Raw genomic sequence first — 60,948 nt, 5'->3', positions numbered from 1 at the left:
AGAGCCGAGCAGAGCCGAGCCGAGCCGAGCCGAGCCGAGCCGCATCTGCCCGTGGCTGCATCCATCCCTCCTCGCTCCGCTCCCCAGCGCTCGCCGCTCACCGGCTCCGGCCGGCGGGACCCGAGGCGCTCCGGGCCGGCCCGGGCTGGGAGGGGAGCGGGGCCGGGAGGGGAGGGGGCGGGGGCGGGGCCATCGCACAGGTGCGGGCGGAGCGGGGCCGGCCCGGCTCCCCCCGCCGCGGGGCGGACCCAGCCCAGCCCAGCGCGGGGGCCGGGTCGCCGCCGCCCCCGCCCCCTGCCGGAGCCGCGCCGGGCCGAGCCGGGCCGGGCCGGGCCGGGAGCCGCCGGAGCTGGAACTGGTACCGGTGTCGGCTCCGCTGCCGCGGCCGCGCCCGCCGCTGCTGGGGGAGGCGGTGCCCGCGCCGCGCCCCCGCGCCCCGCCCGCCCCCGGCAGCAGCAGCAGCGGCAGCGGCAGCCTCAGCACCTCCGCCAGCTCCGCCAGCAGCTCCAGCAGCAGCACCATGGACCTCTCCTTCATGGCCGCGCAGGTGGTGCGCGACGGTGGGACCGGACGGGGCCGCAGGGACGGGACGGGGCCGCAGGGACGGGACGGGAGCGCGGGGCGGGGGCGGCGGGGCGCGCATCCCCTGCTCTGCTGTGCGCTCGGGTCCGCTCGGGTCCGCTCTATCCAAAGCTGCGTCGGCGCAGGGCTGAACCTGAGCGGCCCCGCGCCTTGGGTTAGGGGCGAGGAGGAGGAGAGCAAGGGGAGAAGGAGGCGGCTGGAGCTGGCAGCGCTGCTGAGCAGAAGTTGTTGGCGCGGCTCGGGGCGCAGCACCTGTTAGCGCCCGGCGGCGGGCCCAGCGCTGCCAGCGGCCTCGGGCTGGGCGAGGGCGGCATCATCCTCCATCCTCCGAGACCGACTGTAAATGAAAATCGGAGATGCGATTTTTCGGTTCTTTTCCTCCATTCCGTACTGCGATTGTATGTGCATCTGTGGTTTTGGGTTTTTTAAGTTGTTGTCTACGCATACAGAATCCAGCTTGGCGTGTACAGAAATACTCCTCTGCATGAACAAATTTTTTAAATTGCCACTTCGTTCTGGATTCCAGCTCGAGGCATGATTGTGGGTGTTGGTGTTCAGTGTACTCATGCTTAATATACTGAGAAGTATGTACTGGCTATAAGCCACCCAAAGCCAAAAATCATCATGGCAAATCCATGGTGAATTGGGTTTTTAACAGACAGATAGTGTTGTGCTTGAGAAAAAACCACACTCTCTGACCATCCATTACCTTTTCCAGGATATATTCTTCTGTTCATGTGCAGTAGGGTCCAGGAAAGCTTTTCTGCACTGTTGCTGTCTGAGTGCTGAATTCAGCTGGAGGTGTTTCTTGGAAGCCAAATCTAATCCCTGTGCTGTTGTATTTCATTAATGCAATGGCTGTTTGGTCTTGCTCTCTTCCAAAAGTCCACTCTGAGGGACCATCAGGCTGTGCCTTTCTGATGGTAACAGTTGGCTGTCCAAGCATCTCTTCCCTTTGGATGTATTTCTAAAAATTTTTTTAAGGAAAATCACAATGGGGAGGAAAGCATAATATCTATTGATAGGAGCCCTTCCTGGTAACCGGAGTATTCGAAAGTAATTTTGCAGGTGTCACATCATTTTCCAGTGGTCCTTCTCAGCACAATCAGTGAACTCCCTGTGCCCATCTTTTGTTCCTAGGCACTGGGCTGAAGAGAAATGCCCCCATGGCACAGAAGAGGTGCAGCACAGCATCAAGTTTTACCCTTAATCAGAGTGGAGTGTGCCAAAGCTGGAACTTGTGCTTCCCATTCTCTTCCTATACTCTTCCTTATTCGTGCTGCCCCATATTCTGCATAACTTCTATGATAATTCTGTGTGTTGGAAGAGTCACTGTTGCTTTGCTTCTCTCGTAACAGTTCCCAGTGCAAATGTAACTTAGTAAGGTTATTAATGCAACAGTTTACAATGAAACATGCTTTCTCTCCAATCCTTTGGGGTTAATTTGTGCTTTCCTTTATCACAAGTGATAATTGATAGTTTTTGTTTCAGTGTGAGGTGAAGGTGAGGCACTACACCGAGGAAGGAAGGATGGAATACCGTGGAGCTGTGTGCCACAAAGCCCTTTGGGTGATAGGAAGGAAGGAAGCAGTTGGGGCTGTCAGATCTCTCCCAGTGGGGACACAGAGCTCGTTGGGTCTGCACAGTGCAGGGTTTGTGGGGAATTCCTCCAGAGGTATTTGTGTTATTAGCCTTCGAGCTGTAGGAGTGAATTTCCTGGGGTCCTTTTTTACTGAAGGAAATTAATCCAGTTCTTAGGTTACTGTGTACAGCAAAGGCTGCACTTGCCTCTGTTGCTCCCCATCACAGGCCTCTTGTCCCTTGCTCAGCTGCCAGCCCATTCCTGTCACCATGGTGGCATTTAACCCCCAGTGTGTCACTCCCTCAATTTAGGTATTGCTTTTCTTCAGCTTTCTTTTCACTGCTGTATCTTTTTTTCTTTTGTGTTTGAATCATTTCTGTAGCATCTCTGGTGGTGTGGTCTAGTGAGATATCCTCAACAATAAATGAGTGAGAACACAAGAGAAATATTAACTTGTGCTTCCTGCTCATAATCACTTTTAAAAATACTTTGCTATCACTCTCATTATTATCCACCTGCAGCAGGTATTACATATTACCTGATGAATACTAGACACATTAGTATTTTGTAGAAAAATAGGTAATACCAAAACTGAGATGCTTAATGGCATACAAGCAGTGGTTATCTCTCAAGTTAAATTATTTTTACAGGATACTGTAGACTATTTATGTTCCTATAAATTTCTTTTGTGTGCTATCACACCTTTGAACTGCTCATTTTGGACCCAAGTTAGCTTTGCTAGATGTCTTGTGAGACAGCATAAATGACCTGTACATTTGAACCCCTCTGATGTAAACACAGAAGCAGTGTGTGTAAGTTTGGTTACCACTTGCAGCCTCAGTGGTTCTGCAGTGTGTTATGAACAATTAAAATCTGGCTTCCTCTTAAGTGCAGCTTGAGGAACCACCTGAACACCTCAGTTGTATTGTATTTATTAGCTATGCCATGAAGAACAGCTTTAGACTGTAACTACTAAATCTGTTGTTAAAATAAGCCTTTTTGCATCAGTGGGTTCATCTCCAGTCAGTAGCTGGTAGAGCAGGCTTGGGTGTCCTCTGTTCTGCTGGTGCTCTAAGTGGCTTTGGTTTAAGGTCCCTTGTGCTAATGAGCAGGACTAACACCTAGGGAAAGCCTATTAGCAGCTAGTCATTGGGTTTCCATTTTAAATCCATGTTTTAATTAAAGTAATGCTGTACATCTCAAGATGCTGTGCCAAAGATGTTCAGCCACTGCTAAGCTGTATGACTGGCTCATTTCTGTGTGTTGTTCAGTGATTTCAGAATGCTCCTGTAGTCTTGGTAACCTCAGAAATAGCCACTTCTCATAGGTAGAGACTTTTGCTTCCAGCATAAAAGCCTGGTTTGGGTAGGTGCTGAGTGCTGCATCCAGGCTAAGAGCACTCAGTGCTTTTATCAGGGGTTAGGGGCTTGCTGTCAGATGCCCAGGGGTGAGCTGCCCCCCTCCCTGCTTCTGACAGCCTAAAATTAACATTGATTTAACAGCCAGCTAATGATAAAATGTTAATGGGAACAGGGTTGAAACAGGTCTTCAACCTGAAAAAGAATAGCAGCTTTTAGTGGGGAAAAAAATGGGAAGACAGAATAAAAAATGATGTCATGGTCTTCAGTATGATCCAAATTGATATGAGCTGGGCAGCACCTGCAGTCAGAATGTTACTGGTACGTTTTTCAAGATTTATGTTTGCAATTTAATTTTCCTGCATTGTTTTCTGTATTTTCTGTTTCATCTTGAAAATGAGAACTGGATTTCTTTAATTTTCAGTGGTTTTATGGTGGGCTATGTTTCCCTACAGTAAAAATAAAATTTTAATTGTCAGACAAATGGTCTTTTCTTCTTTTACATTTAGAACAGGAAAAGATAGCAAGAGCCTTGGGAGTATGTCTATTTCTGTGGATTTTTCTGACTAAGTCAGATATAGTTGATGATTCTCCATTTTCAAAACCTCTTCGTAAAGAGTTTCTGAGGTTGAATTCTTTGAGTATAGTTTAATGATTAAAAGTTGTATTTTTATAATCTTTCATTTCAATTGGAGTGATGGAGATTTGTTTTAAATATGAAAAGTGATACTGTGCTTCAGGAGCTAGAGAAGCAAATGAGCAATTTTGGTATAGAAAGCAAAACCATTATAAAGTAAAGATAATTTCATTGTTTTTGTGTTCTCTCTTACTCCTCTAGGATTTCAGGTCTGTGATCATTCAAGTCACTTGAAGCCTTTCATTGCATGGGCAGTAATTCAGGTCACCTTCCCCAAAACAGGGAGGTGGTCCTCGGTGCATCTTGAAGAAACTTCCCTATTACCATGTCAGAATAACAATCCATGCTTCCACATGAAACACACATTATTAAGAGCTATATAACTTCTGAAAAGCCCTGGAATACACAGGATGAACTGAGTTCATTCAGGGTCAATAATGTCACGCAAGTTATTGATGAGAAAATATCATAATAGCAGATTGTGCAAACTTTGATTTAAAATAGCCTTTCATTTTGACTTATGGAATCATAACATCATTGTCTTTATGTCACTTAAAGGTTGGAAAACACTTTTAAGATCCAGTTCAGCCATTCATGTAGCACTGCCAAGTCCACCACTAAAACATGTCCTTAACTGCCACAGCTACACATTTTTTAATTACCTCCAGGGGTGGTGACTCAACCACTTCCCTGGGTAGCCTGTTCCAATGCTTGGCAACACTATGCATGAAGAAATGTTTCCTAATATCCAATCTATACCTCCCTTGGCCCAACCTGAGGGTGTTTCAAATTTGCCCTGTCACTTGGTGCTTTAGGAGAAGAGACCGACCTCCACCTGGCTGCAACCTTCTTCAAGGTCTCCTGAGCCTCCTTTTCTCCAGGCTAAACATCCCCAGCCTCCCTCAGCCACTTCTTATCAGACTTGTGCTCCAGACCCTTCACCAGCTTTATACTCACATTTTCCAGCTGACAGGGACAGCCCATGTGCATGCTGCAAAGCTGGTGTGTGCACAGAGGGTGTCCTTGGTGTTCTTGGACACCCTGCCACCTGAACAGAGCTGCTGCATTTCCAGAAATCCCAGACATAGGTCCAATATCCTTTAATTCCTTTCTAATGAGATTTCTGGATATTAGAAGATGCACAATTAGGATCTGCTGTACTCTGCTGTATCAGCTCAGAGGAACCAGAGTGCAGGGTAATACTGCATTTGTTTTTCCCCCATTTATCTATTCTCCATCTCAGAGGGATTCAAAGTCTTTATTAGCTGTGTGCTCTTTAGCAAGGTAATCTGAAGGTATTAAAAAAGAGAGAGTTTAGATTTGTGGTTTGGGTAGGTTATTCCCACCAGCTCAAAACAGAATCCAGGCTGCTTGCTCAACGTGAGCTGCATGTGTCTTTGTGTCCGTACATGTGCTGCTGAGAAAGCTCCAGAGAAAGACAGACAGACCTTTCAGTCATGCTTGCACCTGGGGAGTCTGTCTTTGACAATGCTAAATGGTGGCCATTTGGAAGCTTTGACATAACTGGTGTATGCTTAGGACTCTTTTTTTTTTCCTTTGAAAAGTGGGATCACCAAAAAGCAAGCTCTTTGCCAAACCAATGGAAAGTTGGTATTAAAAAATGCATTAACGACTCCTTGTCAAAAGCTGCCCTGTTTGTAATCTAAAACCTAGGACAAAATCTCTTTGATCTATAGCATTAAGCATTCATAATGTTAGCTAGGAGCTTGTAGTCATTGCTCAGTTCACTGCTCACTTATTTGCATAATAGGGCACTGACCATTACTCTACCAGCGTTGCTTTCTTCCAAAGGTTAAAGTCATTTTTTCTGGCATTCTTTGATTCTTCCAGAATGTCGTGACTTATAATAAATAGAATTAAAGCATCAGGAAGCTGAAAGAGCAGGTGTGAGTTTAACTAAGGAGTTCTCAGATGTATTGGTTCAATCTTAAGTCCTGACATCTTGCTGTGGTATAGCATAGCCAGAGGGACCAGCTGTATAATCCAGATGTTGCCAAAATCCTGTTTTGTATGCAGAAATCAGTGCCCTCATCCAGGGTGTTGCCAATAGTTGAGGTAAGAATAATTTTCTTTCTGCTGGTTGCTTGGCACAATTGCATTAGATTTTTATTAGTGTGGGGAACAAGAGGAATCCCTTCACTTTTCTTATCACTGCAGTAACACTGCAGACTGAATTTCCAAGTCTTGTAATAGTAGTAATTTCCGTTCCAGCAAAGCTTTTGAAAATTCCTTGGTGATTTGGGCATACTGTTTTTATAAGGTGTTGACACTGCACTTTGGAGAAGGCTGTTGTTCCAGGATTGTGCTTGTAATTGCTGTCAAAAGATGTCAAAAGCAGTAATTCCAATCCAGCAAAACACTTAAACCTTTAATGCACTAGGAACATGTGTATATTGTTCCAGTAACATCAACAGGACTGTCCACTTGCTTAAAATGAGGTATCTTAATCCTGGCACAGATGGAGAAAGAATGCTTTGCAATTCATAGAAAAATATCCTAGGAGAGCAAGAGGAAACCTACTATTGGTGATATTATTAATTCAGGGAAGCCTGAGACTAAGCATTTTGGAGTGACTGTATTTTCATCAATTAATAGCATGATTAATTTCTCATAGGAGAGGAGGATGTGGTAGGAGGTTGGTGGCAAGGAAGTGAAAGTAGGATGGAGCTCATGTGGCACATGTGTTTGTGCACCTTTGCACAACAAAGATTGGAAGAAATGAAATAATTTATTTGTGCTTCATGTGCCCATTAACTGTGAGACTAATGCTGTGACACATTTAATATTTTTTGAAATCATTTACATGATTTTCAGCAGTTATATGCTAAAAACTTCACAAACAGAGCAGATGTCGCATATTTCCATATTTGTTGAGTGTGGAAAGGAGGTTTGCAATATAATAGCAGATAGACATTCACATGTTTACAGACATAAAGCATTTCACAGCACAGGTATTGCAGCAGTGGCTGGGGTCCTGTTGTACATCTCTAGCAAATAGCTAAAGATGGCAGGTAAGAGGAATGAAGACTGAAGAAGCACTACATTGATGCCAAACATCTTGCTTGTTGAGGTGCCTGTTTTTTCTGGAACAGTAAGAGCCCAACCCTGTCCTACACTGACCAATAATTCTCTTGGCAGACTGAGAATGGAGTTTCTGGGTAGCAGACCAATTGGATTCTCAGAATCCATGGGATGGAAATCTTACCTGGTTATAGATTGGGGTGGTGGTGGTGGTATTATCTCGGTTTGACTAATTTAGGATTAATTTCTCAATTAATTGATGAGCTGCAAACACAGGGGTGGAGATCCTGGTTTAAGTTTTGTTGAAAATTGAATGGATGCTGGCCATTAGGAAGCTAGTTTCACCATCTTACTAACCTCATTCCCACAACAGACAAAAGCAAACAACTCCAAATGATTCAAAGGGTTGGGCAGGATTAAGTAAAGCAGTGTGATCCTTTGGTGACCATACACCATCAAATTAAATCATTGATCAAAGATTAGACTGTTTAAAAGGAGTGCAGTGATGTGGAAAGCAGAAAATTAGAGCAGCAACCCAAGTAAATTCAGCAGTGACCAGCTCTGTTAGTTTGCTATGTCTCTCTGCTGGACTTTAGTTCCTTTGAAAATGTTTTTGGTCACAAATGCATTTTCTACCTGAGCTAATGAGGTCTGTTGTAGTCCTCTGTCTGTTGTTTCAGCATCTTGACATCTTGGCTTGATGAGTATAGTATCCAATACAGAATTACTATTAACCCCTTCCTCTGCTCACAGGGATGATGATTTTTAAAGGTCTTTTGAAAAACTGATGGCTCTCTGTGATTGCTATAAACATTTTCCAGCAGATACATGCTGAAGTATGAAAGGAAGATCCTTGAGAATTGGTTGTAAGCTGATGATAATTGTGTGGCTTGATCAGCCTGTACTACTTCTTGTGCTGGTTAACATGTCGGGATTTTTCCATTTCCATGGAACAGAAGCCCTTGGCAAACAGGATCCTGACATTTCATATGCAATTTAGGAGCACTTTGGAACAAAAAAGGGTCAGAATGAAGTGTGTGAACTCCTTGACATCTTTTATGAAGGTGCTGTATGGTCAGGGTGTGCAGTCCTGTGTGCTCTGGTGCTGCAGTGAGGAGTACCTGTGCTTACACTGGCACTGAGCAGGAGCAGAAAACATGGCCAGCTGTGACACAGAGACCAGGACCAGCACTTACTGGGTGTGCTTTGCAGTGCTGGCAGGATGACAGGGAGCAGAGGGGTGCAGGGTGGAAATCTCTCCCTGTGAGTAGGAGCAGAACTGGTGCTGTGAGCGGTACCCACTGCCTGCCCGTGCCCCTGCTGGCTCACACACCCACACAGTGCTCTCAGTCTGTCTCACAGCACCAGCCTTTTGAAATGACACCTACTCTGACACTGAATCTGTAGTCTTAGCTGAATTCCACACTCCTGGTAGCTGTCAGAGCCCAAACCTGCCAAGCAGCAGCTAATTAGAAATCATTACTATTATGATCACTTCAGAAAAGCTCAGCACCTCTATGAAGCATGCTGCTGGATACAGGGCCATTTCCTTTTGTTTTGCAAAGCGATTATTTCTAGGGTGGAAATGTGTTTAAAAGTAATAATATTAAAAGCTGTTAACCTCAGCTGATTCTGTTTGTTGTAATTTTGTTTGTAAAGGCTTTCAAATGTTACAAAACACTCTAGGAATGAGCCTAGGAATAACTAAAACAAAACCAAACTTCCACTGTGGCTTTTTTTTTTTTTTATTATTTTTCCCTGCCAAAACAGCTGGAAGAGCATTTGCAAAATGTGGGATGGTGTACTGGGTTCTATGACTGTTAAAAGAGACCAATAACAGAGTTGCTTCATGGAAGAGAAAAAGACAGCTGTGTGTCTTTGACTGATGTGTAGAGGTTTTGAGGTTATGTTCAGAGAGAAAGAAGTAACTATAGGACTGATGCAGAAACAGAAATATTAAAATATAAAGTTTTAAAGGATTTCTGAGATGTCAGCTGAACCCAAGGACTTGGAGCATCAGATCACCTTTAAATATCTAGACCGTAATTATGTGCATGCCTAAAGTGTGTAATTCTCTGAACTTCCCTTCTGCTTAAATGAAGTATATAATTAAATGCCTCCATAATCTGCAATAAGTGCCAAAGCATTTAGAGGTATTATAAAAGCTCTTCTTTAAAGGTGAGCTCCACTTGAAAGGAGGGTTACTCCTTTTGTCTTTCTACCTTACCCTCCTTTATGCACCACAGAAGTTTTTTATGGGTTCAAGGGTTTCATCACCCCTGAACTTTCCTCTTGTATGCCTATGTAAAAAGTTTTCCTTCCAACTCAGGTGTGCTCTTTTCTTTGGGTATCTTCTCTCTTTGTCTCTCATATCTTCCATCCTTCTATAAATTATTTCAAATGCTATAGTTGCACCAGCTCCAGTCCTACAGAAATTTGAGTTCAGTTCTGGAATATGGGGGTGAAAGAGTAAAGAATTCTTCTGTTCAGGGGCAAGAGATGCAAATGCATCAGAGCAGCAAACTAAAATGCTGCAATCACTGAAACTGTAAGCAACATGGCAGAAACTTTCCCAGTTGACTGAAGCCTGTTAGTGTGTCTTTACTGGGCTGCAGGTTAGTAAAAATCGAGTGGCACTCGATGTAGAATCTAAATCTCAGGAATGGGAATGCCACCTTCTTTGCTCTGTTTTATATTTTGGTTGTTCTTCAGCAAGAGCAGAGTAGATTACAACCTCAATCTGAAAAGTTCTCAATTCTCCTCTAGAAGCTGAGCCCAGCAGTACTTGTGAGAAAGATATTGAAAATTCATTCACAAACACTCTTGTTTCTTTTCCTGTTCTATGATATCTTACCCCTCACAGACCTAGAGGTCACCTTCATTAAATATGAGGTTATTAACATAAAGGCATGCCAAATGGTTATTCTGTGATAGGATCCAGGCTGTGAAATGGTTCATTCTGTGTTGGTCTCTGAGCCGTCTGATTGAGCATGCAGTGAAACTGTGCAGATGAGCAAGGCGGTGAAATTTGTTGTCAGGGTGGCAGATGTTTTATTCTCCTGGTGCGTTCTCTGGCATTTCTCAAGGACATGAAACAGAAGCATAAGAAATTGAATTGCTGTGCTTGCTCTCTCCCTTGTTCTCCAAGGTAGTTTTGCAACTAATTTTTCCTGTAATCTTATTGAGTGTGAGAAGAGACATGCACCTCCTGACTTCTTTTACAGCTGTCCTTTATACTTTCACAGGTAACCTTCTTTACCCAGCCAGCTGTAGTTTTCAGCATGGGTGGTTTTCATGGTACATATCTTGCTTATCACTTTATTGTACATAATACCCTTAACAGCACTTTAAAGATGGGTATTTGGATGACTAAATAAACATTGCTGCCTCTAAAACATTTGTCTCCCAACCTCCAGTACATGTCTGGCAGAAGGGAGGGCATGGAGAAGGCAGGAAACAATGTGCTGATGTAAGCTGCAGTCTGGGCTGCCACGATAACAATGCCTTGCTGTGCCTTAAAGCCTTCAGGTGCCGGCATATGCCATGGGTCGTTCAATGAAGGGAGATGGGAAGAGGATACCTCTTCAATACCTTGTCTTGAATACCTTCAATTCAATACCTTCTATTGCCCATAGGTTAATTCAACTGGACTCCACCACATCCATGATATCTTTTTTTATAGCAATGTGTAACATTCAGGGTATGGCTGCATCTCCATACTTAGAGATCTCAGGGACACTGCAATATAAGCAGCCATGAGGCATATACTGTAAATTTCTGTGAAACATGACTGGGACCTTGCACCCCAACACTGTGATGCTCTGCGGTGCCTCTGCTCTGTCCCACAGGACTGTGGCATGACCAGGGAGGTGAGGGACTGTAGGCTGGGCCAGCATGGGCAAGCACAAATAGGGTGGCAACCAGAGACAGACAATACAGCTGTGCCTGTTGCTCATTGTATTTCAGGGTTGGTGTCCAACTGCTGCATCCAGCAGTGACCTACAGCTTACTCTAATGTGATTTTCATTCTCATAAACCTCAAAACTTTCCATGAAGAGTGTAAGTTTCACCTGAAATTAAAGGATACAGGGATGAAGGCCAGACTGTCCCATGAGGCCACAGAGGTGTTAAGGGTCTTAGTGGGCACTTTTTCCCAGTTTGGCACTCTTTGGTGTGGAAGTTTAAACTGGTTTGCAGAGATAAAGCAGCAAATCCTTCTTACTCCACATGTGCAGTCAGGTGGCCCAGCAGGTAATGCCCAGAGCATCCCTCAAGTTCTTCTGGATGTTAATGAATTTATGGATTGAAGCTTATAGCCCTGTCTTTTGGTACTGGATTAATTACTATCAAGCTCTGATTTTTATGTTGTTTTGTTTTGTTTTGTTGTTTGATTTTTTTAAACTGTGGTGTAGTTTCCTTCAAAATGAACATGGCAGGTGATCTTACAGAAATTTGGAAAAGTGGGACTTTCAGACTCTGGACCATTTTAGTAAAGTTTGGCCAACAAGCAGAGCAGGGTGTGCTCCTCCCCAAAATAACCAGCATCTTTCTGCGTGCTGATTTTGACAGAAACCCTGACATGGGTTTAGGAGTAATGGAGCTCATGTGCAACTCTTTGCCTCAGGATCCTACTATGCTCCTGTCAGTCCTAGTAGTCATCCTGTTCACTGCCTGTCTCACAGGAGCAGCAGAGTGGTGACAGCAGAGGAGATGCAGCAGCTGTCACACCTATTTACAGCTTCTCAGTCACTGATGTGAGAATAAACAAACATGATATTCCTGCAGTTGCATTGTTAGCAATTTATTTTTGAAATCAGTCACTTGAAAAATATCGAGGCACAGGTAAAATAGCTCTGTCAGCACTTTCTGTGTGGTTTGCAACCTACTGCTTGACCTGAGAATTTCACACTGCTTCTGTTAACTTAATAGAAGGTCAAGGCCACATACTTACCTGGTGAAAGCACACATTTCTCTTCTGAGTGAAGCTGTATCAAGAAGGGATGTGGCTCACCAAATGCAGGAACATGCTGATTCTTGTCTGCTGCTGCCATTTTATTCCCTGATTTTATTACCTGCTCAGCAGTGATGAGTAATTCTCACATGTAAGCAAGGCCAAGTAAATTCATAGTTGAGCAAACATTTAAAGAAATATCAAATAAAGATTGCTTTCCTATTTTGTTTGAAAATGTGGAGGGGAAAAGAAATTGAAAATATAAACATTTTCTCTTGGATATCCAAGAAACCATTGCAGAAGCTCATATTTTCCATCCTTGCATTCCCAGAAATGTGGGCATGGTACTTGTATTTAATCAGTAAATCTTTATTAAAGTGAAACAATGGCTGACAATAGATATGCAAAAATACAGTAAATCAAGAAAAGTTAATAGGTTAAAAATCTGTGATCAGTTTTGGGGGCCAAAGTGGAACAATCTCAGATAAACAGGAGGGTGAGTCCATAACATCCCATGAAGACACAGCATTTAGGGACATAGATGTTGTGCTGTTTTTCCTTTTGTCCCTGCTTTCCCCCTCCTGAGAACTGTGGAGGGGACACAGAAGAAGCATCTCATGGCAGGATCTTTGTGTTTGGCTTGGAGTTGAGAGCCATCATCCCTTGAATGCGCCAGATTGGTTGCATGGTCTGATTTTTGGTGATTGCCCCTTAGCAGCTGTCTCTTGGAGAGACACTCCAGCACAGTGGCAGCCACAGAGGGCCTTTGTAATCAGGCTGGCCTGCTGTCAGGGTTCTAACTGGGGCTTACCTATCCATCTCTTTTTGATGGGTGTGGGAAACAGTGTGCCTGTGTGTGCTGAAAAGCTCAACATGGATAGTGCTTTCAGGGGCTTCAGAGCTGCCATGAAACATTGTATCCTTCTTTGTTGGGCAGCTTCATCTCTCTGGCTGTCGCCTTGCTTTAAGGGGCTACTGCAGCCTTGCACCTCATTCCTGAGTCACAGAAACATGTGGCAGAGTTTGAGTATCTCTGCCACCATTTGACCTTCCTTTGCCATGGTTCTGTGTGATGGTACTGCTCCTTTTCCATCTGCCTCATCAGCCTGTATCAAACAATTTGGTGCTTATCTCTGAGAACCACTAAGGATGCATTTATTTATTCATTCAGTAGCTTATACTCTATGTAGGATCTCATACCTGGATGTGCTGCCTCCTGATGTCGGTCTCACTGGTTCATCATTAGGAGAGCTCAGCATTTCCCTGGAGGCACCTGAGTGTAGCTTCCAAAGCATAGCAGTCAGCAGATTTGGTCTTCCCCCCCGCCACCCCATTTAATTTTTTCTTCTGTTTTTCTAATAAATCATAAAGTAGACTTGCTTTTGTGAACCCTGGAATTACTGGAACCAGTGCTTCAAACAGCACAATTCCCAGCCATCTTTCAAATGTGATACTGTTTTTGCTATATGAATATGCTATTTATTTCAAATACAGGCTGGGCTACATTTGTTTTTGTAGGTCAAATTTAACTGTGAGCTGTGCTGACCAAACCATGCACCGGATTTATGTTGTGAGAACCATCAGCAAAACCTGAATCCTCCAGAATTGGATTTTTTTTCTTTTTAATCTATTTCACAGATGCCACTAGATAACCTCCAAACCTATTTTTTTAAAAACATGACACATTCTCAAAGAGACAGGTTGATGGAGACAATTGCAGTTAAAATGCAGGAGCAAAGCAGCAGTGAGGGCATATGTGCATTCCCGTCATGTAAACCTGATGCTGACCTGAGGGAGCCAGCCCACACCTTCCTCCCTGCCCAGGAAAGCCCCCAGTGACAGGATGCCACCTGACCTTATTGCCAGGTAAGGACAGGGTGAGCCCTGGCTGGGTTTGTGAGCTTTGGCAGAGCAGTGGTCCCTGCAGTGGTCCAGAGGAGCACAGGAGTGGGTGGGGGTGGCACTGCTCTTCTGCTGCCCATCTGCCACTGCCCACCAGCATGAACACCCCTGTCTGCCAGAGCAGAAGTGCCTTTAACTGAAGAGCTTTTAAAAGGGGAATCCAGGAGAAGGGGTGTTTCTGACACATTTGCTCCCAGGTCCATTGCTCCAGGTGCATTGAGTGCTCGATGCTGAGAGCAGCAATAAATTATCAGTGGGAATAAACACAGGTTTTGCCTGCATGATATAGATATGATCCAGAGAAAACAGGGCTGAAAACATTGTGTTAAAATTGTCACATGTGGGACACGTGTAGTAAAACTGAAAAAAAACCCCACACAGGAGTCACAAGCAGATGTAAATCTGCTTGCTAATATGTCTTGCAGGCAGTGTCAGGGGTGTTTTGGTGATAGCTGCTTCTGCAGCAGAGCAGGCAGCGTGAATGCAGCGCCCACAAACTGCTCAGAATCCATAAGTAAGAGGCAAATTGGCTTTGCACAGACCTGTGGAAGGAAAAATATAAGCTAAGGAAATAACAAGTGAGTGATATGCACTCTGCACTTCACTGAATGCAGAGCAAACTGGAAGTGCAATGATTTGGGAACTTGAAATTGTTAACAAAAAAAACAAACAATTGTTTTGTTAGTTCATGTTTGGCCTTTTCTTCATGTGTCTCAAATCAGGAGCATTTCTATAATAAATAAACATTTGTGTCAACCATCTCATCCATTCTTCTGTATTTCCCTTCTCTAATCTCATCTCTCTAAATCTCATCTAATTCCATCTGCCATGATCTTGTCCATTTATCACTTTTTATATTTCAGGGCTGCCTTTTCCCATATATGTCCTCAACCTTGCACTTAGTTTCATACATGCAGTAAAGCCTCTTTATTGTTTTTTTCCACCTTCTGAAAACTGTCCTTTTTTAAAGTTGGTTAAATACTGTGCCGTGGCTGGACTGCAAATATGTGTAACCTTCCAGATGGAGTTCTGTCTCATTGCCATCTTTGTCTCATTTCCCATTCCTTTATTCTTAGGTTTTGATCAAGACCTTTTTCTTTATTTTCACATGCCATATAGGATCCTTATTTTTAACTAGAATTGCTAATACCTGGATGGAGTAAAAAAATTAAGACATTTCAAATCACAAGTATTTGAATATTCAGCCCACTGAACACCATTTTGGAAGATTTTTGTCTTTTTCTCCACATCTGGAGAAAATAAGCATAATTATATCCCATACATGAGTCCATATATGTCTGAAGCTGTCAGCCTGACAGTGATCCTCCCAGGAAATGCTTCATAGTCACTGTTTATCATCCAGCCACTGCATTCCAGGTAGCAGCACCCTTTTCTTCTAAGCAATGAACTGGGTTACAGAGGAGCCTAACAGCATCCTGTGTATATCTCATTTTGGCCAGCCTTCTTCCATGTCTTTCATATCAGGGATTTAAGCTAAACAAATAAAAGAACAATCAATTAAAATGACAATCAATAAAAATGGAGATTAATTGGTTTAAATAATGGAGAAAGGTAGAGAACAACTCTGAAAGCTGCTTACAGTGTTGGTAAATCCTGTTACTCTTCAGTTTTAATGCTCTCACCTCAGCAGCAGTGCAATGAAGCCAACAGAAAGGAATCATTGCCTTGTGGGTATCCTTATTTGTGCAAATTTCCTTTCACTGAAGCAGTCTGAGTTCCCATGCTTCTTCATTCACTGGTTGGGCAGTCCTCCTGAGCACCCAGGTGAGCTCTGTGAGTGGGAAGGGCAGCTCATTCACATCTGTTTGCTGCTGTCTGCCAGCATGCCCCTCCTCTCCCTCAGTGTAGCATTTTTAGTAATTGAGATAAAAACAGTCCTGTGCCATCACATATGCATCTGCTTTCAGATCTGGATTTCCAAAGCATGTGTTCAGATCTGGTTTTCATGCATCATTGCATTACAGGGACTCCATTTGCATAGTCCATTTCAGGTTAATCTTTGTTTAGATTTTTCACCCTGTCACCAAAATAATGTCTTAATACGCATCTGTGAAGGTGGACTAAAAATGTATTTTCCCCTTTGTAGGCCTTCCATGATCAAATTATAATTGGTTGTATAATTGGTTTTCTTTACCCTCTCACTCCATGTTTTTTACCAAGTCCTTTGAGCAACAAGTTCAAGTTACCCAGTAGGAGTTTGTAGTTGACTGTGTGAAAGATGAGGTTGTCTTGTATCTTTTCAACAAATGCATGAGTCCTGAAGAGAACTGTGTATACAACTACACTGACTCCGTGTCTTTGGAGAGGGTAGAAAAAGTTTGTGTGTGGGGTATGAATGAGGATGTGTAGAAAGAGGGGGCTATCACCTTGAACTGAAGTCAGCACCTCTGTGTTTTGTGCCAGATATGCTTGGAGTGGTTTGGGTCCAGTTGCAGTAGTCTGGTTTAGATTAATTTCTTTTCACTTTCAGTATCTTTATGGGAAAAAGAGGCAGATTCATCATGAATATACTACTCATGATTTTGTGTCATGATATCATAATCATCTGAAATCATGATATAAAATAGCAGTTCATTTTTTATTTAAAATTACATTAAGTCTCCCTGGTGGCTTCTTTTCCTTCATATCGTTTTCACTTGAAGATGGCCAGCAGATATAAAGGCTATAACCTGGAAAAAGCTTTCTTGCATGTGCCTTTTAATGCTTGATTTCTGAGCTATGAAGAACAGTGCATCAGTGTTGCTTAAATCAAGCATTTACATTTCTACTATAATGCAAAACAGAATCATTAAGGTTAGAGACGTCCTTCTTTTGACATGAGAAGTAACCTTTCCTTATGTTATCCAGCACTTTGTGTAAAAATGTTTGATGTTTCACTGGGAGATGTTGTTACTAGCAACTGAAGCATTTATCTTAGTGACATCATGTCTCTTAATCAACAAAAGATCACAGTAACCTTTTGAGAAATCAGAATACATCAATATCCATATAATTCACTCCACTAATGCCAAACTTTTCATGTGCAAAATATCTTGTCTGCATTTCTGCAAAGGAAAGAAACATGTCATCATCTAAATTGCAGGCTTAAATGAAGGCCTAAAATGAAAATAATATGGATCAGATAAATATTTTAAGGCTGTCAGCTCAGTTAATCTTGTTCTGTCTGTGGATGCCCAAATAGAGTTGGCAGATGCCAATGCTGCATTTTCTTGCTTTTCTGCTGTCATAACTAGAGATCAGCAGGGGTCAGCTGTGCACTTTTCAGCCCCAGAATGTCAAGCAGCTTTTGACCAAAGCCACTGTGTTTTCTGAAAAGAAGAATGAGCGTGCCCCTGTATTTTAGTCTCTTGGTGAAAATGGTCAAAATCAGCCTTTGGTGTTACTTTTATGCTTCCAGCAGGAGAGCAGCTTGCTGTGTTTTGAGTTTGTTCAGTGCTGTGAAGCCATTGGTTCATTAGGATTAGTGAAACAAGCTGTAGATGAGAATGATTAAAAATCAACATCAGAGTATCACTAGTCCATTAAGGTTTAAGGCAGTTTTGGAATTGAAAGTGAGATGAACCCAAATAATGTTTAAAGACTCATTAGCTGATTTTGTGGTGGACACTGAATATGTTCCAAAAGCCCTGAAGAGCTTACAATCAAAGCAGACAAGATTAGGCAAGAAGGAATTTAAATATTAATTAAAGGGGAATATTGAAATCTGTAAAGAAAATTAGTTCCACTTCTTCTTTTTCCTCCTCCTTCATTGTGCAAGTAATCAGATTTGTAACACAGATCTTGTGACACACATCCTGACTGGCTGTTTTTGCTGATGTTTCTCTGCATGTGAACAGATTCTGGCCCAAAGCCCATCTCATTTGGAGCCTTCATAGGCCACAATCAATTGGCAGCCAGGGCTGGGTTCCAAGTAATAGATAAGGGTTTTCTAGACACAATATGGACTGTCCTTTTCATTGAAAGGTGATGGTTTATTCTAAAGGCCAGAGTGACCCAATGTTATTTCCCCAGCAATGAGTTGTGCTTTCTAATGATCTTCTTTTTCTCCATCACATCATCAAGAATTGGATGAATTGTTAATGTTCCTTCTTTTTTTTTTTTCTTATAGTACAATTACAATAGACTTGAAATAGAAAGGATGGATATTGGTGAGATTTACAGGGAGTATAACTATATGGACAAGGAGTACTTGTGGTATTCTCAAAACCTCAGTTCTTCTACATTCCTCAAAGTGCAAGCCCCTTCCCTTTGGGGAAACAGATGGTGCTTGCACAACAGGAGTACAGAAGGAAATGAGTTATGATGGAAGATGAGAGGTGGAAGCTTACTCTTCTGCAAAATGCAGGCTCTGCTTTCACCTTGGAGATGGTGGCACTGGTTTTGTTATCTCAATGCTGGAGTAATTTAGTGCCCTGGGCCGGGGGGAAGTGCCGCTGTGGGCAGAGGTGGGATACACAGGTGAGATCTGATCTCTACCTGGTATTTGAAGAACATGTTTTAAGATCAGTGGTGGCCCTTATGGTATGTAGGAATTGGTGTGAAGTCACACTAAGGCTCTGTCCACCCCCAGAACCAAAGGAGTGGGACAGAAGTGTTTGTTTCTGTTTCCTCTTACTACTCTATTTCAGCTGCAAGAAAAACAAGCTGATTTTAATAAAAATGAATGAAATTAAGTTCATGACAGCAGTGCTGCATAGCACCAGACTCAAGCTCCACACTCAATGTATTCTCATCTGAGCTGGTAAGACCCAAGCTTGAGGACACAGTCACAAACTAGGAATGAGTGCTTCCATTTCCCATCACATTCTTTGTAGATCTTGCAACAGAAAGCTGAAGTTTACCAAGGTGTACTCTAAATCTTATGGAGGTCATATCTGAAGTACGGTAATTTCACGACCATAAGGCGCACCGGACTATAAGGCGCTCCCCCTGGGAGTCGGCAAAATTCCCAACTTTGTAGATCAGATAAGGCGCACTGGACTATAAGGCGCACTTTTTTTTTTGCAGCAAGGCTCTGCCCCCAGCTCACCCCACGCAGTTGCTGGCCAAGGCCCCACCTCAACCCGGCAGCCATGGGCCCCGACCCCGCCTCCACCCAGCTGCTGCGGCACTGCCGGCTCCCCCCACGGCTCACGGCTCACACTTCCGGGGTGGCAAATGTCGCAACTTTGTATGTCAGATAAGGCGCACCGGACTATAAGGCGCACTTCCGGGTTTGGGTGAAAATTTTAGTCGAAAGGGTGCACCTTATAGTCATGAAATTACTGTAATCAGAAGAACAGATTTCTTGAGAGGAGGTTTACTCTGGGACAATGTGGAATACACAATGCATATATGACTTCCCCACAGCTTGCCTTCACCTGCACATATTTGTAATGCACCTCTTCCTTCTGACGCCCTGCCTGCCTGTGTTTGTCTTTTCATATCACTAGCATGTTATCCTTTCAGCAGTGTGTCATGATCCAGCAGCCCAGACCAGAGTGAACAGGAGGAGCACGCTGTGGCCTCCCAAGCACAGTCAGCAGGGCCACTGCTCTTACATGCAGAGGATGTAACAGGCTCCAGCAGTCTGACAATTGTTCCTTTTCCTGAAACAGCATGGCACAGTCTGGTTCTCTTACCTCTGTTGCAGTGTCTGAATATCCCTGTTGGACGGAGCAGGGTGTTGGATTTTGTGAATATTCTTTGGCTGTGTCTGGTCGGTTTTGCCTGCGAGCGTGCAAACCCTGCAGCCCTCTGAAATCAGTGACATGATTGTGTATGACAGTCATTAGTGGGTGAAACACAAATCTGTCTGCGAGCATCTGTTTTGAGGGAGCCAAATGTAATTAAAGTTTAACCATGCTGCATTTGCTCCTTTATTTACTGGGACCCAGTCCCTTTTAGGGATCACAGGGACATTTCTTAAGGTCCTTCTGAGGGGTTTGACTTGCTGATTTTGTCATTGTTTGTGTGTTTCATATAAGTGTTTTTATATTACAGTTTGGATCAAACAAGTTTGCTCATAGATTCCCTTCAGGATAATGAAACACTACCTTCTTGAATATGTTCAAGTTTTTTCCAAGGGGAATACTTTCTGTGTTCAGGTTGTCTGAATCTGGACATCTTGCACTGATGTATTCCATTTTATCAGTTCTATTTCCATGATACTCTTTGAGCAATGGGATGGATTAAATGTGATTTATTCTGTAATTAATTCTGTACACTTGACAATACATATATAAGGTCTTAACTTGGTAAGTGGTACTTGGTAGGATGTAATGCAGGGATCGATGATGTAGTCTTCCTGGTGAGGAAATGTCTCACAGCATGATTTCCAGTTTATTTTCAAGGGACAATTGATCAGGTATTGAATTGTGTTAGGAGAAAAACACTTAAAGCAGCATTCAGGGTACAAAGATATTACTCAGGCCTTGGAAAAACTCTGTGTAAAGGCTTGTCTTGAGTTCAGCCCTACCAACAAATAAACAGAAAAGTTAGGGTTTTTTCAAATGTGTTGAACTTTCTAACTGAATTTCATTTTATGTTGAGTGAATGTGGTCACCGGTTTATTATGGTCTGTGGTCTGTTAACCTCTATGTTACCTGGTGTGTCTTTATCCCTCTGACTATGCCTTCCAAGTACAATAATTCATATTACACTCACGGCTTTAAGGGCACTTTCAAAATGCAGAACTGCTTTAAAGAAATTATAATTACTTTTGAAAAACCCTTTTATTTTTTCTCTGCTATTCCTTGTACTGCTAGTTTATTGATTTAGTTACATTTAAAATGGGTCTATGTAGTTAATTTTAGATGTATGTTTCAATTTTACTGCAACTCTGAAACTTTAAATGAGTAGGAAATAAGTAGGGAGATACCCTTAAATAGGAGTAGGAAATAAGTTCTTATTCCAGCACCTAATGAGATACATTTTTGAGGTTTTGTACAGATTTTCAAATAAGCACTGTGTGCACTGCTTAAAGATTAGGTTCTTACCTTCCCATATATTACCAAAGGAGAGCAATAGCTGTCTTCTCAAGGGATCTCTTCATGTCCAATTTAAATCCCTAAATTTACCTCCTTTTGACTGGATGGTGAGAATATTTTTAAAGAGGCTGCTCTGAGAGGGCAAACCAGGTGGAATTAAATCCTCTGTCTGGGTTTTTTTTGCTGATGGCTTTAATTGTTTCTTGTGGCATCCACAGTAATAATTCTTCTTTGTGAATTTTCTTCCTGAGCTCTCAGTGCCTCATTGTGTTATGGATTTATTCATGCAAGACATAGAATGGTAGTTTGGAACGCACAAGTCTCTTGGAGATATTTTTGAAATTAAGATCTTCAATCCAGCATTTCAAAATAGAAACAATTAAAGATGAGAGGAATGCTTGCATTTTTGCAAGTACTATATATTTGCACTGTTTTACTGAACGACTCCCATGCTGCTTTTTAATATTTCTGTGCTGGATTTTTGATGAGTGTTGCTCAGCTTGAAAAAGGCTTGAGCTGCAATTCAGATTTCCCGTGGCTGGGGAAGGTTCCTCTGTGGTAGCTGGGTACCTGTCAGGCCAGTGGGTGAGGGAGAGCTCTCTTTCCCCCCCATAATGCAAAAACCTTCAGAGTGTTACAGGGCAATGTCCAATGAAATTTCCTTTGCCTGTTACTTTTCTTTAAGAAGTTTCCCTTTTCAGGTGCTGCATTAAGTTTTAAGGGTGCACTGAATGGTGCAGGGATACCAAACTCTGTTGTTAACTGAGCTGCACCTGTCTCAGAGCCAGTGGCTCCTTGGTGAGAATCTATGTGAATGCTCCAATTTTCATCTCCTCTGTCATTTAATTTTTTTATGGTACACTCAGTGCTGCCTTGATAAAATGAGATGGAGATATTTTATTTAAGTTGGAATCAGAAGGATCATAAATAAAACCTTAGCATGGATAAGAGTATTATAATCTAGATCAGGGAGTTCATTAGCTGAATGTATAAGCTTGGACTGAAGAACTCAGCCAGAGGTTGGGAACTGCACTGCCATGCATGTGCACATCTCCTGGGGCTGACAGTGTTGTGTTTCTGCCAGGAATTTATTTTTTTTCCTCCCAACTGTTTTTGTAGGCCTTGTACTAAGGGTTTCAAAAAACAAGGATTTTGATGCAGTTCACTTGGTTGATACTTCACCTTACATTTTGTGTTCTGGTATCTGATAATTATTCTCAATCTTGGACTGCTTTTGGCCAGATGGGTTACAGTAATTTCACGAATACAAGCCGCAGCAATTTGACAAAAATTTTGGTGGAAACTCGGAAGTGCGGCTAATAGTCGGGGGCGGCTAATCTGTGAATAATTTTCTGACATTTACAACCCCAGACGTGTCAACCAGGGCTCCGAGCCAAGCACCGGCCAGTAAAAGCCGGCATTTCGCAATTGTTACAGTGTTACTGTGTTGCCCTGGCTCCCTGCAGGCAGCACGGGGGGCGGGGAGAGAGGCGGGAGAGCTCTCTTCTTCCCTCCTCTGCCGCAGCCCAGGGGAGGACGGGTGGGGGGGCGCCGCCATTGCCACAGCCCGGGGAGCCGACGGGGGCCCTGCGCAGCCATTGCCGCGGCTCGGGGAGCCGACGGGAGCCCCGCGCAGCCATTGCCGCGGCTCGGGGAGGAGGCGGGGTGCTTTGTCCGCGCCCACCGCCGGCGCCACGGGCGCGGGAAAGCTCCGTCCCCGCCCGCCGCCACTGCCGTAGGAGCGGGGGAAGCTCCGTCCCTGCCTGCCACCGCGGGGCAGCGCCAACCCGGGGTGACCGAGCCCAGTGGCAGCGGCGGCCGGCCCCGAGCTGCAGCACCGAGCTGGACCACCTGGCCCCGTCAGCGGCCCCTAGCGGGCCGAGCCTGCACAGCCTTAGCTCAGCCAGTAAACCCCGCCCTCCCGCGGTTCTGTTACTAATTGCACGCGGGTCCTCTCTGCGAACGACAGAACGGCTTATATTCGGGTGCGGCTTATCTATGGACAAAAACCGAAATATTTGCCAACACCCAGAGATGCGGCTTATACTCAGTGCGGCTTGTATTCGTGAATTTACTGTATTTTAAAATTGCCTCTGTCGGTGCAAGATATCATCACAAAATTGCACATGTACATGTTTAAAGTTATGTGGGTGTATGTGTCTTGCTTCAGTGTGAACCTGTCTCTTAAAGCACAGAGATATCTCGTAGCTGTTTTGTTGTTTTGCTGCTTTGACCATCTGAAGTTCAGAGGGCTCTGAACTTCAGCTTGCAGAGGAGTCTGTACATTTACTCTGGCTCTCAGGCTGTGGAGGAAGCCTAACTGACCTTGGAGCCAGCCCATTTTCTGATTACTTTTCTACACCTTTTTCCTAAAAGATTTTCAACTGGTGCATTTTTCTGGTGGGGGAATTTCTTCAGTACGGAAACTGCAGCATGCTCAGGGACAGCTGCCACGTTCTGGGACAACAACATTTCTCTCCTGTTTATGGGCTTTGAAAACATTTCTCCAAACATCCTGGGATCCTAAGACACCAGGGGAGTGTGAACTTGCATGTTCCATCAGGCATGGGAGACTATCAAATCACTTCTCTCTCAACAAACTGTTCCAGTTCTCCAGGCCACCAGTGATTCCATAATTCATATTCCACTGAGTGAAATAAGGGGAAAATGCAAAATACAATACATTTTGACTTTATTTTCTTTGTTCCCTGCTCAGCCTTCCATAACACAAGAATAACTGAACAAGCTTTTACAGGAATCACTTTTGGGTAGGAAAACATTACTTCCCAAGGAAAGCTGTTACATATCTACGGCTTTAATTATCCTGAGCAGCCCCAAGAGTTCAAGCATAAGTATTGAATTACAAATAAGTATAATAAATTAAACATTGATTTGTACCCATTTTATTATGTTTGTGAGGGACTAAGGAGTGCTATTTTGCCTATACATGTACAGACAGGCTTATGTAGAGAGAATCAATGCATAATTTATTATATTTTTCTGTAATGTGTTCTGAACTGTTTGAACACTCTTAAACATACACACACAAACACAGATGGCTTGGCTGTTCTGTGTTTGTTTGGCGTGATAAAGCTGTCATCAGCTGCTGTCCAGTTCAGCCACACTTAATCATCCCTTGATGGTTAGTACATGAGCAAAACCTGGGTTGTGAGTATCTGGGTTTGTGAGAACATATGGAATATTTGGCTCTGATGCTGGCTGTTCTCACACTTTGATGAAGGATTCTGCCCCCACAAAGAGAGAGTGAAATGTCCCGTATGGATGCTTCTCTTTTGCTTCAAAGCAAAGTGAGCCAGGCTTATTTTAAGCCATTGTAAATTCTGTTCATACCATGCCTGCTGATATTGCACCAAAGGGGAAGAGAAAGACGCTACTTGACTTCCTCAGGCTCTGCTGTGGGAGCAGTAAATCCTAAAAGATGGTTGAAATACTTGCTTGGTGCTTGAAACTGAGTTCTTAAGCACTTTTATTTCTTCATGATATTAAACAAGTAGTTGTTGTGGATGGAACTTTTCTTAGCCCAGTGAATACTACTCTTCAAATATTACAAATTAGTAAATCATCAATATTATTTCACCTTCCAGTTTTTATTCTCTTGTGCAATGTGTGATTGGCTCACTCACGAGACAAAAATGCAAGGGAATAGGATTAATTTCTAAGCAAATTGTGCCTCTTTAGTTATAAACTGCTATTTACAGAATGAGTTGAAAGGAATGTGTAGTCTGTAGGTTGATCAAGCCATATGTTGAGGCTGATAAGCCTGATGGGATCACGATGGATGCCAGCCTCACACATGTTGGTATTCCATCAAGTGAAGTGTGTGCAGTAGGGACATTTGGCAGTCCTCCTTTCTTCCTGGAAACAGCTCTCTATTTTCCGTGGTCTTTATGCTGACTGCTACCCTTGACACCTCCAGACATGAAGAGGACTAGCATTGTGTCAGATTTTTCTCCATTTTTTGTCCATCTCTACTGGAATACCTTGTTTTTGTTTCCTCTCTGGCTTGTTGTGTGTCTTGAACTAGGTGCCAAGTACACAAGCAGAAATGTTTACTGAAATAGCCTTATCTAAGGTCTAAGAGATATACCTCAAATATTCACTCAGCATACCTCAGCCCTCCCCACTCTTTTTTTTGTGAAGATGTACTTCAACATGAGAATGAAAGGGAAAGAAAAAAGTAAATAGGAAAAAATGTTGCATATAAAAATGCTGCATAGCCAAAATAATATTGCACACATCATTACCAGTTTTCTCTCTCTGCTGTTTTTTTCAGAGACTCTGATAGAATATATAAGCTTAAGGAAAATAATCTTTATGGAATAAGTTGAATCTATTAAATTGTTTTAATTTCCATTCTGAGGCTTTTTATTGGATGCCTGCAAGTATTTTCCATGAGGGAATTAATCTCTGGAAGTCATCGTAGAATAATGTTCTTCCCAGTGTGTTTGCATTATTACAGTGACCTAACTCTTTCATATATGAAGATAGGTTCAAAGTGGCTATCTCAAAGGTGCTGAAAATGAGGCATTTGTATCACATCATTAGGCACAGCAGAGCTGCAGTGGTAGTAATTCTCTCAATAGATAAATGTATCCCAAATTTCTTTGCAGTACAGCCATCACTGTGTAACATAAGATACATAAGACTTATAGTTTGGAAGGTTTGAAAGCTTTTGAGTCTGCATGGAATAGTAAGTAATTTCTCTGATGAAATAGAGCTAAGCCTGTTAGTATGGCTTAGTTAAATCTCAGCCAATTAATTTTTCATGGGCTGTGTAGCAGGGATTGGAGGCACATGCAAAATTTTTTTTTGCTCCTGGGTTTTGGCTTGAGCAGTGGTCAGCATATGCAACATTGAAGAATTTCTGTGTAGTCATTTTTTCCTCTAGAGGAATAAGATGATGTCCAAAACGTTGCATCCTCCTAGTTCCAGCTCCTAACACCTGCCCCTTAAAATTATTTTATGTTTTTGAAAAGCATCCTGATTATGAAATACTGAAGGATACAGTGATTTACAAAATGGTTCCTTTTGCCCATGCCTGAAGTCTAATGATGTAAACAATTTTTCATCTCAAAGTAGTTCTACTTTTGAAATGGTGTCATTGCTTCCCTTGTTGTGAATGGCTGCCAATTCCCATCTCTCCACACATCCCCCCACATTCCCGTGGAGAACAGCCTAAACACCTTGTTAGGCTAAGGGAGAAGGAGCAGAAGGAACATCAAAAGGATATGAAGGTCAGTCTCTTTCTTTGCTACCCAGAATCTTGGCCACATCACCCAATTGATAATGAGGCATCACCATTTCCTCAGAGATGAACAGGGCTGCAAAGATTATGGTAGAGGAAGGATCTGAGCAGCCCTTTTTCACTCTGAGAAATGGTATTAGGATTTGTTCAGTTATTTTCCAATACATTCATTGTTGAGTTCTGCTCTTTGGCTTTCCACTTGCATACTGTAATGTGGCTTCTTCTGTTTATGGTGGGAATGCCTTTTCCTCAGCAGATACAAAGTGCCATTACAATCAGCTTATGTTACTCTTACTTTCCTCTTAACCCTCTGGCAAGGAAAACCACTTACTCTCTGAGTAAGAACTGAAACTGCCACCGATACTGTGCAGCCGTGTGCTTGCTTCCTGTCAGTGATACAGCCTCCTGTCCTCAGAGAAAAGCTGTCCCTTGGGACATCAAAACATTGTGCCAAGGTACTGTTCCTTTTTTCCCCCCAAGATTATGTTTTGGTTGCTTGTTTGCTTAATTCAGGGTTGTTTTTTGTAATAGAGGAGCTTGACACCAGGAAGAAATTGCCAGCCTGGATCAAAACAGGACACAATTAAGTCCAGTAAAATCCAGTAGTTTGGCTTTAAGTCACCAATGCCAAAAATTTTGGAAGCAGTAAGTGGGATAATCAGTACCTCTTTCTTTTCATGTATTAGTAAAGAGTTTAAACTCAGAGGTTTGTTGTTTGAAGCCCTTCCAGAATCACATTCTGCATTAAACTGTTCCAGCTCTGCAGATTGCTCTTATCTCTAAAGGAATTCCTGTTCTCCCCGAGTTTCCCAGTCTGACTACACATGGTGTGAAGTGTCCTCTGTTTTTCCTTTTTGGGAAATTGTAAACAGATTTTAATGGCTCCTACTGATGATAACATTGATCGTTAGTTTTATAGCCTCCACTGAGGTCTTCCATTTTGATAAATGCCTGCCTTTCTGGGTCCTTCTGTTTATATTTTTCTTTTATGTTCATGTTCTCTTGGAAGCATGGCATTTGTAACTGTACATGGGGGCTAGACATCTTCTCCCCCAAGTGGTGTCCACAATGGGATTTAATATTAGCTGGATTAAATATAGAAGGTCAGGTGGTGCTGCTTTAATAGTTGTTCCACGGACATTCAGATAATTTAAAGCACATTCTGCTTGGCTGCTCTGCATGCTTTTCTTATATTCAACATTCCCTCCAATTTAAGGTATACAGATTCACAATACAACTTATGTATGACTTAGAGTTGTGGCTTCTTCATAGAAATTTGAATTTCTTTTCAATGCTGACAAAACTTGCTCTTTTCCTTGATGTGTCATTGCTGGCATTGGCTGGAAAGAGAGGAGGAATTTTTGGGACCAGGGGTGAAATGAGGAACTTCTCTGTATCCTTTTGAGACTTGTCAGCTACTGCCAGCTTTTTTATTAAAAAGGTTTTGTTTTTTCTCAGTTGTACGCACTTGGAAGATGAAATCCACCAGCAGTTGGTCGAGAATAATAGTTTAAAAGCAGTAGGGTTCTTTGAAATAAAAAAAGCTATTTCAACAAGGCACTAGGCAGATGTAAATTGCAGGAGTGGAATCACAGCATGTTTATCATTAGGTATCTTGGATGCTACCTGTGCAGAAATATGAGAGTGAAAATTTCACTTATCTTTATGCCACTTATCTGCACTGCTTTTTGCAGCTGATTCAACAGGGGAATTTTCCACAGAGAGGTGCTCCAGCCTGCACAGGACCTGTGCTCATGAAAGCAGTAGCTCAGGGCCAGCTGATCTAGCTGAGTTCAGTTCCTTGTGGGAATACCTCTGTTAAGGGAAACCAGTTTCTACAGCCAAAACTCTGCTACAGCATCTTGGAATATCTTGGGTTGTTCCTTCCTAAATATCTAGACATCTGTTGATCCAGGCAGCTCTTAGTGTGTGTAGTTCAACAGCAAGGGTCAAACCTCTAGCAGCTGAGATACTGCTGATGTGGAACAACTTTGAATAGTGCTATCATATAAAAGGACAAAGACGTTGTATCTAGCCTAGCATGGGTCAGAAAGCAGTGGAGGAAGTAATGCACAAGTCCCAGGAATATAATGGTTTGGAAGAAAAGCAGAGATTGATAAAATGGAAAGTTTTTTTAACAATATTAAAATACAGGTGAAATCCTGATGCCTCCATGTTGGAGTGAAAAGTTTCCATTGCCACTGGTAGGGTGAATATTTTGACAACTGTATTTTGAAAATAAGCAGCTGGTTTTTTTAATCTTATCAACCTAAGACTGATTTCAGGGTGAAGCAGGAATATTAATCAATTAAAATGAGAATTTGAAGCTAGTTGCATAAAACATTTTCATGGATCTTCCTCTCCAGAATTAGACGTATTTAATTCAATTAAAGAGGATTGCCTTAGGTGGTGGTTAATTTTGGGTGTGGGTTTAATGTGTTCAAACTAATCCACTTGCAGTGAACACAGAACAAGTCCTGATTGTCACTGTGCACCCAGTCTGCATTGTAAGCAGTAGGGTGACATTCAAACAGTGAACAGAAGAACTTGGTTCTCCAGATATTGCCTGTAAATTAATAATCACCAATAAGACATCTTCATTTACAGTGTGTGCTTTAGATAAGGAGAATATATATATGTATCTTTTTGTGAGACACAAGAGAATTACTGTGGGGAGAATACTGGTCATGTGGGGTATCTCTTTAGTAAAAAACATCTATTTAAAAAGAGCTTAAGAATTAAGATGTTATGATGAATTTGAGAAACCCATACAATGCTGCTGCCTTTGGCAACTGTGTAAAATAAATTTATGACTGCAGGTAGAATGTTTTCAGGAGCAAATATGCACTGCAGTAATCACAGGCTACCAGGGCAGAAGGAAATAAAAATTTCACTTTATGTATTCAAATCATACCATCTTGCAAAAATATATCTAAAATTTAACAAAAATGAAACACTGGAAAGTTAGATATTCTGACATACAAACATGGATTTTACAAAACAACACCTGAGCTGTGATGACATTTCCCCTCTTAGCATCCCATTCCTAGAGTGATGATTGGTGAGACCAGGGCAAAGATACAGCAGAGCTGTTAAAGCTGCTGCTGAGGTTTCTTAGTTTCTCACTAGAAGATTCAGCTGTGCTTTCAAACCTGGGTTCCCAACAAGGTAGCAGCAGCCAAGTGCCACAATTCTCCAGCTGACTATGAAAAAATGTCAGACACCTGATTCCCAAAGAAATGCAGCAATGTTATTGCTAAGGGATGGATTTTATATGATGCTGCTTGAGAATGTTATCATACTTACAGTATCAGTGACTGGTACCTGACGTGCTGTTTTTCATTCCTGTGAATCACATTGTTATAAAATAGGATTTTTCTGCTAACTAGAAAGGGTACACAGAACTGCTGAAGAGCCTGCTCTCCTCGTGACCCCAAAGCATGCCAGTGGGAGGTATTCATGCACAGTGGGTGTTCTCATTACCACTTGACTTTTTGCTGCTTGGTTTTCTGCCTGTTGCTATTTAATGATTTCAATTCTTTCTTTGCCAGTCCCAGAAGCCATTTAGCAAGCTATGCACTATTAGTGCTACTTAACAATCTCGACACAGTCACTAGGAAGGAGTTTCATTTCCAAACAGTGTTCTACAGCATTACCCCTTGCCATCTGCTCCTGTCATGTCCCTCACTGTCGTGTTTCCCAGTTAACTCTTTGCCCTGGGCTCCTTGTCCAGTGCTCTTGGGGAGGTGGCAGCCTTGCCTGAACTGTAAATACCCTCTGAGGCTAAAACAGACTGCAGGTCACTGTAATGGCAGTGACATAGGTGAAGGCTTTGAATGATGTAAATTGGCATATATTTGCTTTATAGAGGCACAGGCAGAAAAATAGAGCAGTCTCAGAGAGCATTGTAGGTTTCTGTCCTTAGCCTACTCTTAATCACAAGCACTTCACAGCTCCCATTAGTGTCAGGTCTGGAGGGTGCACAGCCTTTAATGTAAAATCTCAAATAAGACTGCAGAGGGAAGATACTGTACCTTATGGGAGAATGAAGACATCAAGACTGAGGATGAGATTCATTTCACTGAATTTAATCTACCAAAAAGATGGATTGCCAGTGATACTAATCATCCCTCTCTCCCGTGGAGAGAAGGCATATCTCCCAAGGATGATTTACATTACTCTAATCATTGGGCAACCCTGACTGTTAAGTGGTACCAATAGGCCAGATTGAGAAGGATTCTCAGCTTCAGATGAGCTCAGAGTCTGGATGAGTTCATGGTAGCAAAATTCTTTGCAAGTTGTTAAATCCATAGCAATAGTGTCTGGCTTGTGAACTTCCTAAGCTGAAAACAGAGCTGTGAGTTATTAAGGGGTAGTATCAGACATGTTTCTCCTGTTGTGCTGTTACTCTCCTAAGCATCTATTTATTTACTGCTGGAGGTAACACACAAGGGAGATGGACTTTCTGTTGGACACCATATGGCCATTCCTCGTGCTCTTATTTGAGGCTGCTGCAGCAATGAGAAGGGAGAATGCACATTTTGCGAGAGATGATTTTTGCAAATGGGAAATTGGCAGGAAGGTTTATTTTGAGATCTGTGGTGAAGTGCTACTGACCTACAAACAGAAAAACTGGAAGTCAGTCTTACAGAGAGAACCAGGTGCTGGATGTCAGTGCTTTACACCAGGTCACCTCAAGCCTTTCAGAGATTCAGATGAGCTGTTTCACCATGTGCTCCCCTCAGATGGTGCAGGCAGCTGGTTTGAGCCTTAGACAGTACAAGGAGACAGTACAAGGAGATTCAGATTTGACATAATTTACAGTGTGCTGTGTAGCTGTGCTGTTACATGGATGCTCCCTGCCTTTGTGACAGCACCAGAGAAACTAACAGGGTGGAAGCTTGTCATTTCAAATAGCTCATTGTGAGCACAGAATGTGTGCCCCAAAACCCAGGTATCAATCACCAGACCAGTGTTTATGATCTCCCACTGCACTGGGCACATGCACATGTGTACCTCTATACTTGGGATGATTGTTCAGTTGAAAGATTTTGCAGAATTGACTATCCTAAATGCTGATAGCCTTAAAATGATTTGCTAAGGAGGCAAGGATCTCTGGTTGAGCATTTTGCTGCCAGTATGATAAATGTATTCCTGTCATTTGCTGCAGAGATCTTTAATTAGAGTCTCTGTAGCTGTTACGTGGCATCATTGCTGCATAAATACACTTCTGTTTGAAGTCAGAACTGCCTTTTATGGCAATCTCTACATAAAAAGAAATTTTGATTAAACTGAGAAATGATTTCCTTATCAAATCCCAAGACATAAAAAAGGCCAATGGAATTGGATTCAAAACATCAAGCTGGGCTTTTGAAATGGAAGGTTTTGCTCTCTTTTAAACCACACTGTGTTTTAAACTGCCAGCAAAAATCTTTGATGCAGGGAGAACATACCAAACTTTACTTTTGCAATTTCCTGCTTGGTTTCTTGTAAACTGCTTTTGTCTAATCATATTTAATATCAAATATAATTTTATTTAATGTGGATTAAGTAGCATGACATATCCACTGTGGTCTTTCATCATTCTCTGTTTAATTTTGAATGTGACGATATTTTCTAGTACAGATGAAATTTGTTCAGCAGTCAGCTTAGAAAAAGAGTCTCTCTTTTATATCTCTGTAAAACGTTATGCATGGCAAGCAAAAAAATTGCTTCATTCTCAGACTTCTCAAAGTCTTTGGTGTGGCCTATAGATTACAGCCAATGTATAGAGGAGAGATGGGTCATCCTCACATGCTGTCCTCACATTTCAGCAGCCTCCATAGCACAGCTGCACAAGCCAGAATGGGTGTAGCTTGGTTCCAAAGGGAGAGGTTACTGAGTGAATCAAAATGTGATGCAGGAGATGAAGGATAGGGTGCTAAAAGACAACTTTTCAGTGTTGTGAGTATCTGACAGGGCAGTTTAGGGCTGAAGGTGTAGCAGCCTTCTGTGATATGGCCGAATGAAGGCAAGGCTTGTTCCTCTGTTATTCATAGGCCATGGTGACTTTGGCACTCGTGTTTCAGTACAAGAGAGCCCTATTGAGAAAGGGAGAAAATAACACCAAAACCCCAAAGGCACTTACTAATAGGTGTCAAACAGGAGATTGTGTCTAAAGGTTGGAGGAAGACAGCAGCAGTGTGGAAACCACTGTGAGGAAGGAAAGGTTGTTGGTGTCACAGTGAGGGAGTTTCTTATGGACAGTATTCCCGGACTTTTTTAGCTTTCCCTGAAGCCCTGGACTCCTACCAGATCCAAAAGGGGAATGTAGGTAGGATGCACTGATATCTAGGTTTAACTCACTGCTCAAGATCAAACCAATCATCGATGCCATGATGGAATTTTGGCAGAGAGATTTAGATATGTGACTGTTTGGTGTTTTAAATCCTATACATCTGTGGGCTCGCCTACCTACCTACAATCCTCACAGAGTTTGGTTGCAGAGTACTGCAGAGACTTGAGGCTTTACCATACCCACAGTGCTCATGTTTTCTTACAGGATATTCAGAAATGTGTGTCTTGAGCATTTATAATTATGTTAAGCAGATGTTCTACAACTTTTTCTGAAACAATGTCCTATACTTAGATGATACTAGGAGCCTGCAGTGAGTCAGGAGAGGCTCTTACAGCTCTGCATTCCCAAGCATACAAGGGAGAAAGAAGGAAGCACAAAGCTTTTATGTGAACCTTTCTTCGTAGTAACAGGTCTTTGTACTGCAGTAGGTATACTTCTCTTGCCTGAATGAGGAGTCCATTCATTTGCAGGAGGATGTACAGTAATTTCACGAATACAAGCCGCACCAATTTGACTAAGATTTTGCTCCTAAACCGGAAATGCGGCTAATAATCAGGAGCGGCTAATACAACCTCAGAAGTGCCTGCCAGAGTGCTGAGCCGAGCAGCTGCAAAGTCGGCATTTTGCGATTGTTACAAATCGCTACTCTGTTGCACTGCGGGTGGAGCCTGGCTCCCTGCAGGCAGCACGGGGGGTGGGGAGAGAGGCGGGAGAGCTCTCTTTCCTCCTCTGCCACAGCCCAGGGGAGAGACGGAGGGGGCCCGGCGCCGCCATTGCCGCGGCCCGGGGAGGAGAGGGGGGACCCGGGCCGCCCCTACCGCGGCCCGGGGAGGGGGGGGAAGCCCGCGCCGCCATTGCTGCGGCCCGGGGAGGGGGGGGGAAGCCGGCGCCGCCATTGCTGCGGCCCGGGGAGGGGGGGGGAAGCCCGCGCCGCCATTGCTGCGGCCCGGGGAGGGGGGGGAAGCCCGCGCCGCCATTGCTGTGGCCCGGGGAGGGGGGGGGAAGCGCGCGCCGCCATTGCTGCGGCTCGGGGAGCCGACGGGAGCCCCGCGTAGCCATTGCCGCGGCTCGGGGAGCCGACGGGAGCCCCGCGCAGCCATTGCCGCGGCTCGGGGAGCCGACGGGGTGCTTTGTCCCCGCCCGCCGCCGCCGCGGCAGGAGCAGGGAAACTCCGTCCCTGCCCGCTGCCGGCGCCACGGGCGCGGGAAAGCTCCGTCCCCGCCCGCCGCCGCTGCCGTAGGAGCGGGGGAAGCTCCGTCCCTGCCTGCCACCGCGGGGCAGCGCCGACCCGGGGTGACCGAGCCCAGTGGTAGCGGCGGCCGGCCCCGAGCGGCAGCACCGGGCTGGGCCACCTGGCCCCGTCAGCGGCCCCTAGCGGGCCGAGCCTGCACAGCCTTAGCTCAGCCAGTAAACCCCGCCCTCCCGCGGTTCTGTTACTAATTGCACGCGGGTCCTCGCTGCGAACGACAGAGCGGCTTATATTCGGGTGCGGCTTATCTATGGACAAAAACCGAAATATTTGCCAACACCCAGAGATGCGGCTTATACTCAGTGCGGCTTGTATTCGTGAATTTACTGTAATTTTATACCACTATGTAGAAGCAGAATTGTGACAGGCGGCGACCTCTTTTATGGTCAGAGATCACGCACCTGCACATTAAAGGGTGGTCTGAGAATTCTTGTTTTGCAGCCAGGGCGCAGCAGGGCACAAAAAAAGACTTGAAAGCTGATGTTCCGAGGTTTCCAAGGTTGTTTATTCTTTCTTATCTAAGGAATTTTCTGTCTACCTTACAGCGGTCCACTCTGCAACTCATCCAAGGCTGTTGTCCTGCCCTCTGGGGCAAGACTTATCTTTTATACCCTAATTTACCTCTACTTTATTTACAATTAATCACCAATACTTTACACCCACTTTACACCGTGCAGTTTTTCCACAAAAAATACTCCTTGAACCCTGAAAAATATGTGTTGTGATCTAGGATGAAGTTGGGAAGACTGGAACATGTAAAAGAACAAAGTTAAACAGTTTCTTCTTCCTTCATCTTTTCCATAGTGTATCGAGTAACTGCTGTCTTACCCAGAACATTTTCTGGTACTGCTGAGAAATCCACCAAAGCACCAAAGAAACTTTGTCCTTCCCCGTGGGAGAAGTCTGGTGTGGGAAAACCTATAGAAATCTGTCCTTTACTGCATTGTGATGGAGCCTTTCAAAGTCAAATTTTAAGTTTTCCATTGTATCAGTTTATAAATCCTATATTGTTGCAGTGTTTTGCAAGTGAAGTTAGTGCAGTAAGTACACTCCACCTCTTTTACAGTAAGAACTTTATACATGATCTCTACATAAATCAAGAGTTTGCTTCTGAGTGATACATAAGAAGAGAGCAAATTCTTTGCATCAGATCCTCATCGTGCTTGTGCAATGTCTTGCAGTGACACAATACCTTTGCTGGTAGTCACAAAATAATCCTGTTGCTATCAACTCAAATTCTGGTATGTAAGTGCTTTGTGTATATGGCTATCTCTTCTAAATGTATATGATTACTTAGGCTGACTTGAAGCCTGCATGCTAGCTCTTCTGTATATTGCATGTGTGATCTGTAGGTTTTCTTCAGTAATATTGATTCAAACAGAAATGGGAGAAGTATTACAGTCTGTGATAGTCCTGCAAGGTTAGCACCACATACTTGAAATCTCAGTAATTTTGCAAGTTAGCTAATGGTTAGTCTTTAATAATGACTGAGACAGTGCAAAAGCAGATATTAGCTTTCAGCCTGATTTTGCCATGTTTTTCTTCACAGCTTCCTGTTATGGGAGGAGCCTTTATGGACTCACCCAACGAGGACTTTAGTACAGAGTACTCCCTGTTTAACTCCTCAGCCAACGTCCATGCAGCTTCTTCCATGCAGAATCCACCAGAAGAGACATCCCGTTCTTCAAATGATGCCATATTGTTATGGATTGCAATAATAGCAACAATTGGAAATATTGTGGTTGTGGGAGTGGTGTATGCCTTCACCTTCTAGGATGACTGTCACTACAAACACTGGAAGAAAGGAAATCTTCAACAGTATTTGTCATGTGTATGTATGTATGTGTGTATATATACATGTATATCTATATAAATACATATAAGTAGAGACTTTGTTGATTAAGTGCTGCCACAGTCATGGAAATGAAGTGCAAATTAATCATCTTAAGTCTTGATGGCAGAAAGTTTGGATGCAAATTGTGTGGAGGTGAGAGCTTTATCTGAGAACAGAGCCAATACCAGTTTTGTATAGAAATGTAATAAAAGAGGGATCAACTTGGATATAGTAAATACAGAGAGATATTTATATAGAAAGTGCTTATTTTCTACTGTAGATTTTTCTAGCAGTTCTTCTGCAGTTTGTCAGCTTTCTTCCTTTTTGTGCATTTTTTACTGTGGTATAATGTTATATGGAATTGTTTCAGGTCATGTTTCTGGACATCTTAATTTCCTAGATGGACCAAGTGGTTGGCATTGGCTCGGTTCTGATGAAGTCCAAGTTCATCATGTGTGTCTTCAGCATGGCTGAAGGTAGACTCCTGGGCTGGGTTCAAAATCATGAGTCTCACAGCCATGGCAGGCAGATGCAGGCTGTCTATTACTTGCTTTCCAGTATCAGTAACTGGAGCTGGGAATCAGTGAAATGATGCTGAACCTGCCTGCTGTTCAGGGGGAGGTGCAGCTATTGCTGCTCTGCAGACCCTCCAAATTTCAGGGGAGAAAATGAAAAAGAGTAGCAGTACAAGTTCCCATTTCTGTCTAGAGGTACTGGGTTGCAGTGATTTGTATATGCATCCCTTCCAGGAAACAAAAGCCTAATACCACACTTATCTCATTGGACTGCAATCCAGATTTCTTACAGCAGCTGTGTGCTTTCATAGTGTTATTAATGTACTGAAAGAATTATGGGAAAATTATGAAGCCTAATTAATAGTGAATATGTCTATGAGAAAGATTAAATTGAAAGAAAGGTTGGGCACTTCTGTCCTTATGTGGGAGTGAATTCAAGAGTCAGGTATGTCCTGGGGTAGAAACAACACAAGAAAAGTAATAAGTGTCAGAAGTGCAAATGCTTCTATCTCACTAACAATATATGTCTGTGTTCTGATGAGGGTCTTGGAAGTGATTTTTTTATAGCTGGCTTTAGGTAATGACTCTGATTATCCTTTGGATTTGTTCCACTGAGAGGCAGCATTTTTAATGCATTTTTTCCATGGTTCATTTTCAAGAGCTGTATCTTTTCAAGACAAGCTGCAGCCTTCCCTGCTTGAGAGACTGCAAAATCTTGAGAAAAGAAAAAAAAAATCCCCGCTGTTGGAAATCTTCCTTCACTCCCGTAAAAATTAAGCAACAATACATAAAATGTTTGCAGCAGACAAATTCCTCTTATCTATGTCTGCCTGTACTGTCTAGGTTTTCTGTGTCATACAGCTACTACCCTAATTCCAGAAAGCCTTGTCTGCGGGTACAGAGACTATTTTTGCCACTTGCCTGCCACTGAGCTTGAGGCTGGGCTAAGAGCTGCTGAGTGTATAGAGAGCTTTGCATTTTCCTCTTTTCTCTTTAAACCCATTTTCCTGCAGGGCTGGTGGACAGTTACTTGAATCAAAGCAGCATGCCCCAAATCAGTATTTATAACCACTCAGCAGTCTCTGTATATTTTTTCCCCTCTCCATGAACTGTCTTTAAAGCTAGGAAAGATGCAAACAGAGCTAGCAAGGGGGAGAAAAGAAATTAGGTTATTTTGAGGTTGAGAAAAACAATTATGAGCTTCTGTGTATGTTGTTATTTCCCTATTTGGAGGCAGAATTTTGTGAAGATGGTTGAGGACAGACAAGACCTATAGTGGAAAAAAGTTTGAGAAGCCCAGTTCTGGAAGATTAGAGGGAAAGAAAGAAAATTCTGTCCAATAAAATAACTGTAGTCCTAAGAATGATAGAAAAATTATGATTTTAATTTACTAAAATAGCTATTTATTCCTTCATAGCCACAGGATAATGAAAAGCGGGGGAACTGGATAAATGGTGTACTTTATTTGGTTTTGCACCCTTCCTTGTTCTTGCTGAGCAGAAGGGAAACTGTTGGGAAGCTGCAGAGAAGTTTCCAATGAAGACTTGAGCAGGACAAGGTCTGGTGTGTAAACATGCAGGATCTGTGAAAATATTGCTTAATGTAATGTACTGTGCCCAACCATTTTCTGATATTCTGCTGCCTTTGTAATTGTATTATGGACATGTATCATGTATCATTGTTGCTCATGGACTTTTCTTCATTGTTCCTGCAGGCTGTCTAGTTAGGCCAGATCCTGCAAGCATTTTTGCATAAAGAGCAGAACATTTCCACCATGCCTAAAACCAGTTTGACACAATGGTACTTCCCCAGTGGGATTATTCTGCTGCCTAATGAATTTGCCAGTGAAGTGCTTTGCTTAAATTTCCTAGAATATTAATCTTAGTGCAATTAGCAATGTTTGCATCTCTCTCCCAGAGCACTGGACTAAACTCTTCAACCATGGAGAAAAACATTAGAGTGGGAACAGCAAAGGACCACTTTTCTTTAATGAAACCAAGTGACACTTTTGTGTTGCTTTTCCCAAAGAAAATGCCCTACTTTCATGTGAAACTGATAGTAATTGCAGGAGTGCTGGAAAACAATGAGTTCCATCTCCTGCATCCAGATCATCATCATACATACTCTCATCGTTAGAGGCTGTGTTGTCAAGAGGGGCCAGACAAAACTTTAATTTAAGTAATTGGCTTGACAGGGTGACATGGCAAGCTGGGTGCAAGCAGCAAGTGTAGGCATTTCCTGCCTCATAGTTAAACTGCACAACTCTGTCAGGAGAAAAAGTTAGTTTTAGGATGCAGGTACAAGGATACTGGATGTGAGGGTCTGTGTGGAATATTGGGAGGTGTATTGAAGATCCCTAAATTGCAGTGGCCAGAGCTGATTCAAGCCTGATCTATTTTCATAGTGACAATATGCACACTATATTTCTGGATGTTGTGCTCTAGCTTTGTCCACTAAAACCACTTCTCTCTTCTGGGAGGTTAGCAAAGGTTTAAATTAAACCATTAAAAAGGGGACTAATTCATCATTAAGTTCAGAGAAGATACAGAGGGGAATGGAGCAGTGGCTGCGTGGTGGATGTTTCACAGCATGGTCCTGTGAAATATGTTGCCTCAACACAGCTTGACTTGAAGCATTGAAGCTTCTCCTTTCCTTAGAGTCAGGCAGCTGGCTAATTGATGTCACTCACTGAGGAGTGATGAGGAAATCCAAACACATCCCCCAGAGCTGTTTTCTGAAGCCTTTATTTAAAAGAAGAGGGTTCTATGCTTTGCTGAGGGCTTTGTGTATCAGTCTGAGAAAATGATTCCACTTGATCAGTGCTTCAATTAAAAATGTCTGGCACAAATAGGAGTTAGAAAATCCTGACTGCAGTTCTGTGGTAGATGAAGCAAACCACTTTCTATATACTCTGCCTCTGGAGGTTTTTTACCTCCAGCTCTGTTGTGCAACCTCATCGTACAAATACAAGAAGCAATTTTGCAAAGTTACCAGTGAGCCAAGGAAGACAAACTGGGGTGCCTAATGATTCTCTTCTAGCCATGGCCTCTATTATTACCAAATAATCAAACTCCCTCTAAAGAATTTTTTTTTCTCAAAGCAGCCAGCAGCTCAACACAGCAGCTGTGCAGCCACCACAGCAAGGAGACAATTATTCAGGTGGGTGCAATGGCACATTAGAAAGGAGAACTGAGTGGGCAAACTCACACAGCTATTCCTGTTGTATTTTTATCTGCAAGTAGGAGTCTGTGCTTGCCCACAGCATTAACACCCTGTACTTTTGTGTCAACACACTTGCAAAACTGAAAAATTGATTTTGAAACTGATGCAACAATAGTAGCAGAGAGACTCATCTGCTACAAATAATGTATTTAGCCTTTTCAGTGGGCATGTGAGGTCATAGATATCTCAGAAGTAATGAGATCCCTGCTCCAAAATCCTCTTTGCAATAGGACTTGAGGGCAGTCAGCATCCCACCCAAGTGCTGAGCAGACTGTAATAACCAGCCCCAAATCAAGAGTGAATAGAAGCATCCAGCCATTAGTGTCTTACACCCATTTGAACATAAAAGAAAAAATACACCTTTGTGTCTAGGACTAAAACCAGGAGCCTCTGTCTATGGGTTGTTATGTGTTTTGTCTATTATTAAAAGCTTTTGTTTTGCTATTTTCAAGCAATTCCAGTTGTTAATATCATCTTCACATTTCTCTGCAGGCTGCTTAGAGTTATTAATTTCATGTAGCACTGTCCATTTATCCAAGGTAATTTGACTGAGTTTCCTGTGGCTAATCACAGAGTAGAATCTGGAAAATTGCTCTTTTTAAGGGTGATTTCCATTTGAGATAAATAGACTAAGGATCAGAATCCCAGATCAAAATGCATCTGTGCTTTTGGAACATCCGGAGCTCTGGAGAATTGGATTTTGTGTAGTTAATGCTTGGGAAGGGAAGGGCAGGGAGGTCCCTGGTGATAATGCCAGCCATGGGGTCTGCCAGGCAGAGCTGAGTGGTTCAGTAACTGCTGCTGTGTCCCTCTGAGCCCTGCTGGCTCCCTGGACACACAGCCAGAGCTGAGTGTGAGCTAACCCACCAGGTAGAGCATGTCCCTCCTCACCTCACAGCCTGCTAATCCTCAGGAAACCAGCACATACATTCCATACACGGAAGAAGAGCCAGAGATCAACATTGTGTTAGCTGTATTGTTACTGGTACATTGTTCAGTCACCATAAGGTCAAAAACAGGGGTGGTTTAACATGCATTTAACCCTTTACCCCTAGTCTGGGAATGTCCTAAAGCAGTCAAGGCATCCTGAGCCCTAAGTCTCCTACTGCCCTTAATCTGACACTAACTTTTTGTGTTTCCTCATACAACCCATCTTTGCCTTTTACCCTGTCTTTTCAGCTCAAAACAGGGAAAATGAAGTCACCACTATGCTCTTCTCTGGACATGTAGGAGCTCCTAACACCTGAGGACCAGCCATGTCCCATTTTAGTTTGTGGTCCTTCAGGCACAAAGAAGGAAGAAAGTGTCCAATTCCTACATAAACAGTTCCATATTTGCCTTTGCAGAACAAAATGCATGACAATTCTATCTCATTCTGGCCTGCCCCAGAGCATTTACACTGAAACAACATGGCCAGATCTACTTTTGCTGGTTTGGAAATTACAGCAACACAGCCAGGAACTGGAAAAGAAAACCCTGGAAACATAAACATGTCACAAACATCTCAAGGACATGTCTCTGAAGACAGTTTTTTCCTGAGTGACAGAGGCAGACTTGAGCTGTTGGTAGCAAGGCAAGTGTCCTTTTGTGTGAGCAGAGATAGTCTCCTTCTCTTTGGGAATTCTTGGGAGCATCATGCCACTCATTCTATCTTCTCAGGCTACTATTTTCAGTTGTAGAAAATACTCTAAAAGGTTCCTGTGTTGATAGATACATATAAGATTTACCTCCCAAAGCTCTGCTCAGTCTTCCCTGCAAAAGCAAAAGCCACCCTACTTTCTTTAGCATGGAATGTTAATGAGTCAAGTATCATCTGCACAGTAGCATTGTCTTATTTTAATCTTCAGTTTTTTGCCAGTAGGTCTCAAATGAGATCCTGCTATTAATCCAGACTTTAAAGATGCTGAGAACAAAAACAAGCTAGAGAATCACAGAATGTCTGCAAAGTCACTGCCCAATCCTTTAGGCTGTACCATTCCTCCCCATATTACCCTGGTATGAGCTCACATCCATCTCTTTAAAATCATTGTCACCATCACATTGTCTCTATCCCTTCATTTTGTTTTTCCCCTTGTTTTGTTGTATTCTTTTCATTCCTTGGTATGAGAGCATGTGAGCATTTGGAAGCCAGCAGTGTTCTTCAGTCTTTTTTAGCCAGCTCCTTGACTGACCTCTGAGAGTAAGGTTAGTGATCAGAAAGGGCATTTCACAGTGAGGGCAAAGAACAGTAACACAAGGTCTCTTCTTGGGGAGAAAATCTTAATGATTATCTGCCTTAGCAAAACACAAAGTGTTTCCCCTAAGCAGAGGAGCAAGATGTGGCCATGAAGCTTGGTAACTGTGTTGTTAGTACCCATACAGTGCAAAGTTACCTTTCAAAAATTCACTTTATAAATACACTGCGCTGTTCTGCAGCCAGCATTTACTGAGCTTTTCCCAACCCAAAATCCTTTGTTTTTTTAGCAGATCAGAATCAGTGTTCATGCTCTTGGGGTAAGGTGAGGGCAGCAGGATTGGGCCCTAAGGAGAACAGAAAAGCTCCATGTGATTTCCTGTGAGGTCAGGGCCATTAAAGAGCAGCCTATTCAGTAAAGAAACACAGTCACAGTGTGCTAAGCCATTTCAAATTTAGTCACACCTGCAGTTCTCAGATGCACAGCCAAGCTTTTATAGCCAGACTGAGCATTGAAATCTCATTGTACCCAACAGAAAGTGCGTTCTTTTGCCAGAAATGGGGGAGCTTTGCAGCCTGGCGTTCTGGGAGCTTCCTGAGCTGCAGCCATTACGGTGATATCACATTTCCTGAGGGGGTCACTCCCACTAATGAACAAATAAGATTGAACTGTTCCAGGTCTAGGCCTAAAACCCAGCTCAGCTGCTGCCTTTCTAAGGACGATTGAAGTTCCTGAGCCTGCACCCTGCTCTATCCAGAGAGACCTTTGCCTCCACCTGGAGTCAACTGCATTAATGACACTTCTTCTATGCTTTGGCATCTGCTTCACTGGATCAGTTTGCAGGACTAGCTGTGGGTTGCTGGGGTTTCATTTTAAATGTAAAAATGTCTGTAATTTCCTAGTCAAAAGCAAGAAAGAAAGCAGAGTGCTGTATTTTTTTAAATGAGAAGGTAATAAAGCCTGAATCTGAATATTTTGATAGATGTGCTGGAAGGATATATAATGTAGCAAACAGTTGCACTATTTTTTTTTCCTAGTATGAGTACTTGTCCTAAGAAATATTTGTTCTTTCTCTAAGTCCTCTTCCAGTTCTGAAGTTTGGAAGTTTAGGAGTGGAGTACAAAGTCTCAGTGAAATGTGAAGCTTATGTAAATAAATCTGTTAGTTAGCTTTGTGAGGTAACCTATTACGATTGTTTTTAAGTTATCTCAAATACTGCCTAATTATGTGGGGCTTTTTCCCCCCAAGAAAGCTAAATTGTGACACTTCTGAAAGCATCTGTGCTCCACACAAAGCCACAGTCATATGGAAACTATATTCTTCAGTTCATGTAAAGCAGCTTTACAGGAGCCCTTTAGTATGCACTGTTACTTTTTCTCAATAATCCTGGACAATTTGATTCTCTTGTGCTTTCTCTCTGCTACCCTGTTTTGTACACTATCAGGTTTGCAGGGATTCTCTGTATTGTTTTTGTAATACATGGGTTGGTTTCTAGAAAAATCTTAACTGTTGTAATTATTGTTCTTGGATTGTGGAGCTCTATCTGTAAAGACAAAAACAACTTTTAAAATGCCCTCTGCATTCTCCAAGTTTACTGTAACTAGCAAGTTTAGTTAAGAGAAATGTATTCTTTTAAGCTCCTGTTATGTTCTTTTCCAGTTATTGACTGCTTTCACAATGTGTGTACTTAGTACTGGTTTATTCCTTTACTATGGTGAAAATGCCAAGTTTTGTTAATTATCAGATGGAAATTGTGGTTTTGGATAAAGTTCTTCAAATTGATAATGGTGTATGATTTTTTATTCTGTTCTCAGTTTACTTGAGAGTAGTTAGAAGTCTGGAATTGCAGTTATTTAATTATTACCTCCGGTGATACTCTGACTAGTAATTTCTTGCAATTTATGAATCTGCGTGATTTGGTAGCCTTGGAAAATCTCTGTTGAATATATGGCATGGAAAGAACACTGTGGCTGTTTCTACAGAAATGCATTTACCAGCTCTCAAAGTCCAAGCAGTGCCTCAACACATCTGGGAGCCCAAAAAAAAGTCTTTTTTCCTTCAAGCAGCTCAGAATCCCTTACACCACGAGCCCTTGTGTCGCTGCTCTCTGCCAGTTCTCTCCTCAGCTGAGCTTGGCCATCCTGACCCACAGAGCTGTGCAGGTGCCTTTGTGTCTGGGGCCCCAAAATTCTGACCAAAGCCTTCTGGGGAATTAAAGGGGGCATCAGACCTCACTGCAGGATGTCCAGCAAGCTTCACCAAGGCAGACAGTGGCAGTAGGAAGAAAGGAAAGCATTTGGCTTTGCTAATGCAATACAGCATGTAGTTTATTATGGGCCTCTCCTGATGGTTCTCTTGAAGGGATTCAGTGAGGCAAGTTGAGTTTAGTTCTGCTGAAAGAATGACAAAAGCACATTCTAAGGGATCTCCTAAGCACAATTTAAAATTTAAAAATTGACTTACCTTTGAATGTAGCAAAGTCAGAGCATCATGAAGATGCATGAACCAATCCTGATAGCAAGTCTGACAAAAATTTATTTAAAAAATAAAAATAAAAGACATTTTTTTGTCTAGTCCCAGTCTTTATCAATCTAGCAGCATTCCAGAATTTACCCATCAGAATGTGAGGTAGTGCAATTGCTACACTACAGCAATACTGAATTATAATTCACTTTTCCATTGCAACTATGGAATCATACAGCTCACATTTCTGTTCATTTGTAAATTCTGCCAATATTAAGAAATGAGTATACTCTAGAAATGGTAGAGAATGTTCTGTTCAACAGTCATTTAAAAATTTAGCTGTGTGTGTTCTGGCTAATAAAACCAACTGAAATTGTCAGCAGTGTTTTTTGCACAGCATTATCAACATAAACAAGCTGTTCCTAATGTAAATTGCTCTGTAGTGAGACTAACAAAGAACATCAGTCTTTTAGCCTAAGACAGCCTGTCCATGATATCATTTCAACTCTAACATATTTTGCTGTGTCTAATGCTAGGTTACAGTTTTCTTTAGGATAAAAAAGATTAATTCAAATATGACCAAATGACTTCACTGCTTTAACTGTAGCAGGCACATATCTTACATGGGTGTAGGTGTAGTTTTTCCATAAACAACCTGCTATTTATTTCACTGCCACCTGTCTTAACAGAAACATTGGACTCAAACAGGAGCTTGTCTTCTGTTATTGCTTGCAAAGGTGTTATAAGCTAAGCAAATCACCCCAAAAGTTGTATTACATTTTGTAAAGACAGACCTTATGATTCTGAATACATGAGATCAACTCCCATATTTCCTTTACATATTCAGACAATCCTTGCCCATTAGAGACAAGAAAGACACTCCTTTTTTTTATGAAGATTTTTTTGGCATTTCTGTTTTGCATTAAAAAGATTCTATGCCTACAGATGTTAGTTGGGAGCAGAAAAAAAGGTTTATTGCTCTCTGAATTTCTCTAGTGACTCCTTAAAGGATAGGTAAGGACATTTATGATACCCAGGGCCTTCAGTGTGGCAAACAATTTTAAACAGAGAATTTTATTTTCTTAGCAGCTCAGCTCTTTTTCCAAGCACCAGGTGCTTTAAATTTCTTTTTTTTAATCTTGCTACTCTTTCATTTCTTACGTTGTGTTAATACCCAAACTCTTTTGATCTTTATCAATATTTATTACTTGAAAAGACTGAGTAAATATATCTCAAAGTCCTCTGCAATAACAGCTGATGAAAGCAAAATGCTTATAAAGTACTTATTTCTTTCACCTTCTAGAAAATCTAAACACCCATTAATTCCTTGGAAAGTCTCATGCTTCTGGGTTTTCAAAATAATTTTTGTGTCCACACCAGCTGCTCTTAGCCCAACTTATTTCTATCCTCTGTGCAACCTTCCCTAATAATTTCTGCTTGCTATTTACTAACTGGATTTTGTTTCAGGAAGGTCCTATCTTTTGAAGTACATTTTGACTGGAGTTTCCTAAAATCAAACTCAAACTTTGATCTTGTAAGAATTTTCCTTACCTTCCTGTTTCTTTTGTAGTTCAAGGATATGTAGGACTTCAAGTTGCCTCACTTCTGATTGTAGGAAACTCTAGATGAAACCTTGATTTTTCTATCTTCCAATCACAATCTAGAATTTCTATTCTTTGGGCTATTTTTGGGAAAAATGCATGCTAAATGTGAAAAAAACCAAAATAAACAAACATAAAACTTAACAATATTTTGGCCTATTTCAGAATAGTTTTGTTTAGCTTTGGTTTTATCTAGATGTTGAGACCTCTGATATGACAAGAATCTGAGCATTTTTAGTGCAGTACAATGGGACAGCATAACTGCAAACAGCTTTGGCCATTCACATGGTAAAATTTTCAATATCATCTTGCCACTGAAGCAATTTTAAAATTTATCAGTATGTGAACATCATACTGTGTCAAATTATGCTATATTTTTTATAATCTATTATCTGTTCTGTGATAAAACCAGTTCATGGAATGTGTTTTAATGTGTGTTTGAGTGCCCAGCTAAGAATATTTTCCTCAGTGAGGCTGATTTAAGTTAGATGAGAACTATCCATACTTTCTATCTCGACAGCAGTTCTCTGCTTCATTCAGTGCTTCTGTATTTCCTGTGCATTAACTCTTGCTAAGTGGGGAAGACCTGCCTCAGAAACCCGATGCTACATGAACAAATTACTTAATGATCTAAAAAGTTCTGCTCTTAAACTGACTGATTATCTGGTCGGGCCAGGAGATTGTCACAAGTGCTCCCAAAAACCAAGCAGGGCTGCCCTGATGACAAACTCTGTGCTTCCCATGGGTTTGTGTGCAGTGTGGGTTGGGAAGGAGGGCTCTGTGCCAGCTCTGCCTGGGGCTGTGCAAGGGCTTTGAGGGCAGACTCACACAGCTGACCTGGAGAGTTGGTTGTAGGTTACCCCATCTTCCCTCTGCAGATAAGCACTATGACTCACTCCAGGGAAATAGGAAATGCCTCCTTCAAACCGGCATGGTAAGAGACTTCCATTGTCATTTTAACAGGAAAAGACCACGGGAAAAGAATATCTCTTAAGTGGTGAAGCAATGTTTTATATTAAAATAAAGCAGCCCCAAAAAAGTCCATCAAAACAAAAGCAACAGAGCAAATTTGGCCAAGACATTAGGATATGGTCTCTCAAACCACTTGACTACTTCCTCTACGCTATAATACAAGCCATGGAAAATGCTATCACATCAGATAATCAGAACTAGAATGCAGGGCAATTCCACAACTGGAAATTAAAGATCCAAACATCAGGAGTTTTTTTCCTGCACTGCAGGTGTCAATTGTCTATTCCATGCACATCCCAGAGACAAAATAATAGCCTAATAGCAAGATTTAATAAGGAAAAAACAAACAAACAATCAAACTCAAAACCCAAAACAAAAGAAAATAAATGCAACCAGGGGAAAAAAACATAAACACAAAACCACTAAAAAAGCTCAGGCAGTTTCTGAGCACCGAAAAGCAAATTTTTCCTGAAGGCTTTATTCTGACTGTCCCCTTGAAGGATATATTGTACTTTTTGTAGCCTGCTGGAAGGGCAATGCTGACAAGTCCAGGAGCAATCCTGTGACTGACACTTCAATGGCAAGAATGACTTAAGAGTTACAATGGCAAGTGGGCATGACTTTGGCTTATCCTCTGGACACCATCAATGCACTTCACTTTCCAAGGGACATCCCACTTAAGGTGACAAATTTTGCATGACAACAGAGATTGAAAAATAAGGTTGTATTTTCATAACCAGTTAAGTATCATGTCATTGCACACATTTCTCCCACTTTATTTAGCATACCTACAACCACATTAGTTTATCCTGATGTGTTTGGCTCACACCAGTGTTAAAATTTCACTGAAAAAGTGCCAGAATTGCTATCTCAGGTCTCCACAGTGAAAAGTGATGCAGCCTAAAGACTGATTATTACTTGTTCACTTTGAAATTTTTGCAGCTGAAAGTTTTGGTGGCATAGATCCCAAGGTTGAACTAGTGATAGGACCCGTATGGTTAACAGCTCAGGTTAAATGGAAAATGTAATAATTTCTGAAGCAAGTGTTAAAACTTGAGGCCAAGTCAGCTGAAGAGTTATTGGTTACAACACTGTCATTTTGACATTTCTCCTCTCCTGACCAACTTGAAAAGTGTAATCACTTGGCTGGGGATATTTGAAGGCTATAATTTTTTCGTGCAAAATAGATCTCACCTTCTCTACCTGCTTCTGACATTTCATCTCAGGGGAGGTATTTAAAAGTTAGCATCCATTCAGCTTATCACTATAGAAAAAACTGGCTAGGAGAAGACATGAAAAGCTTTAAATAACTTCAGATGTCTATTCATCAGCTGGAAATCTGCACTGCACAGTATTTTCTAGGAAATTTGAAATGATCACAGTGGCTGCATTACTAAACTATGTCTGCAAAACCGCATATTGGTGCTTTTTGTCTTACCCCTCTTAAAATATGCAATTGGAGAAATAGTTTACGACTTGTTACTCCCAGCTGAGTTTCCTCACATCTAGCACTTCTATTTGCTCTCTTGTCCAACTAATCTCTATTTAGTACCTAAGCACACAAATGAAAGTATGGCAAATAGTATTCTACAACTCAGTGAGTGCAGCCTTGACTCAGAAACATGAGTTTGCCTCCCCATGTGCAGAAGGGGAATCTGAGCTGTTCTCCTGCACATTCAGGTGAGTGCTCTGACCAAAGAATGCTGGACATTGCTGGGGGTGGGGGAAGGAGGAAGGAGAAAGAATATAAAATCTTAGTCTTTCATAGTTAATCAGTTCTAGTGGTGCACTGAATCTCAGAGATTAAATCTGTGGTTCTTGGAACACAAGCTGCCCATTTGGGATCATCAGAAGAGTTTTCCCTTGGGGGTTGTGCCAAAGCAAATTTTAAGAACTCACAGATACTTTGGAGAGTTCCCAGGCTAGACAGCTTCCAAGAGAGATTTGAAAGTTTTTGGGAATTCAGGAGCTTTAAGGTTTTTCTGGTCAGTTGGTTGTGATTTTTTGAGATGGAAACACTGATCACAGAATGGAGAAACTTAGCTTTATTAAGGAACTCTTTTTAAGCTGATTGGAAGCCTAAGTCTTACCTATTGATAGATTTATACTTGAAATTCATTAAAAATCACTACAACTTCACAACTGGTTTGATTTCTATCACTGTTAGGATGTGCAGCCATATGGTTTTTCCAGTAAACTATATTATTTGTAACTATTTTACCTCTTCAGGCTGGGGACCTTTCTAATAATAAGATTCAAGACACTATGTTTTTGGAGTAAGAGATTTTAGTGTCTGTTCCACAGGTTTTGTTTAATTTAATTGGCTTAGTGCAATCTGTGAGGCTGTCAGAGGATGGCATCATGGTTTCTGTAAGTAGAATTTAAAGAACTGAAGGATATTTCTGAAAGGAAACTGTTTAAAAAGTCTTGTTCTAACGAGAACTGAAGTAATTATTCTGATTGTTGGATTTTCATTTGCAAAATGACATTCTATGTAAACCTTGCTGTATCTGTATCACCAGTTCCTTAGTCTTAGAAACAAGTTCACTTGGCTGTGAGGTACTGATACAAGTTATGAATGGTTCTTCTTCTTCTTCTCTATTTCTGCTATGAGATCAAAGGCAAAATCTTTATATTCTTCCAAGAAAGAACAGCCTCTAACCTCTACTGTTAATTTTCCAGACATGAGGTTATCCATGTTCCTTTTTTCCCTTTGACCTGCAAAATTACCTCAACTCATTACAGTTTATAAGAATTATTTTTATTTTATAATGATATTTACTTACCTTATTTTTTCTGTCCTGTCTTCTTTAAGTTATGTTACTGCACACACTACAAATGCCTTCCATTCTTCAAAGATTATTTGACCCTGGAAGAGTACATGGGTTTCCCTGGACAGCTGCAAAGCTGAGATGTGAGATTGAAGTATTATTCCTGATGAAAATCATCTAAGACTGCACAATCTAAATCTAAAGTGATATTTTTCTTATCTTGTTTGAGAGACCAGTTGCTTTGAGATAATCATAATGAAAGTATTTCCCTTCTGTTGCATCTCTAACAAATAGTGTGTAATGTAATATTTTAGCCCTGAGACAGCATTAGAACTCTCTCCTGGAATGCTACATTACCTACTATGAACTAACCCTTATATCACATCACAGTTGCAGTGACTGATGATTCTTTTTCTTTATAGGCTGTGAAAACAACATGATTTATATCCCATCTGTTCACCACTACATGAGGAATTCACAGAAGGCACTCACTACCCCCTTACTGCTTCCTTTAGCCCAAGTCACATAGGATACAGTCATGTTAGCTATGTAGAGATGAATCACAAACTTGAAATAGATATTGGAACAAAAATGAGTGCATTTATTCTCCTAGATTCATTTTTCAACAAAGTGTTGCTTTGAAAAACTATTCCTTCTCAACAAATGTCACTCACTTACGGAAAAGTTTCAGTACTGTTTAGAAATTTGTGGTCTATTTATATACAAGATCAAGTAAAATAATCAAAGTGTCCTCTGGCTTTGGAATCCTTTTAAGGATTCCTCTGACATATTATTGAATGTCTATAACACAGCCTTGAAGCTTTCCTCTCTTGTGCACTTTAAAAACACAGAAAAGTCATTTTCAGTGGCTTCCTATGTAGTTTGCCAAGAATCACTGAAAGCAAGGACGTGTGAATTTGGTTTCCATTATTCAAAATAGCATCATAATTTACTGATTGGAACAAATTGAGCAGTATTTTCAGCAGATGCCCAAAAGATGTGCTCATCTTCTCCACATGCATTTCAAATGATTGTACCCAGCGCAATGCTAGCTTCAATGGGACCTTCTTGATTAGGGCCATTAACAATAAGCTCCAAGTCAGACTGTTTATTTCACATACCACCCAGAAAATTTCTAAGTGTGTGACTGAGAGGAAAAGAAGTCTCCCAATCATTCTTTAGCAAGCTCAAAACCCAGGGGAATTTGAAAATTCTCCTTTTTTGCTTTGCCATGATACATGCCAATGTTTCTATTTGCAGAATAGTCACTAACCTTTCCCTTTTGAATCAACATATTAAAAGAGTGAATCTGTTACTCATGTCCTGCTAGTGCTTTTCCTCCTTTGGTATGGAAACCTGCATCCCTGAAGGCAAAGAGAGGAAAATTCTCTGCATAAGGACATGAGAGCTGCTGCTTGGCTCACATATTGTCCTTCAGTTGCTCTATATTTTTAAAACAGCCCACCCCAAGACCAGTGGGCCTTAAAAGCAATTTGCTGATGTGATGTTTCCTGTCGCCACTCTTTGACACCGCTTTCCCACTTTTCCATGAGTGATATCCTGTCTCACTAGGGCAAGAAATAACAATAAAAGGTTTCCTTTTTCTGGTGTTTCTGGTGTTTCAAAAGAAATAGCAGCTTAGTGGACATTGTATCTCTGATCAAACCCCTTTGTTTATCTTTTAAAAATATATTCAGCGCATCTTCTGTGTTGCCACTACATTTGTTTTATTTTGCTTTGTTTTGTTTTTTTTTTGGCAGGGGGGAGGTGGGAGGTGTTGTTTGTGAGGGGATTTTTGTCACCTTTTTGCATGGTGCTTGCTTTTAATTTTGGTCCCTTTCTGTCTGTGAGGTTTCATTCTACAGTTTGGTAGTCGCCATTCAGGAAACCTCAGAATCTTAATGAGTGTGAGCACTTATCTTAAATCTTATAGTGATCACTGTAGATGTTGAGAGACACTTTGAGGCATTTGGGGTTTTTTCTGTTTATTGGCTTTTCCTTAAATCTACACCATCCACAACAAACCTTTAAGCTTTAGGTCCCTTCCAACTGAAATACTCTATTCTAATATTTTGAAAAGAAGACCATATGTTTTGGGATCTTTTGTTTATTGGTTCAGGGTTGTTGTTTGGTTGGGTTTTTTTCATCTTTATTCTTTTCATTTCCATCACCTCTCCTATGAAGAGAGATTGAGAGAGCTGGGGTTGGTCAGCACTCCAGAGAGACCTTACAGCATCTTCCACTCCCTAAAGAGCACCTACAGGAAAGCAGGAAAGGGACTTTTTACAAGGGCAGATAGGGGATGAGAGGTAATGGCTCTAAACTGAAGGAGTGTAGGTTTAGATTAGATATTATGAAAAAAATCCCTTCCTGTGAGGGTGGTGAGGCACCAGCACAGGTTGTTCAAAAATTTTGGATGCCAAGTCTCTGGAAGTTCAGGGCCAACCCGGATGGAGCTTTGAGCAACCTGATCTAGTGGAAGGTGCCCCTGCTCATGGCAGGAAGGCAGGAAATAAATGTTCTTTAAGGTCTTTTTCAAATCCAAACAATTCTATGATTCTGTGATTAAATATGTTTGGCATTAAAAAAAAATTAAATTATCATTTCAGATTCAGCAAGATTGCAATTTCCACCCTCAATGAGAAATCTGAGACTTTTTGCTTATTGTCAAGTGTAACAGAAGTGAAATGGGAGACAAGCTTCTGCAGAGAGTTGTTTACTGTAAGGAACCTGACTATGCGGAAACATCTTGGTAAATTACCATGAAACAGGCAAAACAGTGCTGGGCAACAAAGTCACATGCTGCAGCTCGGAATTAACTAAAAATAAGCTTTGTCTACAACACGACAAATTATCAGCAAGACAGATGGCTAAAAAGGGGAAAACCAGAATTGTTTCCTCTGGATTTCTGAAAATAAACACTCAGTCTTGTCCCAACTTTGTAACAGAAAATAGAATTCAATAGCACGGAGGAAACTGGAGAATCATACAATAGCAACGCAGTATTTAAAAGTGTAGCGATACGAGGGAAGGGACAAATAATAACAATTGTTCTTTGAGTCTGTGCTGAAAGCAGACTGAGAGGAAGTTTGGTCTGCCACAGAGGCAATAGTCTGGGTGCTGGGAGGCCTTGGCTTTGCTGGCTGTCCTGTTTACTCCTCATATCTGAGCCAGACATTGCTTCCCTGGCCATGCCTCTGCCTGGGAGGAAGAAATTATCAAGGTTTTCATCACATTTTAAACAAGAAGAGAAGTGACAAACAGTTTTTCAAAGCCAGCGTAGTGATGTATAGCTCCAAGAGAAAACTCTGTGGTGATGGTGGAGGTCACAGGTATCAAAGAACAGGGAACACCTGCCACTTTCATTTTAAATGCTTATTTTTAGTTTATTTTTAAAGAATTCTATAGTTTTGTTAAGAGGTTTTGATTTATTTTGTCACCAAATTTCCCAGAAAGTCTCTGCTTTAGTTCCCCATGCCTATACAATGAAACTTTGACCATGTTGGATGAGGTCCCTCCAAATGAAAAGAATATTTTGTTAGCATAGATGAAATGGTTGTTCTGGGGAAGTCTTCAGCCCAAGGAATTTTGAGTGTGCCTAATTGTATGGATGGAACTGCCCAAAAGACTGCTTAGGTCCCCACACATTTTGGAGAAGTTTATAGGCCTTTCCATGTAGAAACAAGTTCATCTATGAAAGTTAAGATGAAAATATTTTCTTAGGAACAGAGTTTAGACACATATGGATCCCTAAAACTCTGATCCCAGGGATAAAAATCTGGCTACAAAATTCTAGTGCATACTTGAGGCTTTTTCATTGTTACCAATGCAAATTCTGATGATAAAAGAGTCATTTAGCTCTGTTGAGCAATTATTTAGCTCCTTAATAAATTGCTTGTCAAAAGAAGAGATTTGGTCAGAATACCAGTTAGCCCAGTACTACCTTACATATGGGCACAAAATCTGCAGACTGAATAGCTCACAACCTGCCACAGCATAACCTGGTCTTATCTCCCATGCTAGACCTGGACAAGGAAGAAGCAAAGGGACTGGATACCACAACTGCATATCATCCAAAAGGTGTCCTCTAGCAGGGAAATCCTCAGCTGGAGCTCAGTGGGACAGGACTGCCCAGCCACACAGCCACCACCATATCTCACAACCAGGGGCAGATGAACTGGACTACACTGAGGAGAGTGATGATCAGCCCTTCTGGTGTGTGAGCTAAAATAATCAGTGACCATCATAAGGGTGGTCACCAACAGGACACACCTGTGCCTGCTTTGTGCAAGTTTCAGACACCACTGACCCTCAGCAACCTAAGTACATCGTGAAAATGAAAAATAAATTCCCAGCAGTTTGGTTCTTCCTTTAGAAGTTATACTTAGATGAATTTACAAAAAAGAATGTCATTTGCAGTGATAATCACTTGCTTCAAATACTGTGGACAGGAAGTTAGGGTTTGCAGTGCTTTTATTTCACACCTAAAGGATGAGCTTCACCTCACCTCCCTGTGGTGATCATCTCCCTGGCGCTTGGCTTCTGTGTCCCTCCCACCTGCTACTGCACATTGTCACTGGCAGGTGGTCACATCCTGTGTCTGCCCTGCCACACTCACACAAATCACATCACCTGCTTTAGGTCACAGCCCCATGCTGCCAGAGAGAGTGACAAACACCCCCCTCCTGTGACATTATCTCCTTTCCCAGAGGAAGAGCCCTGGGCCATGCCAGAGCTTGGGGAAAGCAGGGGTGGGGTCAGTTGTTTTCTCTGCTCCCTGCGTGCTGCACTTAACCAAGTTCCCCTATTTCCTGGCAGCACAGAGAGGTCTGGACTGCATCATGGTTAAAAAAACCCAATGTGACTGTTCAATTTAGTGATAAATAACATTCATAAAACTTAAAAATATGAGCTGGTGGAATATTAGAACTCATTTCAATCCCAAGCCACTGTGGGGAAAACATGTTCTCTATACTTCCTTGTTGTTGCTGTAAACACCTTAAGGCTCCTCAGGTCCTGGGCAAGGCAAGGGGAAGCACATACCTCTCACAAATGTACATCCCTTGGTTCAGCATGGGATGAAACACCCTTCCTGCCAAGGGGTGTTTTCTGCAGTAGTTGGAATTTATCCCATGCTTTTAATCTGACCATAAACAACAGCATTGCATTTGTCTCTCTCATCTCTGAATGTTGTTTATACTCACTTGGATGTACTGAAGGCTGGCTAGTCCATCTGGATGTCTTCCCCTGCTGCTTTTCCAGGGTAATTAATAAACCCTATCCTGTTTACTGATCCTAGTATGAGCCCCCAGGAACAGGGAGTTGTGGTGATTCAAAGTAGTTGTTTTGAATTCAGTGAGGCTGGGAAAAAAAAAAAAAAACAGCGTTACCTGCACTGCCAGGGCTTTCTAAAGAGTTTTGAAATGACAGTGGCTCTCAAGAGGAGTCAGGACCCTGTCTCTCTTATTTCAGTGGGGTCAATATACAGAAAAATGCACCCATGGCATTTAACAGTATGTACAATATTGAAGGGACCTTGGATCACGTCAGGGCATTTCCAGCCATGTGTTTAAACCTCTCAGCAATCCAACAGAAGTATTCTCATCTAAATATTTGAAAGGTCTTTGCATCCAGTGAGCTAAGCAGTTGTAAAAACCTGGACACTTGTCTTGGAACACCTGGTAAAAGCATGCAAGGGCCTTTTCTAATAAGAAGCCTGTATGAATACCTGTGTACATATAAATGTATGTGCCAGGGATGGCTGCAAAGACAAAAATTATGATACTTCTGAGTTTTATTTAGAACTTTGTAAATAAAAGCAGAAATCAGAGCATGAACCACTGTATTAGGCTAAAAACCTGTCACACGTGAGAGTGGTTTTTGTGAGGCACACCTATCTCTACTTACTGGTATAGAGAAGCTGCCCTGCAAAGTATTTTTCTTGGATAGAATCTATAAAAAATTAAATTAGTTTTCTAAGTAAGACAAGGCAGGGCAGTGGGCTGGTTACTCTCCTAATTTCCTGGGAAAAATTCCTAGGCAGAGCTCTTTGTCCAGTTTTAGTGAGAATGGCCAGAGTACTGGGTATTTTTATATGTCAGAAACTAACCCTAGCACAGTTTATATATACTGAGGGACTGTCACAAAGAGCAGTGCTAGCTAATTTATCCCAGCAGTCTCTCTAAAAAAGGCTGCCATGACACATCCAGACTCTCCAGTTACATCTGTGCTGCACATTGCAGGGATGATGTCAGGCACAAGCCACATAATTCCAGGAACACCCTTTGGAAATTTATCTACAATATGCCTCAATCTAGTGTAGCAGCAGCACAACACTTATTAAATCTGACTATAATTGTCACAGAAACCTGAAAGATCATGCTGGAGTTAGGTGCTTTCCCACCCACTGCCCTTTGGAGAGGACCAGATGGAAGTCACATTGCTTCCTGAAGAGATGGGATGGAAACTGCCCCCCTGCCTGGGCTAATCTCTACTAGACCATCAACATCAGTGGGAGCACACTGCCTGTGTTGTCAGAGTCTTCTCTGCTTACCCAACTTTGCACTCCTGGTTCTATAGCAAGTAAGGCAAAAGGAGAAGCTTCAGACAGGGATTTGGTGGCCCATTTGGACACGATCTAGTCAGGAGTCTGCTCTGGGGTCAACAACATGGGGCTTCATCACAGGTCCCTTCTTTAGAGCCAATTATGTGGTAACTTCTGAAAACAGCAGGGAAGCAAAATAACACCTTGGATCCAGACAGACACAGCTTCTTGTTCTCATTTGAAATGGAAAATTTAAACATGGATGTTTAGATAGACACTCCTCTAGCAGCTTCTTGCTTGCTGCTCACTTTCACGTAAGCCTTTTATAATTTAAAACACGTTTGAGGTTTCTAATTACTCAGGAATGCTTTCCATTACAGCTATCCACAAGCTCTGTCCCTTTGAATGTCCTCAGTAACCCTGTGTGAGCTGTGGTTCTTATCCCTCCTGTTCTCCTTCTCTGTTACAGGCTTTTCTTCCCGGTCTGGCTACACACGCTGCAGAAATGGTCTTTTCCTTTCCAAAATGCACCATAATGTGGTACAGGACAAATGACCTGAGCAGGGATCTTAAACTAAGACCTTGAGAACCAGGATTGCAGGTGCTTTCCAGCCCAGGCAGACACCTCTCAGTGTCAAAATGCTCAGCACAAAATGTCCATGTTGCCTTAAAATAAGTAATAAACGATCAAATTTGGATGGACTTTTTTAGATTTGTCCACAAAGGCAATAAAACATTTAGCAAATTTTTTTTTTAGTGTCTGCTGTAAATATTGATTGCTGGAATTAAAATTAAAAGAAAAGACAACCCCAAAACAATTCTTAGGAAATAGATTCAAGTCAAAAATATTCACATGCCTTGGGTATAGTAATTTTCCACCAGTACTTATAGCAGATACATTCATGGGGACATATTTATTTAGAGGTATTTAGTGAGGTTATAGAGATACAGAGATCAGTTTAAGAAATCCTAAAATCATTTAAGTTTGGAAGAATTTTCCACACATTGACTGTTCTTATTTTATTCTGTAAGTTCAGACCGTCAACCAGTGCTCTGGACAGAATAAAGGCCTAGATTGACTTCTGATTTGAAGCTGCACCCCACTTTTCCTGCTCCTGTGTGCACCCCCTGCTCTGGCTGCTCCCCAGTGCTCATGAGATACACCAGCTCCATCCCTTTCTCACAGATGCAGAGCAGTTTGCATGGGAGGATATCAAAGAATTTTGAAAAACTCACGTCTGCAGGAGTTGGCCAAGAACCATCTCCAGTTTTCAGCAGCATGACAGAGGAAAGTTTCAATTGCAGAATATCAAATCTGCCTTATGACCAGCCATATCTGAAATAAAACAAGATTAGGCTGCAACTAAATTTTTATTTCGGTCCAACAACCATGGGGAAAAGTATTCTGCTTGGATGGAAACCCTAAGTGTGGGAGCATGGATCAGTAAAACAAACTGGGTAAGGGAGTGGAGAGAAGATAACACTTGGAAAGGGGAATGGAAAAAATCAGAGCTTTTCAGTATTTTGTAGGTATTTTCTTCTCTCCTGGGCAGGGCATCCCCTAGCTTGGTGCAAAGTGGTGCTGAAGATGGGATTTCTCATTTTGGCAGTGTGGGAGATAGATAAGGTTGATGCAAAACATCTGAACAACCAAGAACTGAGGCAGTGCTCTGAACTTAGAGGAAACATGAAGGGGCCTGCGGTTAAAGGACTTCACCCCTGCCATTAAGAGCTGTGATCCTTCAAAGGAAGGTAGCAAATATGTATATAAATATACATAGGCACTACTTCTATACTGAACATAAAATAAAATACACCTCTGCCTACCAGGCAAACAAACACAAAGAGAGCAAAATTTTTTTTTTTTTTTAAGCAGGAAAGTCAAATCAGAAATCCAGGGAGGGGGGCTTGGAAATACTTGTCAAAAGGAAACACATATTTCTATTCTTATTATGCTTACTAAGACAGGAACAATTGTGTGGAAAGGTGATTTTCATGATCAGCACAGGCACACATGGAGTTGCAGCTATAGTGGTAAAGGTGTTTTTTCTATAAGAACTTAATTTATTCAGCCAAAGTAGTATCAAGAAAAATAATCAGTCTAACACGCTCTTTTGCTTCTATGAAGTGATGCCACAGTAAGAGGGATTACTAGCACAGACACACCAACCAGCTTTTTTATTTTTCTGTATCAGGCACACAGTTGTAGATATAACACACATTTCCTTTTAGCTGCAAAGCATTTACAGTTTGCTCTTAATCAGATTTTCCTTCAAAGAAAGAAATGAGTAAGTAAGAGACAAAAGTTCATGAACTCAAAACAGTGGTGCAAATCTCTTTGTTGAAAATAATTTGAACTTGACTGAACTCCCAGATCTGAAGTGTAATGTATGATTTATAGTGCTGCTGAGTACAGCTGTGACACCAACACAGACCAGAGGCACACAAAGTGCTGTCTGGGGGAGCAGAAATAGTTTTATAGGAAGTGTGATAAATAAATCTTTGCTTTAAGATTTTAGTTTTAAGATCATTTACTGTCTATTTGTGACATTTTCCCATACAGATGATTAAATGCATATTGGTCTAACCCCAAAGGGCAGAGAATCATTGCTCTGGCTAGTTCTACACTAGAGTTGACCTCAGTGGTGCAAGATGTACAAGCAGCTCTGAAAGGCGTCTGAAATTTGCATGTCAATGTGGAGTGCAAAGCAAAGGACTTTGACAAAAAGCCATATATGTGTCCAGGCCAAATGCACCAGATTTTAATACTAGTAGCAGACAAGAAACAACTTCTTTCAAAGAGAGTTGTAACAGCCATAGGTATTAGTGCATCACATTTATCTCATACTGAAATTTCTGAAAATCAGTATTTAAGATAAAGGACAGATTGTAAACAAAATAATTAGCTCTATGAGGCAGAAAGAATATCCTTGTCCTCAGGCTCAGCTCCAGCATATCAACTGTTATCAACTTTAAATTTCTTTTCTATGTTTCTGATGGAAATGTTAAAAGATTAATGATTTCTTAGCTGTTATTTGCTTGTAGCATGATAAATTATTCCAATGGAATTCTGTGTCAGTCTCCTACTTTGATATATGCAATTTTATTTTAAGTTAAATTACACAATGGAAACCCATTCTTCTCATTGCTTATGAGGGTGGGAAGGAAGAGAAGATTTGTTTGAGTTATCTTTAGGAGTGTCAGTACCTACCCTTCCTATGGCAAGCACACAAGGGAGTGCTATGGCAGATAATCCTTGCCATTGCTTTTGAAGCATATTGCTGCACAGTTTAAGTGGCTCAGCTTGTGAAAACAAAGCAGAGAAGCCTTTAAATGCTACACCAGACAGAGTCACAGCAAGATACCATTCTACCCTCCCATGTTCTGCTGCTGCCTTCTTTTAAAAATAGTTCTGAGACTGTTCTTCTGCAAAATGGATACAGCTGCATCCACAGCACAGAGCAGAGCTCAGGTGTAGCACACTGATGCTCAGCCCACAGTGACACAGCCTGAGCACAAGTAATCTGAGAAGGAGAAATCCCTCTCAATAGAAAAACAACTGGAAGGAGTCAAAATCACATATTTTACCAAGTAGCCAGGATGTAATAAAATACCATACCCATCACAAAGTACTTCACTGATAATCTACAACAACACCAAAAAGGCAACACTATAGGGTGAGCCAAAATTATCATATCAATTCATGAGACTTCATTCTCTGTTTTTGCACTGGTTTGCCATATGGAAGACATAGAAGGAACATACTGATGTTTTACTATGTGGAATATACTCAAGGGATATGGAGAGCACTGAGGAAAGCTCCATACACAATTTGCTACCAGCAACAGATGATGTACATTGTCAGGGTCAAATGTCAGAAAACTGAAAGACATTTGCAAGCCTTGCACATTCCTTGTAGAACATGGCAACCCTGCAGATAATCTAATTATTCCCTTTGGTTATACTATATCTGCTTGAAAATACTTGCCCAAAATACATACTTGGATTAATGCTTGTAGAGGTAGTCACAAGTAAGACTGAAATAATCTCACCAAAACATGAGGGCACATTTAAACAATGACCAATTCTCCATAGCTGGTGCCACGATTTGGACTACATTATTTTAGATTAAACCAAGTATGATAAATTCAAGCCTTGGAATATAGAAATTCTATTATTACAGTGCTGAACTGATGGAAAACAATGCAGCAACAAGTACAATCTATGGGTTTAGAAGCTAATGAAACTGCAGGCACTGAAAAGACACCTAATGGGTAAAGAATGTTTCTGATTTAACTTTTGTTGATATAAGTAACTATGCCCTGCAGATCAACTCCCGAGTGCAAGGCATAAAATTCTTTAGCAATTAAATTTAAATCTGACAATAAATCATTTTCAAAACATTTTTCTTGTTCACATGGGAAAATGTTGCCTGAAAAATCTTGGTCATAAAGACTGCATGTTTGCAAATTAATACTGAACTGGTGGAAATAACAAGTCAGTCAGTGGGTAGCTATTCTATAGGGTTTAATTTAATAGAAAGTGGATACCAGAGTTAGTTTAGAGGTAGCATGAGTAACAGGGCTGCACCAGTCTAAATATTGTTCTTAAATATTGTTCTTATATTCATCTTGTCTTCATCACCTGTTTATGCTATACAAAAATTTGACACTAAATGTTAAAGAAATAAGTAAATGTAATAAGTTATCCTTTTCATAGTCATTAATATTTATCAGTTGAGATAATTTTTTCTCATCAGTAGCACTGGAACAGCTTCTGAGCAAAGTTCTTCGGCAGCATGAAAAAGACAAATCAAACAAAAACCTGAAGACAAGATCCATTTTAATTTAAAACAGCAAAGAAACAAAATATTTGAAGAAAAAGGAAAGTTTCTTTTTTCCTCCAGGGAGTGGTGAGGGGCAGGAAGACACAAATTGAAAATCTTTATGACTTTGAC

General features: G+C 41.7%; 1 protein-coding gene across 2 annotated transcripts; it reads left to right on the top strand.

The window, feature by feature from the left end:
* Positions 1-449: 449 nt before the first annotated feature.
* On the top strand, positions 450-43,422 carry C6H14orf132 (chromosome 6 C14orf132 homolog). 2 transcript variants are annotated; one of them, XM_033062129.1, is made up of 2 exons: positions 450-547; positions 35,445-43,422. In XM_033062129.1, exons 1-2 carry the CDS (start codon positions 521-523, stop codon positions 35,667-35,669), a joined length of 252 nt encoding a protein of 83 aa, XP_032918020.1. In that variant the 5' UTR covers positions 450-520; the 3' UTR covers positions 35,670-43,422. The 2 variants fall into 2 exon arrangements, with proteins under 2 accessions (XP_032918020.1, XP_032918019.1); XM_033062128.1 differs by having other exon boundaries at positions 450-550.
* Positions 43,423-60,948: the final 17,526 nt, after the last annotated feature.

The sequence above is a fragment of the Catharus ustulatus genome, chromosome 6 (assembly GCF_009819885.2).
Source record: "Catharus ustulatus isolate bCatUst1 chromosome 6, bCatUst1.pri.v2, whole genome shotgun sequence".
NCBI classification, from domain to species: domain Eukaryota; kingdom Metazoa; phylum Chordata; class Aves; order Passeriformes; family Turdidae; genus Catharus; species Catharus ustulatus.
This window is presented reverse-complemented; position numbering and strand designations above follow the sequence as displayed.

Excerpts from the sequence above, each read along its gene's own strand:
- C6H14orf132 (XM_033062128.1), top strand. The coding sequence starts at position 521 with ATGGACCTCTCCTTCATGGCCGCGCAGGTG. Across the intron at positions 551-35,444 it reads CCTTCATGGCCGCGCAGGTG|CTTCCTGTTATGGGAGGAGC; the intron begins GTGCGCGACGGT and ends TTTTCTTCACAG.